Raw genomic sequence first — 72,089 nt, forward strand, 5'->3', positions numbered from 1 at the left:
GCAGGTGATGCAATCAGAATCGCCTTCGTACATTGTCTTCGTCCTGAATAATGGCAACGAATGTGTGACAGGCCTTCCAGATTAGCAGATCGAACGCATTGTTTGCTATTTATTTTAGGCCGTGTCCTACTTTGTCACATTCACTCGGCCATACCGTCGTCTGGTTTTCGGCAAACGGCCAGCCCATCTTGTATGCAAGACAGGTAGGATTCCGTCGATGTTGGGTCACGTAATGCTAGCTCCTTCTTCGCCGCGATATTTCGACCAACATACGTTGGGTCACCTAACGCTAGCTCCTTCTTCGCCGCGATATTTCGACCAACATACTTGCCGAACAGGGCGCACATAATTTACATGCAAGTATCCCAGCTTCCTATTTGCTCTTCATGAATTTGGAACCACACCCTTGCTACCCCTTCAAGATAAAATAGCATGTTGGCCAAATGACCGCACCATTCCATCTTGTTACGTTTCGCCTACGACGCGCGGTATAGCCGGCGTGGATGCAACGGACGCCGGGGCTACATTCAAAGCGGCGGACATTTTGGCCCGTTCAGCGCTGCCGCAACGCCTCCCACCAAGCGCGTCCAGGCATGTTTCAATGCCACGTGTCTTCGTGTGTGCGTGTGTGTGTGTGTGCATGTTGGTGCCCACGCTTGTCAAAGCACGGCAGCCGGGGAGAGGAGCTCCCCAACGGTGAAGCGAGGAGGTCTGACAAGCGCCGGCCCGGCGGATACGTCACTTCTTGTCACAGCGTGTCCGGGCGCCGCCGTCACGTGCGCTTCATCCCGAGTCGTTCCTTCTTGCCCTCGACTCCGAGAGTATAAAAGCAGCTGCCCCCGGACGCCAAGAGAAAGGCTTCGAATTCTTCCGTCGAGTAACGTGCTCTCCCGTCTCTCCACTTCGGTCGACCTGACCGGCCGCTCTTTTGCGATGCAATAATAAACAAGTTGTTCTGTTAGCCATCGACTCATCCTTTGCCAGGACCTTCGGATGCTTCCAGCTGTGCCCCAGGACGCCAGGCCAACGCTACCCTTGGGGCTTGCGACCCAGATGCGACAACTGGCTGCCAGCGGTGAGATCGCGACAACGGAGGCCAGCAGTGAAGATATGCGGTCGACTGTATGCTGAGCAGCACAACGACCATACGGGAGCAGTGCAACGAGCCCTGTGTGATGACTGGTTGCCTGCAGCGGAACGACTGCGCTGAATTCTTGGCTGCGAGGTTTGGTGAGTGCGGGACTTTCTTCTTCTGAGTTTTGCCAGGCTTTTGTTAGTGTCAGAAACAGAGCTGGCAGTTGTGGTTGTCGTTGCTGCCGGGTTAGTTTGCGGCAAGACAATAGTAGGCAGTAGAGAAAGCAGCATTCAGAGCAGCCATGGATTGGAAGTCGTTGCGTAAACCGAAATTGCTGGAGCTTGCAAGAGAGTTGGGTCTGGATGTCTCAGACAAACTCAGAAAACCAGAACTGCTAAGGGCCATTCTTGAGTTGGAAGCTGAGGATGACGAGCTGTCGGAATGCCTTGAGACCCTTGAGGAGAGGGAGACGGCAAAAAGACAGGAGCGCGAACGTAAAGAGCAAAAAGAGAAAGACGAGCGCGAACGTAAAGAGCAATATGAGAGACAGGAGCGCGAACGTAAAGAGCAAAATGAGAAAGAGGAGCGCGAACGTAAAAAGCAAAAAGAGAAAGAAAAAGAGGAGCGCGACCGTCAACACGCTTTAGAAATGAAGCGTCTCGAGGTAGAGATGGAATGCGCTCGTAATGGAAGTCAGGCACACGGTGCAGGAGAACGAGTATCGTTCAATATGACTGACCTGATGCAACCGTTTAAGCTTGGAGAGGACACTGGTTTGTTCCTGGTTAGCTTTGAGCGAACGTGGGAGAAGCAGGGGTTTTCTCGGGAAACGTGGCCACAGCGCTTGCTCACTTTGTTGCCCGGCGAGGCGGCCGACGTAGTCGCTCGCTTGAAGAGAGAGGAGGCAGAGGATTTCGACCAAGTGAAATCGAGTCTGCTAAAAAAGTACAGGCTGTCAGCGGAGGCGTTCCGTCGGAAGTTTCGGGAAAATGAGAAAGGCAGAAGTGAGTCATATACAGAGTTTGCCTACAGGCTTATGTCAAACATGCAGGAGTGGCTCAAAGAAGAGAAAGCGTTTGGTGACCACGAGAAAGTTCTGCAGTGTTTCGGGCTGGAACAGTTTTATAGTCGGTTACCTCAGAACGTGCGGTACTGGGGCTTGGATAGGCCAGACGTTAGTACGGTGGCTAAAGCCGCCGAGCTAGCCGAGGAGTTTGTGACGCGTCGGGCTCGCGGAGCTAAGGACGGTCAAACGGGTGAATTTGGCTCCAAGTTTCAGAGGCCGAAGTTCACACCCATGAGAGCAAGGGGGGACACGCGTAGTGCGGATGCGAGTGAAAGCAGTCCGACCGAACGTAAGGAGACGGCGGCAGCCGAAGCCGAACGCAGAAAGCGGTTCGAGACGAGGCAAGCGCGCGTGTGTTATACGTGCCAGAAGCCGGGTCACTTTCCGGCGCAGTGTCCAGAAACAAAAACAAAAGTCGTGTTTTTGTCATTATGCAGCACTGACGAGAACATGAAGCTTCTCGAGCCTTACATGCGAGACCTCCTCGTGAACGGGAAAGAGTGCCGAGTGCTTCGTGATTCCGCAGCTACAATGGATGTAGTTCACCCTTCCTACGTAGAACCCGATATGTTCACGATATATTCGATATTCGCTCTACTCGCTCTATCCGCGTTTGCTCTGTCATCCTTCGCTGTGCTCGGCTACGAGAACACAGAGGAATGACGCCGACGTTCGCCGCAGGAACGGGCGCCTAAGAGCAGCGCTCGCAAACTGTGATTCACGAAACTAACTCTTTATTGGGCAAACCTGTGCCCATAAGAAACAGGCTACACTCAAAGCACAATGATATCGGAGAGCACAGTTGACAATCGTCGGAAGGATCTGCGGGTCAAGCGCATCGGTTTTTTTTACATGACTCGTCGAACGTTCTAGCGTAATCACTGGTGCCTTGAAAAAGTACTACACAAATCGTGTCGCCCCTACAATCTAATTACCGAGAGTGCGGCGAGAACATGCACAACAGGTAGAATCAACGATAACATTCCAGTAAGTTCTAAACCATGCAGGTGCGTAATGCGCTGAGCGATAAACTTAAGTTAGCCGCTCCTAGAAAGTTCGTCCTACAACAGGGATAATAAGTACACGTGTCAATGCCCTCTCTTAAAAAACATTGCCTCGATGCTACAAACACGAGTGGCAAACCGAAAACACGTACTAAAGAAAAATATGACACGAGATACGCGGCGATGCGAGATTCTCTTGGTCGGTGACCTACGGCACCAGCGCTACGAGAGCCGTCATCGGGTTTCTTCCGTAAACCAGCTGGAACGGCGTAACCTGCGTTGTTTCTTGCACTGCCGTGTTGTAAGCGAAGGTTATGTACTGAAGGACGCCATCCCACGTCTTGTGCTCGATGTTGACGTACATCGCTAACATGTCGGCGAGTGTCTTACTCAGGGGTACCGTTAAGCCATTCGTCTGCGAGTGGTACTTGGTTGTCCTCCGGTGGCTTGTATGGGCATATTGCAGGTTGGCTTGAGTAAGCTCACATGTGAACGTCGTTCCTCTATCGGTAATTGGGACTTCTGGCGCACCACATAAGAGCAGGATGTTCTCGACAAATAATTTCGCTGCTTGCGCCACACAATCTTTGGGCAGGGCTTTCGCTTCGGCGTAGGGCGTAAGATATTCGGTGGCCACGATGATCCACCTTTTCCTGGGTGTTGACTCCGGAAAGAGCTTCAACAAGTCCATCCCGATCGGCTGAAATGGTCGGCAACGGTGCTAGATCGACTGTAGCAATCCGGCTGGCCTTGTTGGTGGCGTCTTGCGTCGCGGGCAGTTTTAGCATCTTGACGTAATGGGGCGATGTCGGCATTCGACCGTCGCCGGTAATACTTCTCCTTAATGCTCGCAAGCGCACGGAAAAACCCGAGATGTCCTGCCATTGAGTCACCACGAAGGCCATGGAGAATCGCTGGCCGCAGTGCGGAAGCGACAACCAGAAAGTAGTTGGCGCAGACTGGCGAGAAGTGGTACTGGAGCGCGGCGGGTCGCTAACGATCATCGAGCACACTCAAGACGTGGTGACTCAGAGAACTCAGGCGCTATCGCTTGGTCTTCGGATAGCATTATCGACTTATACTTCAGGTCGATGATCGCGCCGTGTTGGTTCAGGAAGTCCATGCCCAATATGACGTCCCGTGAGCATTGCTGCAGGATAACAAATATCGAAGGGTAAGTATGGTTATGAACTTTAACTCTTACGGCGCAGATTCCTGTCAGCGTTATTAGGTGTCCTCCAGCTGTCCGGATTTGAGAGCCATACCATGGTCCGGATTTGAGAGCCGTCCCACGGAGTAGTCGGCTCCTGTGTCGACTAGAGCGGTGACTACGTGGCGTCGAGAAGTACATCGAGGTCGGTGGTCCTTCGCCTTGCATTGCGCTTAGGCCATGGCGTCGGGTTACGGCTTTGTCGTGTTGTCCCGGTGCTGTGACCTCGCGTCGCTCGGCTTTCTTGATGCGGCGTCCGCTTAGCTTCGAGGCATCGTCTGGATGGCGGCGTTTCGTTGCGACATCATCGAAGTGGTTCTTGCGACGTCGTCGTTGGCGGCGGTGGATCTTCGGCATATCGACGAACACTAACTGCACCCCCATCGGTTTCTGCCTTTGGTTATCCATATATATAGGCTTTCTGACCAGCCAAGGGGTAGTCCTGTGTACGATCGGTGATGCGGTGACAGGTATCCTGGAGAAGGCGAAGGGGAACTTCGGGGTCTCCACTGCGTATTGTAAATGTCACGCGGTCGCTCACGAAGCTGTGGACCCGGTGCTTTCATAGCGACGCCTCGTAGTGCTATCTCTCGTATGGGAATGGACTGTAGACTTGGTCCGCTTCCTTGCAGTGATAGCAAAACGGACGGTGGTCGGGAGCAGGCCATACGTCTGTCTTCCTCAGGGTGTTGCGCGGGCAGACAGGCCTACGGGCTGACAGGGGCGGTTGCTGGGGGCGGATGTGCGGCGTTACCAGGTTCCACCGCAGGCGGGGAAAAGGAAGCTCACGGCGGGCGACGGCGGCGTAGGTCATTGCTTCAGGCTGATGCTGTGGCGATTCGTGCTGCACATCGGTTACTCCCAACCACTGCTCAATTTCTTCTTTCCTAATGCCGGTAATCGAGGCCACTCGAGGCTGTGACGCAGGGAACATTTTACGCCGTTCTTCGCGCACGACAGCCCTGTTGGTTTCTCGGAGCTCGTCGGAGCCCAGTGCTTATAGTCTTCGTACTTAGGCGTAAGCACTTGGCGGCTATATTGCCTACTGCGCATCTCTAGCGTCTTCTCTATGGCCGTAGCTTTCATTGAAAATCCCGTAAATGCATCAGGCGGTTTGCGAATTAATTGTGCGACGAGCTTTTGGTTTACTCCCCGCAAGGAGAAACGAACATTCTTCTCCTCAGGCATATTGGGTTCGGCATGGCGGAACGGACGGGTCATCTCTTCCGTGTGAATGGCAACGCTCTCGTTCGGGAGCTGCCCTCCGGCAACTAGCATAGCTCCTGCCCTTTCCTTGGGCACGACGCTCGTAAAGGTCTGCAGGAAGCCGTTGCGAAAGAGATCACATGTTGTTAGAATGGACTCTAGGTTCTCAACCCAGGTCCTCGCGAACTCTTCCAAGGAGAGGTATACACGACGCAACTTGCCCGGAGAGTTCCAGTTGTTGAACGTCGCGACCCTTTCGTATGTGTCCAGCCAGCTTTCGGGGTCTCCTGCTGAAGATCCGCGAAAGGTCGGTGGCTCCCTGGGTTATGGCTCCCTGACGGCTCGGCGGCTGCAGAGGCAATCCGCTGCAGAGACAAGCGGATTTCCTTTCTTGATCGACCGTCTGGGAGCGCTGAAATAGTGACGTTATGACGCGCCTTCTTCATTTTTTTATTTAGCGGGATTGGTTCAATGGCAAGTAAAATAAGCTCGATAAACACTTCAGTCGGCCATTTTTAAATGTGATCTACGGCTTTCGTATTGGCACTTTCTTGGTGAAGCCAATATTTAAAACGTTAGCTAGATAATCAGTTATACTAATTAACTGACTTAGCAAAACAAAAAATACTGCAGACTAGGCTGCGCGATTCTCAACACCACTGAGTTAATGTCAGCCCCTTAGCAGGCTTGGTTGTTTTTAAAGCACTGATTACTTTTAGCTCAGGCAATCTGTATATAGGGTGTTTTTTTTTAGCTGCACCAAATTTTTTTAAACATTGTCCATGGCAGATAGCACAATTCTAACCCTTGATCTAAATTACTCGATGAGGCGGCCAGTACTTCTACGAGAAATCAAAATATTCAATTGAATAATCAGCGTAATCTCCCGAATTTTATTTATTTATTTATTTATTTATTTATTTATTTATTTATTTATTTATTTATTTATTTATACATAATGCAGCCTCAATGAGGCTATTGCAGGAGTGGGATGAACATTAAACATACAAACATTTATAAACAAGCTTGCGTGAACTGTTTCAGTGGTAGTGAACGGATGTTGCCCAGTAAAGAATTCCAGACTTCAATTGTTGATGGAAAAAAGCTGCATTTAAAGTAATCAGTGCGGGCAAAAAAGGCTCCTCGTAGATGAGGGTTTGCAAAAACTCAAATAGGTATTTAGAGAGGAGAGACAAGGAGAATTGATTAAATTTGTGACGAAATTTTAGGCTTTCAAAATTGCGACGCTCTGCAAGAGGAGTCAGACCAAGTAGGGGAAGAGAATTAGACGGCCAAAAGTATTTGCCATATCTCCTACAAACAAAACGCACTGCCTTTTTTGCCCTGATTCTAGTTTTTTGATGTCACAGTGTCTGTTTGGATTCCATACAACGCAGCCATATTCGAGGATGGGCGAATGAGGGTTTTATATGTTACAAGTTTAGTTTCTTGAAGATGCAAGTAGCCTAGTCCTTTAAGGGCCTTCTTACAGGTGACATCAATATGTTTCGACCCTGATAAGTCGTGTGTTTGTAGGATACCTAAATATTTAAATTCGAACACTCTATTTAAAGTAATATTATTGAAGGCATAGGCAAAGAAGCAAGGGCATGAGCTTCGTGTAAAGGACATGGAGACAGTTTTGGAAAAGTTGATATTCAATTGTCATACTTTGTACCAGTTACAGAAGTCAGCGAAATAATTGTTAAGGACGACATGATCAGTTGGAGACTTAAATGTATGACACAAAGCGCAATCGTCAGCGAAAAGGCCTATCTTAAGTGAGGTGCGTAGGGGGACATCATTAATATAAAGCAGGAATAAAAGAAGACCCAGTACTGAGCCTTCGAGAACCCCTGATGAAACAGCCATCAAAGGTGAGTTAGTAGAGTTGAAATATAGATATTGTGAGCACTGGGAAAGAGAGTCCAATATCTAGCCAACCAACGAAGTATTCTTTAGCATAGCTCACAGCTCGTGCATAAGTTTAGGGTGTGAGACACTGTTGAAGGCCTTTGCAAAGTCTATAAAAAAAGCATCAATCTGGCCACCTATGTCTAAAGAGCTGCTGATGTCGTGAACGAATTCCGTCAGTTGGGTTATAGTGCTGAGGCCGCGTCTAAAACCATGCTGGAAAGTACATAAAATTTTGGTAGTTTCAAGAAACTCTATAATATTGCTGCATTATCTTCGTAGTGTCGAAATCCTGCATTTACGCTCCCAACGAACCAGAATTTACTTGATGTTCACGTCGACGCTGTCCCTTTGACGGCGTTAATAGATACTGGAGCCCAGGTGCCCATAATGAATTGTATAACCTCCGTCATCTACTGAGGAAGGTTCTCACGCCTGAACCTTCCTCAGTAGATGACACAGTCTTTTGCAGGACTTCTGGTGCTCGACGTAAGTCACCAAGTCGATAACGTCGTCAATGGAATAACGGCCACGCCTGAAACCGGCCACTGCATCTGGATATACCTGGTAATGTTCGAGTACCATTCTAGCCGTGCTATAACCATTCTATCCATTAGTTTTTCGATGCAACTGGCAAGCTCAATTGGTCGGTATGATGCAATGTCTACAGGCGACTTGTCAGGCTTGAGCAGTGGAATTAGGCGACTGGTCTTCCATTCCTGGGGAACCGTACCTGTCTGCCAGGAGCTGTTGAACAAGAGCAGGAGCACTATCCCAGCCTCTTCGCCAAGGTTACATAGGGCACGGTAGGTTATACCATCGGGTCTTTGTGAAGATGAACGCTTGCACAAGGCCAGTGCAGCTTCGAGTGCGTCCATGGAGAAAGGACTGTCAATGCGGGGGTCGCGTGAAATTGGTGAGTGGTGAAGCGCCGATTTTCCAGCGGAACTAGTTTTGCCAGCGATCCTCCTGCAGAAAGCTTCAGCGACGTCAATCTCGCTGCATTGTTGGTGAAGGGCCAAATACTTATAAGGATGGCACTGGTGAGGGGTTCCACAGAGGCCACCAACAGTTCTCCATATGTGAGACAAAGGTTTTCGTGGATCCAAGCACTCGCAGAATGACTTCGATCTTTGCGATGGAAGTTCGTCCATGCGACGCTGAATTTTCTTTCGAGTTCTTCTGGCCAACCTCAAGTCATGTACAGACTTCGTGCGCCTGTATCTTCGCTCTGCACGGCGACGAATTGCACGAAGCTTCTCAAGCTCAATGTCGTATTCGGTGCGTGTATATATTCTCAGAAGCGAATGTGTGGCAGCCTCTAGGGCACCCTTTATGATGTCCTCTAAGCTAGACGACAAGTCATCACTGCAGCTGTCTTCGACAGTTGATTTGAACATTGGCCATTCGATGCGTTGTGTGACGCCGACTAACTTGGAGCCCGTCAGCCCTTCACTCCTAAGATAAGTGGGTAGGTGGTCACTTCCCCGCGTTTCAATATCCGAAAACCACCTGACCTTTCCAGTGAAGGAGCGTAAAACAAAGGTGAGGTCCAGGCAGCTACAGTAGGCAGTTCCAAGGAGAAAGGTAGGGCCTCCATCATTTAACAAGCACAGTTTTTGTTCAGAGGCAAATGACACTAATCTTCTGCCTCTCGAGTTTATCTTACAACTTCCCCAGAGATGGTGATGGGCATTAAAATCTCCAGTCATCACCAAAGGCTGCGGAGTGGCTGTCGTGAGTCGCCGTAAACGCTCGCAGTCCAGCCGACTTCAGGGCGGTATGTAGGCTCCAACTACTGTGAAAGTGAGCTTGCTTTTCTTCACTGTGAGACATACGTACTGGTTTTCTTGGTCAGGTGGCACTGGATGATGGACATACGTAAGATCACGTCGTACAAATACGATGACTTTGCTGCAGTCTCCGTGGGTGGCGGACATGAAACACTCACACCCGGACAGTCTCATGTTATCTGATAGGGGCTCGCAGATGACGATGATTGGGAATTTATTCGTGAACGCAAACTGTCGAAAGTCCGACATGCGTGACCTAAGTCCTCTGACGTTCCACTGAAATATTGATGCGTTCCGGACTTCGTCACGAAACGACGGCTTCTGGAGAGCCATTATTTCAACCAAGAGCTGCAAGTACTACACTCAAAGTGTCCAGCAGCTGTAGCGCGCTTTGTGCGGACGAAGATTTCATGTTGGTAAGTATAACGCGAATAGCGTTCATGAGCGACCGCAGAATGTTGATGACCTGGAGATCATCAGCCAGCGTCGCGTCAACAGTTGCCGAAGCTGTCGAAGTTTGTGCGTTTTGGGGCAGCTTAGCAGGGAGTTGTGCCCTCGGTAGCTCAGGCCATTTTTCCGGACGGGCGAGCCTCTCCGCTTTGTTTGCTTTCCTTGTATCTGTCTTGGTGGCACTGTGCGTTGACTCGACAATCCTTCTGACGGAAGATGGCGTGTCCCTATCTGCAACTGCGGAATGTCGTGAACGTTTTCGGTGTCGATGCCGACGTCGCCGAACAGCGGCAGCAGTCTCTCGATGCGTTGAATTGCCCCGCACCGTTCGTTTTAGGATCGCGAATTCCTTCCCCACCTGCGGGCAATCCATTGATGAGGCCTTGTGAGGACCGCTGCAGTTAGGGCACTTTCGAACATGTGTGCTGCAGGCGTCTTCTGAATGGGACTCAGAGCTCCGCGGGCACACGACGTTGTTCACGCAGACACCCATTACGTGGCCAATCTTACAACACTTGAAACACTGGAGGGGCTTCGGTACGAATGGTCGTACTGGATGGCGGACATGTCCTACTTTGGCGTGGGAAGGTAGGCTGTCTCCTTCAAACAAGATCTTTACACAGCGTGTGTTTCCCAGTCTGAAAATCCTCGTAATGAAAGTGCTTTCTGTCGTTGGCTTGATCAGTATTGGCAATGCATTTTGACGGACACAAAAAAGCGAACGCGCTGTTCCTGTTTCTTTGGCAGCGCTTACGTTTGGTGTCCGCCGCGATAGCAAGAACGGCGCGAGCCAGTCTATTATGCCCCCGTGACATGTTTACCTTCTTGGTACCGAGACCCAAACTGGTTTTTCAAAAACACCATCAATAAATCCTCAGCATTAATTAAACACCAGTACATTTCAATTAAGCATCAGTTCATCAATCATGCATTAATTTCATTTAAAAATGACAACTCGAAAATGCCATGTTAGTATTCTAATGCTGCAGCGAACCTGAAATGAAGCATGCAACACTGAAAACAGCTGCTGTCTGGAGCGTTGCTGCAGACACCGGTATTCGGTCCAGTTATTTATACAATATTATGAGGTTCGTAGTCACTCACTTCAAGCACAATACTTTGGCACAGTCTTTATTCAGCCCGCTGTCACAAATGTCATCAGAAAGTCAATTCAAGTAACATGTCCCGTGTGCATACTCAGACAAGCACTATACATGTTGCGATCTGACAGGTTGATTACATTTTCTGATTAAGAACAGCAGCGAAGGTGCATTTGTTTATGTAAAGGTTAAACGCATGCAAATACAAAAAGGAACACGACTTCCATACAACTTCAGCCAACTCAAGTTAGCGTTATGATGTTGTCTAACATATGGAGCCACCATCTAGAAAAGAGCGAGACGTAGGTTTGTTTTGTACGTTACAGCATTTCTGAGTAGTTCTGGGGATCGGCTTTCGCCTTCAAGCAACACCACAGACAATCATTGCACGCATCAACCAGTGTTCGCGCATGAACCAGAAACAATAAAAACTAGTCATATTTACTGATGTTTCCGGCATCATTAAATACACGTTTCTGGTCCACTTCATTGCTTCACGATAGCACGAATGCAGCGAGAGACATTTTAGAACACAACAAACACTCCAGGGCACATCCATCATGGTTCCACACAGGCATGCCACTTGCGACGCTGACGCCATCTCTGGTCGCACCCTGCTGTGCCTTTGGCACATGCAAACGCAACCAAACACTGTGTTCGCCAGACAGCTTTTCACTGGTCACACGCCATGTTCCACCAAGATGGCGCTGATGCGGTGCAGTACCTGCGGCAGCGCGACGTCGTCGAGGCGACGCAACCGGGCCGCGATCGACATGCCGTGGTAGTGGCATTCGTCCCCGGTAGCCTCCGGTCGCGACCGTGCCGACGAGGACGACCGGTTCATGGCCACCAGCTGGCCGATGCAGGCGTCCAGGCTTTTCTGCAGCGATGCTTCTTCAACGCCGCGCAACGTGCTGTCGTCGTCATCATCGTCGACGTCTCGTCGCCGCCCCCTCCTGGAAACGAGCACATCGCAGGTTACCCGTTACAGCTAAACGCGAAGTTGTGTGCCGAATATGTGAGTGCCTCAAAAGTCAGAGGAAAGTTGACGTCTAGACTTCGCCGCCTTTTCATTCGTAAGTGGTCTTTGCTAGTGGTCGCCTGCCTTGGCTAATGATATGGGATTATCTGACATGTGGTCTACAGACTCCGAAATTGCACGCTTTGGCAAGCAAGCGCCATCTTCGAGGTCATGCTTTCCTCTTGCAAACCATCCTAGCCACAGTGTTTTTTTTTTTTTTGGAAATAAGGGCCCCGTTTTTATTATTATTGCTATTGTTTCTCACAACATTTAACAAATCTTGCTCTTCGCGCTTGCACTGGAATTCAGCAGGAAGTAGGAAGATTTTTGTCCGCATCATTCGATAAAGCTTATGATATTTTTTTTATAGTCCACGTTTTCCAAGAAAAAGTGATAAGCCGCTGTCGTATGCAAATTAAAACCGCAGCTGTGTTTATTGCTTCTTCCAAGCAGCTCGTAAAATTAATCAGCCGTATTTCACCGTGTTAAGTGATTTTTCGCGGCACAGCTGTGTTAATACCAATAGAATGGCAGTGTAACTACGTTCTCAAAGTGACTGGTGGCTTCACATGGCGAAATTTCTAGCCGGCTTTCACTGAAACCATTATATAAAACTTTTAAGTATTATTCGAAACGAGCAAGGTGACTTCGAAACTATCAAAGTAACTTTTTTATCCCATGGAAGCACTAAAATGAATGCAAAGTTGCTTTTCGACCTTTTCTCTTGAAAGCGTTCCACTTATTAAGCCGTATTCCAAAACATTGAAACAATGGGCAGAATGTTAATTTAATATTCAAACAAGCGGGATCTTGAACAGTTTCCTTTAATCAAATTTTCATTTTGTTGTGGAGGATATTTGGCCATGCGATGCCAATTATTTTACCTCGTTTGCAGAGAAGTATGCGCGTGTTTGTCCGCATTCCTCTGATCATTTAAGTATAAAAGCTGGTGAATTCGTTCCCTCCATATTGTCCGCAAATATATTATCAGTCCGGCCATATTAGGATCAGATAATCACCAAGCCGCGTTTCTTTAATGCACATATACGTTACAAAGGAAAGAAGCAGCGTTAGGGGGCAGCCAACATCCAACATTATAAATAACTTCATGCTTTAGACTAGCTGGATTCTTGAGTAATGTTTCGCGCGTTTATGCAGTTCCCTTACAGATTTGAAGCGCCACCGGGTTCTGGAGAAGAGGGATGATCCATCCGGTGCACATCGACAGTGTCTGCGTCATGGCTGTTTTCTAGTGTCATCCCAGCAGGCGCCCTGTTGTCAGAACGAGCGTCAGAAAGTCATTGGGTAGTTCATGAAAATATAAATCGACTACATTCGTGGCGACATGACAAAGACCTGGCTTTCCAAAAGCAAAAGATAGTGTTTACCCAAGAGCTAACTTCCAGCCAGTGTCACTGACAGAAACCAAATTGTTGGATGCTGATTTTAGCGGACATCAGCGCGCACGGATATGAACGCGGGGTTGCGTTAATTAAGAGACCGGATTATAACACAGCTACATATTCCACAGATATATGACTGGTTGGGAGCAACTGAATAAATAACATAGAAATTCCAACCAAATTTACTTTTATTATAAAAACCCAATGTTTCCGAACACGACCGGCTCTTTGAGCAAGGATGAGATAGTACTATATGCGTTTTTTTTTAACACTTTGCAAAGGCGCGCGGACACTTTTCGCAGTCGTTGAGAGTAAACGGCAGGAATTATTCCTGGCGAACGACAGATGTTACCCGACGTCGTGGAGGAGGAGGAGGAGGAGGAGGAGGAGGAGGAAAGAACTTTATTGGGTCCTGAGGAACCCCTTCCCACCCACTCTTGGTTTAGTGGTCGGCAGGGGTCGCGGGCCGCACCCACGTTGGGACGGGAAGCCCGTGAGCCTCCGCCCTTTCGTGAGCCCTCTGGACGGCCCGAAGCTGGGTCTGGTGGTCGTCGCTTCGCAGGGCGTCCATCCAGTCTTCTTCTTTGCTGAACACGGTGCCGCTTAACGCGGAGCATTGCCAAAGCATGTGCGCCGACGTCGTGGACAATTGCTTTTTTGCGTGGTGCATGAAGGCATCCGAGGTGAACAATTTGCTCACTTGAACTACATCGATCCGGCTATACAGTTTACAGTGGAACGCGATAATTCTGGTTTTCTCCCTTTCTTGGATGTTCTCGCGCAATGTGAGCGACCGTACCCGTATTTTCCGTATTCAGAAAACCGGCACATACACGACGATAACTACACTTTAATTCTAATCACTCCACCTGCCCCAACTTTCCTGTAGTCCGAAGCCTGGTCAAAAGAGCCGAAACAATTTGCTGGCCTCCATACCTTCAGAAAGAAGAACACAGTAAGCCGTGACCTGAGCAAGAGTGGTTGCAAAAACAAGCATCTTCCAGTCTGACGCCAGCATGATTTTTTTTTTTTTTCACACTGGATCGCATTAAGGACGCTGGCACTCGCTGAGAGTCATGGGACCCCGGTGAGATGGCTGGATAAGAGCTGTGTTACAACGGACGAGACGCTGGTTTCACTACTATGACGCTGGGGCGCACTGGTAAATGCTGTAAACGCTGCAGTTCACTGGCTAGTACTGGAAACTGAGCTGATTTCGTTTGTGCCGCACTTGTTCCAGTACGCAAGGAGTATTGGCGCTGTTGAATATTAGATGTTTGATACAATTTTATCGGGAGATACTAGTTTACTGTCCTACACAACGGTACATTTTTGTAAGTGTCAATTTCGTGTCACAACCTGGAAAAAAAGTTGCGCGAGCTGCTCCGTTTATGCGTGCATATACGTGACACTGCGAGATCAATTTTGTTTTCTGCATTTTCGTTTTGGCTGCGCGGATAGCTATGTTCTTGAGTAAAAATACGCAGTTGCAGGTAACGCCTCGTTTCTTAGTACTATGTATTTATTTATCCTTTATTCACATGGCGTCAGCAAGGGCTCATTGCGCAGCAGTAGTCCATGTTTACATTTCGTGCAACTTCACCGCACTTGTTATGTCAGTGTCCGTGACGCGTTCCTGTAATGGATTTAGATTTGTTTATAATAGATGACTGCGCATTTTGGCAGTGTTGTGGAGTCGACACACAATGAACAAACCCTGCATGCGTTCGAATGCATCCGAACGGATCCCAGAAAGCCGGCCACTGAATCATATCATCTCACCGATAACAAAGCTGAGGCACTTCGAGCGCTTCCAGTTTTCCTAGTGTACTGAAATGTAGTAGGAAAAAGGTTCTGAAGATCAAATATAGCTGCTCCGAGATCGTTCCCTTCCACGGAAGGTTAGGCAAAGCGTACCCGCCGAGTCCGTCTACACGCTACACGTCTTGGCTCAGGCAGTCTAACGAGGAAAAATCACTCTATAGTTCAGCTTTCGCATCAGTGTTTTTAAGCAAACCATTGTTTTCATGCCTGCAGGGTCAGCACAAAAAGCGATGACCACCGATGTGACGTCTTACAAACATACCTATATTTGCTGTCTTCAATGTTTGCTGCCAGCCGCAATAACCTACGCTTCTCTGAGAGAGATCTGTGACTACACAGGCGCGTCGATAAGAGCACATTGTTTACCTAAGAAAATGCTTCATTTCGCTTGCGCAAAGAAGAAGAAAGGTTATCGAAATCGGCAGTAACGGCCCGTAGAGCGTGCCGAGTCGGCGGTTCACTTAAGACGTTTTTCGAAGTTAAAATACGAAACGCATAAGAAAATCAGTGTTCTGGCACTTGAAGTCATACCATTTAATACGGACAACTTTTTCTTTCTGATGGAGGCGTAAGTTTTAGTAGCGGGACGATAGCGCAACTGCTATGTAGGTGCGAGACATGTCTGTGTGAAACTGAAACTGTGCCTAGGTGTTGACATGGTAAATTATTCTCAAATGACTACATTAGGACGAGCCATACTGCTAAAGTACCAGGCTGTTGCTATTTTTATTTTTTTATATCTATGCGGTTCCCAGGCACCGCGTTTTTCTCGCTCTAGCACTACTTTTCCCATAAATATCCAGGGCCTTCCAGTATGACGCGCCAGCCCAGCGCTCGAGCATCCAGCGCGCGGCACTGTGCCCACATTCCGGCATGGTGCTGGACACTGGGTACTGGGTTTTGGAATAGGGAAGCAATTTTCACCGCTATCTCCGCCCACGGAACGAGCACGAAAGGACTACGGCGGCTGCCAACCCACCCTGGCAACGGCGCCGTGTCTCGATGCCTTACGTTCGAGGAGTAGCGAGACGTTAGTGAGTTTTAGTGTGTCAGGCATTTCGGTAAACGCAAGTGGGTGGGAATGAGTGGACCGAATGAGCGGAGGCGCAAATGTGAATGACGTGCACAATGCAGGCCACGTAATCACAGCTAATATTGGCGCAACCAAGTGTATTTCAATATGCTGCAAGTGTACATTTCTTGCAGCAGCATGATTACGCGGCTGTCGAAAATTTGCACCAGCAGCGAAGTAGAGTACTGTGGGTCACAGTGTGGTGCCTCGATACACTCTTTATTAGCGCCGACGCAGTCACATGTGGTTCACCTGTACCTTCTGTACTTAAATTCATTTATCTCATCTTTCCCAAGTACAGACTAACCAACCGGAGGTATTTTCTTGTTTTAATCATTGTTATTTTTTCCAATTATCTCTCTCCCACTCCCTTCTAGCAGTGAGGGGTGTCAATCGGGCCCCTGGCGTAAGCTGACTTGACATGTCTACTTGCACGTCTATGCATGTCAGCGCATGTGAATGCGCTCGCCAAATGGAGTGATTCTTGACATAGCAGAAATGTACCCCTGCCTGTATTACAAATGCATTTGTCCCCTCTCGCCACATGAGAAAATTTGTAGAAATGGTGCTTCCGGACGGGCATAAGTGTGGCTAGGCAAGTTTCTCATCCACATTCAAGTTGATGACACATAACAAATATCACAGTTTCGCATTAAGCGTGAACCAATGAGTCTGATAGCGACGTTTCAGAATATCACTTTACAAAAGCATTGACTATTACACAATTTAAAGCACGTAGTTCCTTAAACCGTATAACGGATTGCAGTACACATACCCTTGCTAACAGGCATTACATACATAAACATATCTCGATGACCGTGAACGCTCACTGTCGCAACACTGGCGTTATAAAGAACGCCGGCCTAAGACAGCGAACGCTTCGCGATGTCTCACGTTTCAACGCGTCTCCGAAATTTCAGATTACATGACCTCCGACACAGGCGCCGTGGAAGACAGCGCACATAAAGTGCCCAGCCATCCCAGCTCGCCACAAACTTCGCACCCGCCGCAGATTATTTCCAAATTAGGCCACTTGGCCGCGTATGCGCTGATAGCCAAGCACAGTCAGGACAGAGATTGAGGAGGAGACGTGCGTTCACCTGCCCCTTCTAGCGCGCGTTCAGACGCTTTTCCCTTGCACGCGATGGAACACGAGACCTCAATCATTGGGCTGGCGCGAGGACGGCGCGCATCAAGTCACCATCCTTTACAGCTCATCCTTGCATACTTTCCTTCGCCACCCAGCATACGGCGTGCGATTTTATCGTACTTACCCTTTAAACGGCACCTCAAGGTGACGCCAACCCGAAAGCTTTCCTGGAGTATCTTATAATTGTTATCGCCATAAAATTAATAACAACGCAGTGCAAATTCATTACAGCGCGCAGAAATGAGGTTCGGCTCCAATGCGAAGAAGCCATCCTTCATCTTTATTCCCAGATTTGTCAATCTGCCATTCCTTTCAGGCTTGGGTCACCATAAAAACATTTCTCGTGTATATCTTTGTATATTTCGCATACGGAATACCAAAGCAAGTTAACCATAATTGCGTGTTTTTGGCACACTCACTATGTGGTTTGTTTCAACGGGACACAATATGGCAGTCATGTACGCGAGAAACCGCATATGGAATCGTGGGTTTGATTCCCACATCGCGGTCGCTCCATTCCAACAGGGATTGGATTGGATTGTAAAACTTTATTTGTCCAACAGATGTAGGGAAGGCTTTAAGCCTTCCCACCTAGACGACGGCCAGGAGTCCTTGGACCCTAGCGGCGGTTTCGGCCAGTTGGACGGTCTTCAATTGAATCTCCGGATCGGAGCTGAGTAATAAGGTCTCCCATTGCTCTAAAGACATTATTCTTCCCTCAGAGGGAGCCTGTGGGCATTCCCACAGAATGTGATTAAGATTAGCCCTGGCTTTACATAGCTTACACTGGCTGGAGTACTGACCCGGGTAGTAGAGGCTGCACGACACCGGGCTTGGAAACGAGTTGGTTTGCAGGCGACGCCAAGTGGAGGCCTGGCTCTTGTTTAAGGATGCATCAGCCGGAGGATATTTAACCCGCCCTAGTCTGTAGTGTTGTGTGATCTCTCTGTAGCACACTAAGCGGTCTCGCCCTGTGAAGCCTTCGGCTAGCCCACCAGCTCGGAATGTAAGTCCTCGAGCTAATTCGTGGGCCGCCTCGTTCCCAGCGAGGGAGGCGTGCGCAGGTGCCCATATTATTTCAATTTTCCTGCTATCTCTGCAGGTCTGCAGGATTCTGTTCGCCTCGGGAGAAATTCTGCCTCTGGCAAAGTTCATCACCGCAACCTTAGAGTCGCTGACTATAATTTTGGCTGAAGTACTTGCAATTGCAAGTGCTATGGCAGATTCTTCTCCAATCTGAGAGCAATCCGTTGGAACTGTGCCACTGGCTATCAATCTAGTTTCAGCGCTCGCTACAGCTAGCGCCATGCGGCCGTTGCCATAGTCTGCAGCATCAACGTAGAGCACGTCCTTCGAGTTTTTGAAACGCTTCTCAAGAGCCTCCGCCCGTTTCTCTCTGCGTTCCTTGTGATGGATTGGGTGCATGTTTTGAGGTAGTGGTGGGATTATTAGTCGATTCCGCACGCTTCGCGGCAGGTCGACTTTGATGCCTTCTTGCCCCTCATAGTTTATGCCCAGCCTAGCTAGGATTTTCCTGCCCGTAGGGCTTCCCGCAAGTCTCTCATACTGCGAGATTTTCACTGCTTCAATAATCTCCTCAAGAGTGTTGTGGAGCCCCAGAGCTAAAAGCTTTTCATTTGCAGTGCGGATGGGAAGCCCCAGCGCCTGTTTTATACTTTTACGTATGATGCCCTCAATCTTCTTCTTCTCGAATGACCTGCTTATGTGGCTCCCTTCCTCAATTTTAGGTCATTCCAACAGGGAAAAAATTCAAAACCTCTGGTATTACCTGGCTTGGAGTGGACGGCAAGGATATCAAAGATATCAAACTTGTGTGGGGCCTTCCATGACGGTTCATTGTCTCTTTGGTATGCTAAAACCCACTAATCCACATATAAATCCGTCAATCACTGAAGAAACAATCGCGCGTCGTTTTTTTCCCACCATCGCCAGTTTTCATTTACGATTCTGTTTCATTTACACCCTAGTTACACGGGCGTGCTAACCAGTCAAGACGCACCTCAGTTATCGGACTGAACTATGGTTACCGGTAACTGCAGATGGACATATGTTACACGGGACAACCTGCCCTCAGTTAGTGCCGCTGCAGCGCTGTTAAGCAGGTCACGTGATACTCATTACTTCGAATGAAAATATATTTCTTTAGCTGTTCTTTCTAAGTATATTGACATAAAAACTGTGTTTTCTTTAAAATATGTCCGTCGTATTAGCATCTGCCCTCTATGACTATACTGCTTGCTAAATTGCTTTCACGGGATTTGGCAGCAGTTAGAGCCAGTCAGTCAACTGTGGGCCAAAGTCTATTTCACGGTCGGTACGAAAGCAAAGGCAATCCATTGCTGGATTGGTATGTTTACCTGAGCACGTGCGCTGTGATTAGCTGTGATCCCTGAGTTTCTGGCACGTTTCTCGCATGTGTACGTTATTGCTTGTTGTTTTTTTTTTTTTCTGTTGGCGTTTCTGCCAGCTTTGCTCCGGTCACACTAACTGTTCGATGGCGTTGGGCAACGTTGTATTCTGCAATGGGGACGAAGACCTCGACGACTTCTCCATTATGTTTGCCGCTCAACGAACAGCGCTGCACAACAAGCAGATGGAAGTGCTCCGTGTACTGCAAGACATTGAGGAACTCGAACAGGAAAGAGAGAACGCTGAAAGGCAGTGTCGTCTACTCTTGGCCACGGCTGTTCGGCTTTGTTCCCGTGAGTGGCATGTGTAGTCGCACCCGCGGGCACAGTCGTGGTATGAAGACACGCTCCCGCACTTTCCCGAAAGCGTATTCAAGGAAAACTTCCGACTCAATCGGGGCACGTTGCGATATATTGTGAGTGTGTGCGAATCGATGGCACGGCAAGACACGAATATGCGCAGAGCCATCCCCCTGGAGAATCGCGTGGAGATTGCTTTGTATCGGCTGGCTATATCCGCTGAAGACAAAACCGTGGCCACTCTCTTTGACGACCAGCCACTCGTCCGTTAATATAATATTCCGCCAGTTTTGCAGTGTTGTTGTGCGCCGCCTCGAACCGCGGTACGTGCGGTTCCCCTCGGCACAAGGGCTAGTAGGGCATCTGCGTCAGTTTAACACTGTTACAGGGTTTCCTCAAGGAATGGCATGGCGCCCTGGATGGCTGTCATATTGAAGTCTGCCCTCCGAAGGAGCACGCCGCCAACTACTTCAACTCTAAAGGGTGGTACAGCACCATTCTTCTCGCTGTTATTTATCAACGCTACAGAGTTTTACGCGAACGTTGGATCCCCGGGTCGAATACATGATGCGGCAATATTCGAGCGGTCACGTCTGCAAAGTGTACTGAGTAGAAATTTGTTCAGGTTGGATGCCAAATCAATTGAAGGAGTATCGGTTGGCCCTGTTCGCTTGGCTGGCCAAGCATTCATTTAATGAAACCTTTTGCAAGGCCAGGTTGTACTGGCTCAGTATCGCATATGTTCAATTATAATCTGTCATGCGGTAGACGTGTTGTTGAAAATGCCTTCAGGCGACTGAAAGCGCGGTTCTGAATCATGCATAAGGGCCTGGAATGTGATATCGATAACGTAAATTACATCATCCGTACTTGCCGAGTTTTGAACATCTGTGAGCAGCTAAAAGATCCCTGTGATGCAAGCTAGATTGAATTTGTGCGCAATGAAGATGCAAGACGGGTTCAGCCAGTGTGTACAAGCAGTCATAATGAGCCACTAGGAGTGGAAGTAAGAAATGCACTTGCAAAGCATATTGCCGCACACCGGATCACCTAACTGTTTTGAATCACCTCACTTTTAGGAGACACCATGAGGCAGTGACAAGCACTCAGTCTACATTATATATGCTGCACAAATTCCATTTGCAGTTTGTGAGAATTGTGCAAGAAGTTGTATGTCTACTACAAGCGAGGTCTCTCTTTTAGTGCAGTGCTCGATGAGGAAACTTTCTTACACCGACCATGGATATTACTCCTTACTTTTCTAGTGTGTTGTGAAGATTACCTAGCGTGCAATGTAAATGTACTGTCTGCTTTGGTTTTCATGTACTCGCTTGTGTGTCACTTATGCCACTTATGGCTCCGCTCTTGGTATCTTTTCGTATTGTTAATCATTGGTAGACTACAGAAGGCTGGAGTAGATTAGTGCTTTTTATATTCAAAGTCAAGAAAGGCACCGACAGATGGAAGCGCACTGTGTGGATAGAAGTTGCATAAACAAGGCTAAAGTGCCTCATAAACGCTCATATGTCCACACCACAACACTGCGACAACGGCGACAACTCCCAGTTATATGTTACGTGCGAACTACTAAAAAACGCGGCGTCCTCTTCATTTGCGTGATTTCGTTCAAGAATTTAGCTATCCGCCCAGTCAAAAGGGTAAAAGCAAAAAACGAAAGTGTTCTTCAGTGTCAAATCTGCATGAATAAACAGGGCAGTTCACGCACCTTTATTCCAAGCTGCGACACGAAATAGTTTTATGACCCCAAAATATAGCGTTATTTGCGACAAATGACTAGTATCAAGCGATGAAACTGTATAAAGCATTTGATATTCAGCAGCGCTCGTCCTTGCGTACTGGAACCAGAGCGGCACAAACGCAACCAGCGCAGTTTACAGTGCGAACCAGCGAACTGTAGAACCAGCGCCTGTACACCAAAAACCAGTGCGCCCTAGCGTCATGGCCGTGGAACCAGCGTCTCTTCTAGTATGACCCAGCTTTTATCCAGCGTTCTCACTGGTGTCCGAGTGAGTCCCAGCGGGCGCCAGCGTACACAGTGCGATCGATCCAATGCCAAAAAACGCGCTGGTTTCACACTGGAAGGCACTGGAAGGCACTGGAAGGCGCTGGTTTTGCAATATGGTACGGTGCTACTTATTACAGATATAAAAAATTTGCACACAGAGAGCCACTGCTTTCGCAATTTACATATCGCCCGCCTCTCTGGAACTGTGCACAGAAAAGGTACAGGAAAAAATTATGTGGTTTTACGTGCCAAAACCACTTTCTGGTTAAAAGGCACGCCGTAGTGGAGGACTACGGAAATTTTGACCACCTGGGGTTCTTTAACGTGCACTTAAATCCAAGTACCACGGGTGTTTTCGCATTTCGGCCCCATCGAAATGCGGCCGCCGTGGCCGGGATTCGATCCCGCGACCTCGTGTAGAGCAGCCCAACACCATAGCCACTGAGCAACCACGACGGGTCAAAAGGTACAGGAAAGAAGAGAGCACTGCGGCGCACTTGAACATTCGGCGGACTGAGAGAGAGAGAGAGAGACAGACAGACAGACAGACAGACAGACAGACAGACAGACAGACAGACAGACAGACAGACAGACAGACAAAGGCAGAGAGGTTAACCAGAGGGGAAGATCCGTTTTGTTACCCTACGCTGGGGAAAGAGGGGAGGGGGAGGTAAAGCGATAACAAAGTAGAAATAAAGAAAGAAAGGACCACAGACATATAATCCCTGTCGGTCACTGTCGCCGCATACTGTCACCGCGCAGCACAGTACCACTTGCAGCACTATTAACATCTGTTCAAGCTACAGCCGCTCGTCCAACAGTGCCCTCGTCGCCCTCTGCTGCGATGGCCCTTGTGACTGCGACATTTTAAAATAAGTTCCTCTGTTAGAGGTCTTCGGTCAAAGCGCGCTATCGCGTTTGCGAGCGATCGCCTCTAAATTATAGCGAGGACAGTCATCAAGAAGGCGTTGAGTCTCCTCGTTACCACAGGACGGACTGAAAATGTGTGCAATCTCAATATAGCTCAATCGGACTTATTGCGCAAGTTCATGGGTTCTGCTAAACATCACTTTGGGTCGCATAAAGAGACATATGAAGGAAGAACGCACACATACTTTTTATGTATGTCCTTACTATGCATGTCTATTTTTGGGCCCATAAACAATGTTTACCATGTCAAATGTTTAGCGTGAACTCGGAAGAAACGCAGACTTTGTGAGGTCTCAGTTGCCTGATATTTTGAAGTTGTCAAACAGATGTAGGAAAAAGGTCGGTGAACGTGCGGCGAGGCCGAGAATAAAATGGGCACGCGTTTACGCAGCGTCAGTCGCTTGATTTTCGCTGGCCAGCTTCCTTTTCAAGATACTAGAATTGCTGTGGCGTGAACATGTGAGGGCACGCATTATCACGTTTTCATCTAAGGCCGGATCTAAGATGCCTTGTCTGCGCTTCGGCCCATCGAAATCGCATGTCGGAGCAATATGTTCAGTTAATACTGGCGTTCGCGATCGAGCACGATCCGGGCTGCAATTCCAGGCCGCGATTCACTCTCCCATAGCTTTCGCAAAGGACCCAATCGCGACCGAGGAATTCGATTCCGATCGGACTCGACTGCGATCAACTGTGCGCCGTGTGGTACACACATAAGGTTAGGCCCAACTGCACCGGCAGGCGCAGCTTGCGAGAGCTTATTTTGCACGCTATTGAGTTTACGAATCACATTTAGCTGACACATACGCACAAATACAGACGCTATACAGTATCACAACGTGATTAGTGAAGTGCCCGTATTCACCGGTACTGCTTGTTTAAGTTGTCCAGCTTCTGGCGAAGCTGCTTGGCTGTGTACGGTACTTCGCCGGCAGGCAATCGTGCGTTCAGGGCTCGCGTCATTTCCTCGTAAATGCGCGCATTAAGCGTGTTCGAACGCAGCGCGGCAAGATTGCCTTCCCAAATGCGTATCAACGACTCTCTTGTTGAACCAGACCAGTTCACACGCCTTTGGAGAGACGTTTAGGCCGTCACCTTCGTTGGAGACGCGCCGCCTTCGTCAATCCGCATGGGTGCCGCCATTTTGTCTGTTAGCTTCGTTAACCTGAGCTAACTGAGGTGGACAACCTCAGTTTGTAGTGACCATGGTTAGTGGAATAACCGCAGTTCGGCTTTCCGTCTAACTGGGTGTAACTTCGGTTAGCCGGAACTGGGGTGCGTCTTAACTTTGGTTCGCATGCCCGTGTAACTAGGGTGTTACACGTCAACAGAGACGAAAGATTACACGTACCCTTGCTCGCAAACAGTGTAAAGGTGTAGCACTACAAAGGCTGACAGGTGGAGGCACTGACCGATCTTTTTTGCATCCAGTCTCAGCACCGTTTATACTGAAGGCCAGAAGGTAAACTAAAACAGCAAATCCAGTTTGCTACTAGTGTGGGCAAGAGAGAGACAGAAAAATATGAAAGCAATAGATCATGGAGACAGCGCCACCCACATACGCATGCTGTCATGCACACAAGTTAACACTAGTCCGTAATAAACATTTCTACAAGCCTGGCGCCCTGAAGTGTAGCAATCCCTTCGTCCCTCTCTGCTGCGACGACTGGTGAGGTAGGCTTGGTTCTGTTAGGGTTGGCGTCTGGCACCGCGTGCACAAAGGAATTTCAACCGACCTTCTCTCACCCTACCCCGTGGAAATGAGGCGTGACTTCGCCTGCTTTGGTTGGCGTCCCGCACCTCGTGCAGAAAGAACTTTCTCTCTCCCGACCTTCTTCCACCAGGCCTCGTCGAAATGAAGCGTGACTTCCTAATTCTCCATGACCATTTCGAGTGTCTGCCGGTATGGCCGAAGCCCCGCAGTGTAAAGGCCTCTTTTGTGTGTGTGTGCGACTTTAGAGGGACCCGTTCCTCGAACGGCCAAAAGGAGAACTTCCACAAACCTGCAACGCGCAAAAAAGACGGACAAGCGTCTACAATTCCAGGAGGCGGGACGCCATCCTTCTTGCAGCAGAATTTCTGTGCCGGTCACGTGACGTCGACGGAAGCAAGATCCCTCCCACGATTGTAGAGAGCCTATTTAAGCGGCTCCGAAATGTACTTTTGATCACTTCATGCTCTTCTCAATTTCTTTCATCTACCTTCGAATGAACCGTGCAAGTTGCGCACTAGAAATCGTCTCGCCCTTGCTTGGTCGCCATGGTCTACCGGATGTCTTCAGCCCGCCGACAACGCCACGCTACCCAACAAGTAACGTCGGTCGAGCTTCGGTAGGCAGGCGCCGCTACAACTCGGCAGCAGTACGATACGCTACCCTGGTATACGCAACAGTTTGAAGACAACAGTCATTTTGTCTGACTCTTCCAGTGTGCGTACGTTCAAAGATATTCATCATCAAAACTGACAGTATGTCATTTCCATGAACTTACCTATGGGAGTTTCGATACAGAGACAAATATACCGTGCGACGTGGCTTATTGCAGCTGAAAGGTCAAAGAATACTTGCTTTGCCAGTCGAGGGCAGGAGTTTTGCTGTTGCCAGCTCTGCCCAGCATATAGAGGTGGAATGCTTACGGGATCAGCTACATCACCAGCTTATAATTACGTCGTAGCTCGCGCATCAAAATGCGAAATATTAGCGTACTGAGTGCCAAATTTCATTGTTAGCAAAATTGAACAGAGGCCCTCTAGAAAAATCGCACAAAACAGTCTTCTAATACGATCTTCAATTTCTCATATGCCATAATCGGGAAAGTTATAAGGTTAATAACAAACCTTTCCTAATCATGTGTTGGCTGACTTGTTCACGAAAAGCACGTCCCCAGAACACACGCCTGAATAAAATTTGCAAAGAGCATTTGTATACCAAAATTGCTGATACCATAACTCAGGAAGCCCTGTACATATACAAATATGCAAATAGGTTTTTTGCGCTCTGAAAGTACAGAAGAAAAGGGTGGGAAAAAGAAGCTGCTCTTTAGGCAGCTTGACAAAGCGCTCACTCACCAACGTACCACTTATTGGAGTGCATCATGTAACCACGCAAACGACAACGGACGAGGAAAGAAACGCATAGGACAGGCGCGGAGGCTCCTGTTGTCGTTTGCGCGGTTACATGATGCATTCCAATATCGACCACCAACTAGCCCGCCTCTCCCTGTTAAGTACCACTTATCCCGTCTTGTGCAGACTATGATGTTTCTAGTTGGCACAAGTTGGATCGATTCGTTTTGCTATTCCTGGCTTCATAAAACGTACTGCTACTCTGTAAGTGCCAAGGAAAGGCAGTTAAAGAATTACTGTTAAATATTCACTCCAACATACAACCCATGTGAAGACGTTGCTATCCAAAAAGCTGAAGACTGAAACACCTCATATTATCTGTAGGAAGATGGACAAAAAATTGTTCGGGAACCATCGACGATCCATGATTGACAATGGAAGTCAATAGCCCGAACAAACGAGCGAAGGAGAGAGAGCTCGACAGGACGATAGTTTTGCTTATCGAGTCCGACGACCGACCATCGACACCGCCCACCGACCAGCCACGAAAACGGCCGAAAGAGCCAAAGAGTGCTATTCGCTTTAAAGATAAGGTGTTGCTAGCTACTAAGGACGGTTGGTGGTGCACGGCGGATACAAGAAAAAAAATTAAGGGTTGAAAAATATCCTCGTCTGTAAAAACATAAACAATACAAGGACTGGCTATTGTAAGCAGGTCAAATATGGTCGCTGTGTACCGAATGTTTCCTTAAGAGAAACAATAATAGCTTTTCTGTTTCGTTTACGTGAACTCTTGGTTCACGCTTTGGTTCGACCAGGACTACAAGCGCATTTTTGGTACTGTTAGGTATTCGTCGATGAGCCTGCGCAAATGTTGTGTGCCCTGCAAATTGACTTACGTCTCAACTGCAAGGCTTGGGTCGCCATCTTGAGAAGTCTCTGCGTCGACTGGAGCCCTGCAATGAAGATGTATACTGTGTGTAATTAAAGCGATACCGCGCCAATTGATGTTGGAGCTCTGCCGGAATGAAGGTGCTCCACTGCGGACGTGAAAGCACGGCATGAACACACTACGACTTTGCATTAGCCGAAAGTATGGGATTCTAGCTTAAACACGCTCAAGCAGCGTTCAACTCCGTCTTATTTTTCAGCTGGATCCATCAAGTTTTGCCTTTCACTATGACCGGGAAGCATAAATACATTTGGATATAAGCAAGAAAGGTAGTTGCAAAGAATCTAATCCCAGGTGAATGCGAAAGTAAGTTGATATTTGATGCGCCCGCTACCCTTCCTCTATAAGAAGGGAACGTAGACCAATATATTTCCATTTTTTCCATCAAAACAAACCATCACACTTTCGAAAAATATAAAACCCCAATTGACATAACGCAGTGTCCTATTTGCTTCTTTAAGCAGGTTCAAGGATGCACCAATGAGTACAAGGGTCTTTTCTTCTTCTATCACAGCATTCCCCGACAACCCTTTCTGGATTAATCTGCGTTATCGATGGGGCGGACATGTATTGTTCATACACCCGAAGAACAACATGCGTACGAGAAGCACCGCAGGGAACAGCAAGGAGCATGTAAACGGCGCCGGCGCGAAACGACCACCGACGAAGAACGTTCCCGCGATGCTGAACGAAAACGACAATCGCGAGCCTCGGCACATCCGAACGAGCAACGACGCCAGACTGGCAAACACAAAATTTATAAGAATTCCACTGTGGGAAGATGGAAAGGCAGCGAAAGCACATTCACATCTTCATCTTCAACCATTCCATCTTCACAGAGTGGAATGGTTGTCATTTTTCAACTCGGCTACCACCAAAAGTCGTACACTGGTTTCTCTCCATATTCCTTCGTCAGCTCATCTATCCAGCCAAACAAGGCCGCAGTATCAAGACTTCGTATCTGCCATTGTATCACATTATAGCCAGCTAAACATGGCGTCCTCAGGCGACTTCAAGCTTGAGTACTGTAGCGTGAGCAAGCTGTTGTGCACAGAAAGGTCTACAGCCAATGAAATTAACAGCAGAATAATAAATATGTATTACGGTAGTTAATGTCCTTTGCATGCTTCAGTAACTGGTTCGACGAGTTTAGCAGTGCAATAAAGCAGCGTGTAAATGCGCAACACGACTCAAGGTCACTGCTGCCGTGTGCCGGCCGGCTCTATTTCACATAGGATCTCCCATGCTTCCGAAACTCGCCGGCAAGCTGTCGACGCCGCTCATCGCGTGCTGTATTACTGCAGAAAATAAAGTTGCTGTTGCAAAGAGAAGTTGTTCGTTTTTCAGCTCTCTCGAGTAGCCGAGGTGCCTTTCCACGCAGAGGCACCGTTCCAGTTCTAACAATGCCCATAATCTTTCAACCTGTAGCGTGCGTCTGGTTCATCGTTGCATATTCGCGGCCACTATCATAAGGTCATATTATTCTTGTTAACAGCCCTACCGATCGAGTTAATTTACACTTCTTTATTTTGTAAAGCTTGATGCCCTGGTGCCTGATAAACCACGTTTAGAAAATCATACCGCAAAAAATTTGGGAGCACGAAAGCTAGCAGAATGTGTTTCCTCGGAGCTTCAGTTGCCTGAATTGGGATGTGCGCTGGTGTGGCACACCACATGACACATGCAGAAAGCTCTGATTGTTGTCGCCTGATCGAGTGTGGTAAGCGGTGGCGTAGAGGTAGAGAATCCGCCTCTCGTGCAAGAGGACCGTGGTTCGAATCCCGGTGCCGCGCAATCTTTCACCGGCTAAAAAAAATGCGCGTGTGGATAAAATTGCATGAACAGGCCTGGAGTTCGGCCTGATCCCGGTGACCAGAACCGGTAACGCACTCCCTCACCAGAGTAGGATTGGCCACCCTGGTGCAGTACTTGGCCACAACCTCCTATATGAACACAATAATCAAACCCCGGCCCTCAGTCCCTAGTAGCTGCGAAGCAACTGACTACGGTGGCGGTCAGACCTGTGACGCATCAGAGGGTGTTAAGAATCTCTGGATCCGGACAGGCCGCCATCGGAATCTGAACCTGGCAAAGTTTAACGCTAGAACATTATCTAGTGAGGCGAGTCTAGCAGTGCTATTGGAGGAATTACAGGGCAGTAAATGGGATATAATAGGGCGCAGTGAATTCAGGAGGACAAAAGAAGCATATACAATGCTAAAATAAAAAGCGGGCACGTCCTGTGCTACCGGGGCTTAGAGGAGAGACGAGAACTAGGAGTCGGATTCCTGATTAATAAGAATATAGCTGGTAACATACAGGAATTCTATAGCATTAACGAGAGAGTGGCAGATCCTATTGTGAAACCTAATAAAGGACACAAATTGAAGGTCGTACAGGTTTACGCCCCTGCATCCACTCATCATGACCAGGAATTCGAAAGCTTCTATGAAGACCTGGAATCGGCGATGGGTAAAGTCAAAACAAAATACGCCATACTGATGGGCGACTTCAATGCCAAGGTAGGCAAGAAGCAAGCTGGAGACAAGTCAGTGGGGGAATATGGCATAGGCTCTAGCAATAGCAGGGGAGAGTTATTAGTAGAGTTTGCTGAACAGAATAATATGCGGATAACGAATACCTACTTCCGCAAGCGGGATAGCCGCAAGTGGACGTGGAGGGGTCCGAATGGCGAGACTAGTAATGAAATAGGCCTTATACTTTGGGACGAAAACTTGAAGGTTGATTTACATTATTTACAGTGAGACGACCGAGAAATTAACAGTCATAGAAGTCATTACGGGCCGGCAGCAACTCAGACGCTGCGGCCCATGGCAAGAAGCTCGAAAGAGATGAATGAAGGAATGCTCCAGGAATGCTATCTTGCTACTCCCGGTCTGTGTCTTTTAAGCCCTTCGATGTCTCGAAGACACGTCACGTTCGGCCAATCGGCGAGCCCGCTCAGGTGTCGTCATTTTCGGCCAATGGTAGGCGCCCGTGCGATTGTGTCACACCCGGCGGAGAGGGTCGCTCCTTGGTCCCCAATTGTCCGAGCGCTTACTTTTCTCTGCGGTCTTGCCATCCCGGTCTGCAACTACCGTCACCAAGGCGGAGAGGGTCGCTCCTTGGGCCCCAATTGTCCCAGGGCTTTCTCCCTGTGGTATTGCCTTGCTGACTTGCGAGCACCGTCACAAATTGGCGGAAGGGGGAGGCGCTGCCAGGGTTTCACGGTGCATTACAGCCGTCTTGCTTCGGGGCCCACTTTACCTAGAACAGTGCCAGGCTCTCGCTACACTTTCGGGAAGAGTCAAGCAGTGAATAGCTCCAGATGCGGCATACGAGGTGGGGGACGCCAACTCGTTTGCACGTGCCGCGCCTCGGGAATGTAGTATACGCGCTTCTGCGCTCCTTAATTAGCTGTGGCGCGATTCGATGTGGTTTAGTGAATTCGAAGTAGGCTCAGGAAACGGTCCCGTATCTAACACCCTGGCATCATACAAGATGTTGACGCGCTCGGCAAGGTGCGCTGCAGTGACCATAGGATGGTAAGAACTCGAATTAGCCTAGACTTGAGGATGGAACGCAAGGAACTGGTACATAAGAAGCCGATCAATGAGTTATGGTAAGAGACAAAATAGAGGAATTCCAGATCAAGCTACAGAACAGGTATTCGGCTTTAACTCAAGAAGAGGACCTTAGTGATGAAGCAATGAACGACAATCTTATGGCCATCATTAAGGAGTAGGCAATAGAAGTCGGTGCGAACTCCCTTAGACAGGATACCAGTAAGCTATCGCAGGAGACGAAAGGTCTGATAAAGAAACGCCAATGTATGAAAGCCTCTAACCCTACCGCTAGAATAGAACTGGCAGAACTATCCAAGTTAATCAACAAGCGTAAGACAGCACACATAAGGAAGTATAATATGGATAGAATTGAACATGCTCTTAGGAACGTAGGAAGCCTAAAAGCAGTGAAGAAGAAACTAGGAATAGGCAAGAATCAGACGTGTGCGTTAAGAGACAAAGCCGGCGATATCATTACTAATATAGATTAGATAATTGAAGTGGCTGAGGAGTTCTATAGACATTTATACAGTATCAGTGGCACCCACGACGATAATGGAAGAGAGAATAGTCTAGAAGAATTTGAAGTCCCACAAGTAACGCCGGAAGAAGTACAGAAAGCCTTGGGAGCTATGCTGGGGAGGATCAGGTAACAGCAGATTTGTTGAAGGATGGTGGGCAGATCGTTCTAGAAAAATTGGCCTCCCTGTATATGCAATGCCTCATGACCTCGAGCGTGCCGGAATCTTGGAAGAACGCTAACATAATCCTAATCCATAAGATAGGGGACGCCAATGACTTGAAAAATTATGGACCGATCAGCTTACTGTCCGTTGCCTACAAAGTATTTACTAAGGTAATCGCAAGTAGAATGAGGAACACCTTTGACTTCTGTCAACCAAAAGACCACCAGGCTGGATTCCGTATATGCTACTCAACAATAGACCATATTGACACTATCAATCAGGTGATAGAGAAATATGCGGAATATAACCAACCCTTATAATAGCTTTCATTGATTACGAGAAAGCGTTTGATTCTGTCGAAACCTTAGCAGTCATGGAGGCATTACGGAATCGGGGTGTAGACGAGCCGTATGTAAAAATACTGAAATATATCTATAGCGGCTCCACATCCACCGTAGTCCTCCGTAAAAAAAAACAAAATCCCAATAGAGAAAGGCGTCAGGCAGGGAGATACGATCTCTCCAATGGTATTCACAGCGTGCTTACAGGAGCTATTCAGAGACCTGGATTGGGAAGAATTGGGAATAAGAGTTAATGGAGAATACCTTAGTAACTTGCGATTCGCTGATGATATTGCCTTGCTTAGTAACTCAGGGGACCAACTGCAATGCATGCTCACTGACCTGGAGAGGCAAAGCCGAAGGGTGGGTCTAAAAATTAATCTGCAGAAAACTAAAGTAATGTTTAACAGTCTCGGAAGGGAACAGCAGTTTACAATAGGTAGTGAGGCACTGGAAGTGGTAAGGGAATACATCTACTTAGGGCAGGTAGTGACCACGGATCCGGATCATGAGACTGAAATAACCAGAAGAATAAGAATGGGTTGGGGTGCGTTTGGCAGGCATTCTCATATCATGAACAGCAGGTTGCCACTATCCCTCAAAAGGAAAGTGTACAACAGCTGTGTGTTACCAGTACTCACATATGGGGCAGAAACCTGGAGGGTTACGAAAAGGGTTCTACTTAAATTGAGTACGACGCAACGAGCCATGGAAAGAAGAATTATGGGTGTAACGTGAAGGGATAAGAAAAGAGCAGACTGGGTGAGGGAACAAACGCGAGTTAATGACATCTTAGTTGAAATCAAGAAAAAGAAATGGGAATGGGCACGACATGTAATGAGGAGGCAAGATAACCGATGGTCATTAAGGGTTATGGCCTGGATTCCAAGGGAAGGGAAGCGTAGCAGAGGCGGCAGAAAATTAGGGTTGGCGGATGACATTAAGGAGTTTGCAGGGACACTTGGCCACAATTAGTACATGACCGGGGTAGTTGGAGAAGTATGGGAGAGGCCTTTGCCCTGCAGTGGGCGTAACCAGGCTGATGATGATGATGATGATGATGATGATGATGATGATGATGATCGAGTGATACCTTAGTAAAGTTCAAGGCTAGACATACAATAATAACACGTTACACGTATACGTTACGTATCGACAATGTTCAGTCTTGACTCGCTTCCTATTCCTATCGCGGGCACAGCTGCGGGAGCACCTGTAGGCCCGTCGCCGTTTGATATTGCGGCTATATCGAAGCTAAAAGCTTAGTGACGACACGCTAAGAAGGTTCCCAATCCAAACAGCTTGTTGACACCTCTGGGCAAAGCGCGAAAACTTGCCACTTGTCAACAGCACGTTCGCCGTGCACCCTCCAGCGCGATCCCACATACCAGCATGGCGCAGGACGATAGACGGCGCTGTGATCGCAACATGGCGGCGCCCTCAATAAAACGGTCTATAGCAGTAACCAAGCGTATTCCACTTTGCTACTGGCGTAAATTTTCGGCAACAGCATAATCGTGAACTCGTTGTCTTTTTACATGTTTGAAATGTTTACTCTCGGTTACAGCAGAATTAGCTCTGTGTTTAGCCAGTTACGCTATGCGCCACCAGGTGGCTGTACCGTGCAGGCCTCTGACGTTTACGCTAAAGCCCCTTCATCAGAGCGGAAGTAGAACAGAGGTGCTTTAACGTACGCCTCCGGCCATCTGTCGAAACGACCAGATCACCTGTGTTTACCGAAATACTAGACACGCTCGAGCACTGAGACACCGCGTTCGCAACGCACGTTGCTTGGATATCTGTCGCTGGGGATGGACGGCTAGTGGAGCTTGGAACGACTTTGTGCGCTGGCTCCAGAACAACGGAAGTAGACGACACGACGTCGTCGACACGACGCAGAGCCCGTGAAGGAGGACGTTAGTCCCAGTCGCTCGGCGAACGAGTTGAGGAGAAAAGGCTTATAGAAGCAGAGTGTTATCATCGGCCTGGTATTCGGCCTCTCAAGTCTGGAAAATGTTCCAGTTCGCTTTCCCTTGTCGAGGCAATTGCCCTCCACGAGAAAACGCCGCCCTTCGCAGCTGACACGTCCTGAGTTGACACGGGCAACCAGCAGGCCACAAAAAGAAGGCCATTGGCGTAGCAACTTGACAAGAGCACGAAAGACTGCGGAAACACTAAAGCACTGGACCCTACATGGGCGAAACCACACCTGATGACAACACGCAAGAAACCATGAGACTTAGACGCTCTGTCCTGTAAAGCCACGCTTACCCCCCCCCCCCCCCCCCGATCCCACTTTCTTGGACATGGACCTGTCATCTGAGAGAGCCAACGAGAGCTGTGATGAGTGGGCGCTCATTCTATAACCTCTCATCATATATTCGCGTGAAGTGAAAACCAAATTTTCCATGAAACAGACTGAGACGTTTTAGGCCAGCATTAAGCGACATTTTCATCCGCTTTCTTCTTTTAGAGTAAAATATTGCAGTAAGTTATCTGAGAACCGCAGCCTTTCGCACGCTTAGCAGTGTTACGGTTGACGTCTAGCACCCCGTGCAAAATGGATTCTCGGCCACCATGCCTCATCGAAACGAAGTGTGACTTCCTAATTGGCCATGGTTTTCTCGGGTGTATGCCGGTCTGGCGGAAGCCCTGCAGTTTTTACAGGCCCTTTTTGTGTTTGTGCGACATTAGAGGGACCCTTTCCTCAAACTGTCGAGCTCTACAGGAGAACTTCCGCGAACCAGCAAGGCGCAAAAGAAAAGGCTAAGCGTTTAGAATCCCGGACCTGTGGCTTGGTATACACGGAGGCGGGACGCTCTTTCCTTGCTGCAAGCTTGGTATCTACGGAGGCGGGACGCCTATCCACAAACCAGACTTTGTCCCTGTCACGTGATGTCGACTGCAGCAAGATCTCTCCCACGATTTTAGGGAGCCTATTTAAGGGGCTCCGAAATGTACTTTTTAACACTTCATTCTCTTCTCTTCATCTTTCAACCTTTGAATAAACCGTGCAAGTTTCGCACTAGAAATCGTCTCGTCCTTGCCTGGTCGCCATGGTCTACCGGATGCCTGCAGCCCGCCGGCAATGCCACGCTACCCTATTAGCCCCGAGAACGAACTACTGGGGCGCTGCGAGCGCCGCTCGCGTGACGTCGGGGCACGCTCTTGCGCCTGTCGTCTGCTACAGTTCGGGTATAGTGACTATAGTTCGGGCTGTGTCCGGGTGCTTTCTGCTGTGTTTTCGTTTGTTCACCGTCGTTCTCTCTGCTTGTATACTTATGGCGGCCGTCTCCAATATATTTTTACGACGTCTTCATTCGCGAAAATTTCTTTAAAAAGCTCATTTCTTAGACGACAATGCAGCTCTCAAAGGCAACGCTACAGTGCCAGCCGAAGGAGCGCAGACCAGCCCATTGCGCGTTTTTTATGCACGGACCCACAACCAACCAAGACCTCGAGGAGCACAATGCACGAGACTGACGTAGTGGCCGCGTCGCGGTAAAAGCTTGTCCTCCCTGCGTGAAGGGAGCCTAACCGACTCTGCAGGCATTTTCACTAAAGTTGTTCTCTTTCTCTCTCTCTCTCTCTCACCCACAACCGCAAAAACATAGTACATAAGAATCCAGTTGTGATAACGTACCTGCTGCGCTGCAACAAGTATGTCACAAACGACTTCAACACTACAACTTCTACAACAGTTACTTTGATTTACAAGACTTCACAACAGTTACACTACTTCTACAACAGTTACTTTGATTTTAATCCGCTAAAACAGGTTTGCTCACGACGAGTGGTTCATGGTATAATATCGAATTTTTGCATTTCTTCAGAGAAACGCTCGGCAGTAACACGAGGACTGAACACTGCAGTTTTGACTCTACAAGCCCTACTTGCTTCTTTATCTGCTTCTCAAAATTAGGTGGGTCATGACGTGTTTATATTAAGTGGCGTAATATGAAGTAACGCTAATGAAGCCTTACAGCTATTTGCAGAATAGGAAAAGGAATGTACCAATACATATTTCCTTTTCCGTGCTACACGTTCAACTCGATCACTTGAGAAATTTACTGGTGCTTGTTGTTTGAGGAATATACATGACGAATATGTTTGGCGAACTGACACAGGCTGCTCGCCCCGCAGGGGCTTCTGCGTCAGCAGGCATTTGGTGCGTTGCGACACCACGTACCCGAGCACACGAGGGTTGGACGCTCCCGCGTGTAACCGTGCGCGGCTTGGCCGTGTCCAGAGAAAGGGGGATCCTGGGGTTGAACCAATGCCGGGTGTTCGGTCCTTTAAGGCCCCCCTCGGCGGAGGCAACACACCTCTTTGGCCTCTGCTTCTCGTAGACGGCACCCCCGGACTGACCCACCCGGGGGAAATCGGCAGTCGCCTCTTCCTGTCTCTTTCTCCTGGAATCTTCGTCTTTCTCTCCCACTTTCTGGCCTTTCCTATCTTCTTCTCTCTTCTGTTTACTTCCGTTCTCCTTGGCGGCAAGGGTTAACCCTGTGTGGCTATCCTATCTTGGGTGCACCATATTTGGTTATAGTGATGGCGTACGACTCGCGTCGGGCAGGCTTGTATACAAGCTCTGCCACGTTCCCTCGTTAGGCTCCGTGGTGGGCGGTCGGCGCTGTTGCCGAACATACATTTTCCTATGGCAGCGCAAGCCTCTGTACTCTATGATCGGCGTCTGAAAAGATGCTGCACCGAAGTACCGTTCCAATTCTCCTTTCAGATCAACGCTCCATCATTTCCCAAGTTCTATATGCTGCACAGCGAAAACAACGTACCAGTAAGAAAGCTCTCGCATTCCTAGAGGCCAAGTGTCTAAAAGATAAAATCGGACCTACATACAAAGCCTCAAAAATGTCTAGCGGGGACCTCCTCCTACAACTAAATGACAAGGATCAAGCGCAACAGCTCTCGGAACTTACCAGTATTGGCAACGCGACAGTAACAATTTCACCACACAGGACACTAAATACAAGCAGGGGTGTGATATCAGAGGAAGATTTTATTGGCTTGAGCGATGAAGAACTGCTGGAAGGTTTCCAGGAACAAAATGTTACCAAAGTCCAAAGAATTGTCATCCGCAGGAATGACCAAGAGATCCCAACCAAACATGTTATGCTGACCTTCGGAACAAGCGTAATGCCTACTTCAGTCGATGCAGGTTATGTTAAAGTCAATGTGAAACCATATATCCCGAACCCCAGACGATGTTTCAAGTGCCAAAGGTTTGGACATGCTTCACATGCATGCCAAGGACAGAGAACTTGTGCTAAATGCAGCTCCAACGATCACCAATCTGAGAATTGCACCTCTTCACCACATTGTGTTAACTGCAAAGGAGATCATCCCGCTTACTCGCGGTCTTGCCCTTGCTGGAAAAAAGTAAAAGAATTGCACTAACTGTTAAAGAAAAAAATCTCGTTCTTTGAAGCCAGAAAGCGACTGTCATGCCTTTCGCGACGTAGCTATGCCGATGTGACGAATGTGGGGGCATCGTCACAGAGGCCTGAGGAGTCCTGCGAGCCCACGCACAGTGGTCCCGTAGTGACGCCGCCCGCCCCCGTGGTGGAAGCAGCCAGTGCTGTTCCATCATCTTCAGAGGCCCTGCAGACACCAGGGCCCAAAGATCGAACGAACCCCAAGGCCCGAGATACGTGTTTCGGCGCCCAATTCTCGGTCGTCCAGCGCTTCCGAGAGAGCGATGGAGATCGACACGAAAACCCCGGTGTCATTGACACCGAAGGACAACAGCTCTCTCGAGCGCGGTAAGAGGGACAAAATCTTAATAACCACCTAAAATAAAAAAGCGATAACCTAAAGGTTATCGCTCATTTGTATTAGCCTTTTTATATCCATGTCACCTAACATCTCACCTCTTACCTTTTTCGTAGTGTCATTTCTTACCTTTCCATTGCAAAATGGCTTTTATTATCCAGTGGAATTGTAGACGTTTCTTACACAACCTGGGTGCCTTTTAAACACCGGTGCGGCAACTTACTACTGCCCAAGCACACGAGCTATGAGTTGCCTAGATCTGGCACTGTGCTCTCCCTCTCTTTTTGGAGATATTCAGTGGAGTGTTATTGATAACCCCTATGGTAGTGACCATATGCCTGCTATCATTAAAAGAACATCTCCTTTTCCTACCATGCCACTGAGGCCACCCCGTTGGAAACTCCATCTAGCAGACTGGCCTCTCTTTACTGAAAAGGCCACTTTGGATAACATATCAGATGAGTTAACCATAGACGAAATGAATGACAAGATCACCACCTGTATACTTGCTGCAGCAGCAGAAACAATCCCACAATCGTCTGGCTTCCTAAGAAAAAACCTAAAACCCTGGTGGACGAAGGAATGTACGCAAACAAAGAAACTACAAAACAAAGCGTGGGGTATCTTTCGGCGATACCCAACACAAGACAATCTACCCTCCTTCAAAAAATCAAAAGCGAAAGCCAGGTACACAGGCACACAAGCCAAAAGACAGTCCTGGAAAAATTATATCTCGTCAATAAAAAGCTTGATAACTTCCAAAAGAATGTGGGATCAGGTTCGTAAGTTTAGAGGCGACTACGCTCCTTACACGATACCCATACTTTCACCCCCAGACACAATAAAATTTAGTAGAAGAAGCAGACTTATTAGGGCAGCATTTTCATGATATATCAAGCTCGGTAAACTATTCTGCTGCATTTCTAAAATATAAGCAATCAGCGGAAAAACTCAAACTTCCGAGCACTGGAAGTTCAGAGAGATCGTATAATGCCCCCTTAACACTACCGGAAATCAATAGAGTGCTCACCACTGAAAAAAAAACAGCAGCTGGTCCGGACAGAGTACACTACGCAATGCTCGCTCATCTTTCTCTTAATGCAGTTGAAACCTTGCTTCGTTTTTTAAATATAACCTGAGAAACGGGGAAAATTCCGAAAGACTGGAAGAAAGCCATCATTATCCCTTTCTTGAAAGCTGGAAAACCTTCCACAACAGCAACCAGCTACAGGCCTATAGCACTCACAAGTTGTCTTGCAAAGTCTTATGAAGCCATTATAAACATAAGATTGACATACGTCCTTCAAACGGAAAACCTTCTAGATGACCATCAGTGTGGGTACAAGAAAGGTTGCTCGACAACGGACCACCTAGTCCGGCTAGAACACGAGATACGTGCGGCCTTTCTACACAAGCAGTATTGTCTCACGGTTTTCTTTGATATAGAAAAGGCGTACGACACAACATGGAGGTTTGGTATCTTAAGGGACTTAGCAGATTTAGCAGACCGAACATTCCAGGTGCGTTTAGAAACGGCGCTGTCACGTGTATTCATTCAGGAAAATGGTGTGCCACAAGGATGCGTATTAAGCACAACATTGCATGTAGTGAAAATGAACTCGGTCAATAAGGTAATTCCATCTTCTGTAATGCATTCATTATATGTGGATGATCTACAAATTGCGTGTCCTGCATCGAACCTGACATCTTGCGAACGGCAAATTCAAATTAAAAATTAAATTATGGGCTTTTACGTGCCAAAACAACTTTCTGATTATGAGACACACCGTAGTGGAAGACTCCGGAAATTTCGACCACCTGGGGTTCTTTAACGTGCACCTAAACCTAAGTACACGGGTGTTTTCGCATTTCGCCCCCATCAAAATGCGGCCGCCGTGGCCGGAATACGATCCCGCGACCTTGTGCTCAGCAGCCCAACACCATAGCCACTGAGCAACCACGGCGGGTGAAATTCAAATTACACTAAACAAACAAACGCAGTGCGCGTCTGAAAACGGTTCTCGTTTCTCAAGCGAAAAAAAAAACTATTAGTGGTGTATTTACAAAAAAAAAGAGGCCTACAAACAGATCCCACCCTTAAGCTACAAGAAGCCACACTACCAGTAAAACAACACAAGTTTGTGGGTGTTCTGTTTGATAAAAAGTTAAACTTCCTGGCACACATAAAGAGCCTTAAAATAAAAGCGAACAATGCGCTTAACGTCCTCAAAGTCCTGTCCCGGAAGCGCTGTGAATGCCTGTTACACTTCTACCGTACTTTGGTGCGCAGCATATTAGATTATGGTAGCATCATATACGGTTCAGCCAGACAGTCTTACGTCCGTCGACTTGATCCAGTTCATAACCTTGGACTGCGACTGGCAAGTGGCGCTTACAGAACATCGCCTGTCCAGAGTTTGTATGTTGACTGTAATGAACCTCCTCTACAGCAGCGCAGAATGCTACTAACTTTCTCTTACGTACTAAGAATTCAATCCTCACCACAACACATGTGCTTCAACATTGTCACACACTAACTCACGCTTACACTATACAAACAAACCAAACATGATTAAGCCGCTTGTCCTACGATATGAGGAATATATTCGGGATTATAACATTCCTCGCGAAGTCCTTCAGGTTGCGAGAAAACCACAGCGTTTGCCCCCGTGGCACGATTTCGCACCGTTATGTGATTGGACATTGACAGATTTAAAGAAAAAAGGCACCCCACAAGAACACATTATACCACACCAGCAGCGGTTCTACGAGGTGATCTTGTGTAGACTTCGAATTGGACACACACATTTGGCGCACAATATTCTCCTCCGAAAAGAAAACCCGCCGACCTGCGAAAAATGCCTTGAACCTCTCACAGTCATACACATCCTAATAACATGTCCACACATCGACACGCTGAGACGGAGGTTTTTACACAGCCTATATAATTTCCACACTCCATTACACCCTGGCCTATTACTAGCAGATGACCCCCTAGTGCCATTTGCTAACCTGTTCGACTTTTTAGAAAAAACTAGTGATTTACACCAACTATAATGTAATACAGGTTTACCTACTCTAACGTCGCATTTCATTTTGTCTTGTGTCTGGCGCAGCATGGCCTTAGTTGCCTTTGTGCCATTAAACCCAAACTAACCAACCAACCAACCAACAGGCTGCTCGGCCCAAATTTTTTAGTGAAATATGCCTTTTGGACCGTATGGTTGCAGCCAGAAAGAAGTCGGAGTGTCAGTCATGCGTAGTGTGGGACATATTGAAAATATCATAATTCCCCGGTGGAGGATCAAACATCAAGTGAAATATGTAAGGCTTGTGGTGTTTTCTTTATAAAGGTTTGCGAGGTTCTCTTATGTACCGACGAAGCGAATAGTTCTCCGTTTGTATAATTAAAAAACGTTGGACCGAGACACGATGAGGCAGAAGGTGCATGAATTTTCCTTTTCTAGGCAATCTAAGCTGCGCTGTAGTCCCTCGAGAATACTTTAGGCATTACAATTGGCGCTGTAAAAAAAAAAACTTTATGGTTTCATTTCGAAGTTGTAGTGAACTGATGAGTTTCGCGAACAATGGGTGCCTCGCCATACCGACAGTCGGGTGCTACCGTTGCGTGAGGGGTGTGCCATACCGCCGATAAAGGCTACTGAGGGCCACCATGAAACATTTCATCGCTTGCAATTGATTGGCTTTCGATCTTAACCACGAAACTTTTTTCTCAGGTGCTTGCTATTATGGTATTTGTGAATTAACTATGTAAATACTCTACATGACGCGCTGTCGTGTTAGCAGCGATGAGCGATTCGTTTTTTGGAGGCCTGTTTCAGAGAGGGTTTGTGGAAGTAGCAGCAATCTTTTTCATAGGAAATAGTCAAGTATGACCATTTAATAATGCGTAAAAGAAAAAGATAAATAATTGGCCATACCTGATTAGAACGACTCACCAGAGTAATAAGAATCATGATGACAGCTTCGCTGGGCAGTGTCTTTCTCACACGGATAACATGTTGACACCATTACGAAGATTTTTCTTCCATGTAAAATGCAACATTTCTCATAGCTAAATACTAAGGGAGTGTTAAGTGTTTAGCGAAGCATCATACACAACTTCGCGTGTTGAATTTGCACACGTTCTTTTTACGCAATATGTATGGACAGACACGGCGCATATATGCATTGTAAAACCAGTAGACCCCTTCAACGCTACATAGCTTGCGATATCCAAGCTACAAATTTTCTCAACTCACGCGCTTTTGGAGAAGAAACTGTGGTTCAGGCATGGCAGCAGAAAGCAGCCGACATACCCTTCGATAAGTACGGCTCGAGCCACCCACACCCCAGGCATACACGAAGGGAACGAGCGCGCGCGGCCGCCGAGCGAGCCGCAGCGAACGGCGTCCTGGCGATGACGTCACTCGCGAGAGGGCGCCACTCCAAATTCTCGCCGCTAATAGTATCGCTAATAGTCTTCTGAGAATGTATTCCTCGTAGATCTATGTCTAGCCGTACGACAAACAAAAGCTTCCGGGACCCTTTAAGTTGAAATTCCTGCCGTAAAGTGATTCGTTAGAATGCCAATTAATAAAACTTGAATTTGGAGCTTATGCACTTCTATTTCTTTGATGCCGCATACAACGATTCGGCGCGCGTCATGTGCAACACTATTGGCGTATTCGTTCGCCTTTATGCATTGGACGCTTTTTCTTTGTTCGTGGTAGACTTATTACTCAGGATATATTCGAATTGCAGAAATAGGTGAATTGTTATACAGGGAAATGCGAAACCTTTGCTATAGGATGGCGCGTGGTACAAAAGAACTCGAAGAAATGTGAGACGTGGAGTTTATCCCGATGTGACGCAGCTCATGCATTCTAGCAATGAATAGGGATATGAAATTAACTTGCATTGAAATATATGCCCGAGGCTCGTTTCGTTCGCAACAAAATGCTTCGCATGTGCGTCACGTTATCGAAGCTCGGATACTACAAGGTCGTTCTTCACAACTGATCGGAAACTCAACGCCCGCAACTAATGGGTACCGTGGTTTCTCGGTTTATGGTTAGTTCTCGATTCAAGTGTGCGAACTGAAATTGTGCATGGGTTTCACGTGCATGCCTTGTGAAAACGAAGGACATAGGTGACCAACATTGTTGAATGTCAAGAGAGAGAGAAAGTAAACTTTACAGAAAAGAGCACTCGAGCGTAGGTAGCTATTCTGCTCTGCAGTGGGTGGTCCCCTGAGTCCAGGAGTACAGCGGCTTAGCTGCCCTTCTCGCTCGGTTGACCAGGTTGAGCTAGTTCATCGAGTCTGAGCTGGACAGCGCTGCCTTCCATTGCCGTGTGGTGGGGTGTGTTATGGGTGTGAGCTGTGGTGTGCACGCGCAAGCCCATACCATGTGGTAAAGCGTTGCGCATTGATCGCAGTGTCGGCAATTAAAGGAATACAGCGCAGTCTCTATGGCGTGATAGAGACTCAGAGGAGGGCTCAAGTGTTTGTTTGGAGTTTTCGCCATATTACGGCTTCCTCTCGCGTCAGAGCACTATGAGGCGGCGGTAGTATTCCTCGTGAAAAGGGATAGTGTTGTAGGATTTGCGTGTAGGTTAATACTATGGGCTTAGGGTGGAACTGCTCGGCGAGACCCTCTCGCGGCTCCCGGTGTGCATGCACTCGGGCGTAGGCGTGTGCCTGCTGATTGCCGCGTAAGGACTCATGCCCCGGAGTCCACACGATTTGTACGTATGGAGGGAACTGGTGCGCTCCAATCAGAATGCGATGTGCAGCCCTGGAAATCCTGGCCCTGGAAAAATTTCTGCATGCCGTCTGAGAGTCCGTCAGAACTACGAAACACTCCCAGTGTGGTCTCGTCGTGATGGCTAACGCTATAGCTAGTTCCTCTGCCTCTGCAGCGCTCGCTCTGGAAACCGACGACGCATTTATTTCGGTCCCGTGGTTGTTGACTACGCTGGTGGCGCATGCAGCGCTTCTTGATGTGCTGGCTGCGTCTACGTATAAGACATTGGGGTGGTTTTCATACTTCCTCGCGAGCACCTGCGCTCGGGCATGTCGCCGTCCGATGTGGAAGGTCGGGTGCATGTTTCTGGGTATTGGTGAGACGTGTATAGTTTCCTGTATTCGTGTTGGGATTTTTGTAAGTGCGCTGGTCTTCCGTACGGAATATCCAAGACGTTTCAAGACGCAGTGTCCAGCTTTTGTGCGTTGTAGCCTTTCCTTCTGGTTTACCAGGTGGGCCTCTATAATTTCCCGTGCGTTGTTGTACACCCCTCTCTTCTCGAGGCGAGAAGTAGCCGTTGCAGGTGGGAGTTCGAGCGCTTGCTTATACGCCTTGCGCATCAGCCGGTCGAGTGCCTCCACTCCCACATTGCTGGAATTTAAATATTCTACCGCGTACGCAATGCCGCACCCTATCAGAGCCTGCACTAGTTGGATCAAGTCCTGTTCCGTGAGTCCCATCTTCCTGCCGGTAATTCGTTGCATCATGCGCACGACCTGCGTGGTCGTGTATTGTAACTTCTGTATGACGTATCCTCCGTCCCCGTCCTTTGTAAGTGTAAGCCGAGGATACGAAGTTTGTCCACCTTGGGATTTTTTCTAGGAACTATTCGCAGGTGGATGTTTGGTGCCTGGGGTGTTGATCGTCGTCGTGAGCGCTTCTCGATTATGAGGAGCTCCGATTGCTCCGGCGCGCATTGCAGCCTGCATATCTCCGCGTATCTTGCTACGACTTCCACTGCCTCCTGCAATGCCTCTTGCTGTTCTCCTATGGACCCTGCGACCGTACATATCGTGATGTCGTCTGCATACACGGCATGTCTGATACCCGGTATTTTCTCGAGTTGGACTGGAAATTTCATCATGGCCACGTTGAAAAGTGTCGGCGACAGCACTGCTCCTTTCTGCGTCCCTCCGTTAGGTGTCTACTCGCTGTGACCGCACAGTTCCCAGCCCTATTTGGCCATACGATCTGTGAGCAAAGCCCTCACGTAGTTGTAAATTCGTCGGCCGCAATTAATGTCACTGAGATTTGCTAGTATTTCTTCGTGCCCCATGTTGTCAAAGGCCCCCTTTAGGTCTAGTGCAAGAATTGCTTTCGTGCAGCCCCATGGCGTTGCTGCATTCAGCACTTCCTCTTTGGGCTGCAGAAGCACGTTTTGCGTTGACAAGCTGGGCCGAAAACCAAATATCGTGTTCGGCATCAGTTGATGTTCTTCGATATGCGTCTGTAGCCTGTTTAAAAGCACAAGTTCCATCAGTTTGCCGAGTCAAGAGGTGAGCGAAATGGGTCTCAGGTCCTCCAGGCAGGGCGTTTTCCCGGCTTTAGTATCAGCGTAATCTCAGCATGCTTAAATTCCGGGGGCAAGGTTCCTCTGCTCCAGTGTATATCGAATAGTTCAAGTATTGCCTGCACGGTTGCGTCGTCCAGGTTATGTAGCAACTTGATGGTAGGGAGCCTCCTTGCCCGGAGTGGTATTTCAAGTGTCTTGCGATCGCTCGTGTCAGCCTGGAACGCGTTATGTCCCGGTCGAGCTCGCTGTTTTCCAATCTGGAGCAACTAGCCGCAGGCTGTGCACCAAGTATTGGCTTGCCAATGTATCTACTTTGTAGGGCACACAATAGCTGATCGTCTGTGCCTCTGAAGTTGTGTATTACTCGACTCATCGTATGATTGCTTTCTCGCTTGCTCTGGTACGGATCTAGTAGATGTCTGAGTATGGCCCACGTCTTCGCAGTGCTCAGCGTTCCGTGGAGGGAGACAGAAATGGTCCCAGTTCTGTCGTGCAAGTTGGTCTGCGTAACGCTCTGCCTCGTCCGTTAGCTTCGCGCTGCGAATGATGCGAATCTTTAGCTTACGGTTGTGACGCTGCCTTCGCCATCTGTTCAGCAGACTGTGACGCGCTTCCCACATGTGTACGAGGCGCGGTTCCACTGCCGGATTGTCCGTGGTAAGTGCAATCTCCTTGGAGTGTTTGGCCACCAATTCCTGGAGTTCTTTATCCCAGCCCTCCCGATCACTTATGGCTTGAGCATCTTGCGTTTCTCTTTCACTCCGGAAGTTTGCCCAGTCCGTGATTTTGGTGGAGCGTGTCTTCCTTCTTGGGAAGTTTCCTGCGTCTACTGCGATGCTGAGTATGAAGTGGTCGCTTCCTAGCGTCTCGTTAGTGTTTTCCCACTCGACGTTCCAAAGCCTGGACGTGAGCGCAAGATCGGGACAGGTGTCGCGGGTCGTGCTGTTGCCTATTCTTGTAGAATATGTCGGGTCCGTCACTATCGTGAGTCGGTGACGTTGAATGATGTCGTATAAGGTTGTTCCCTTTCTGGTGTGTCTGACATACCCCCCCGCCACGTGCGCCGCGCTGAAGTCGCCTAATACGAGGAGGCCGGTTTGTCCAGCTAACTGCCTGGCTTGCTGCAACAAGTTGTCAAGGGGTCCCAGTGTTTCTTTCGGCGTGCTGTAGCTTGCTTCCGTGTGCTGTTTCATTCCGCATGCTACAGCACACATCAAATGTCCGAACGGTGGCAAGCTATAGCTCCATCACCATCTTATACCGCCACGCAGATGCGTTTGCGCATCGACGCACGTTTTTCTTGCACGCGTTCTCGGACACTGCTCAATTCTGAGGCTGGTTTCGCGCTTCCGGTGTTGGCGGTAGTGGGCCTCATTCTTTACAGACGGTCTCTCCGATTATTTTCACATTCTCTCGCATTTTGTTTTCGAATTTTTTAATGTTATTTATTATTTTTTACCGCTTTACCCCAGATAACGAATGCTTGCAGACGCCGCGGCTGGAGCATCCGCGCAACAATATGAGGAATCCTGCGAACGCGCAGCTGGCGGCCCAGCTTAGCGTCTCGGTACCAAAGCTGAACACCGAGACCATAAATTAAATTTCAAAGGAAAGTACGGGAAACGCAAGCGCGAGCGATGCAAAATGAAGTTGCGTGGTGAAGCAGAGGCAGCTTTGGGAGAGAGTGCCCCACGGGTCTTGTTTATGTCGGCCGGCAATCTGTTGCGCCGATGAATCAGCAATATCCAACGAATAACCACTCTGGCTTTTCATTCTCCGTCTTTTTTTTTTCGCTGAGCAAAACATGTTTTCGATAACTTCGCTGAACTTTCATTCCTAACTTTTCACCGGATAAACGGCACTAATAAATGATGCGACTGCAGTTGCCAAAGCGCACCCTTCGTGGTTCAGTCTCAGCCAAAGCGGCAATTTTCCTGGACATCGTTTTCTCTTCTAAGCTTTCTTGATGTTTATACGGTCTGGAAAAACAAATCCGAGTGAAATGTGTGCTGCGACAGCCCGCGACGTGCTTATGTGCGGCTCGAAAAGCATACGCCAAACTCGAAAAACCACAAAAATGTTCGATCTTCATGTTTTTGTTGTGAGTAACCCTTAAAACAATTCTTGCTGTACTTTAATAAAATAGTTGCGCCTCGATGTTTTAAAAAAGTACGTGCAGTCGTAGGTTAAGCGGACCTTCTGCGAACAATATTTCTTGGATGTGCAAGTTAGCGTTGCTCTTGAGCTAAGAGAAAGAGAGAAAATGATAAATGAAAGGTAGGGAGGTTAACCAGGACTGAGCCCGGTTGGCTACCCTACACTGGGGAAAGGGAAAGGGGGACGGAAAGATTTAAAAAAAAAAGGAAAAGAGAAAGTCCACTGGAGATATCAGTCGGTCACTCAGTCTGGATCACAGACGCTGACTCAATCCGGTCGCTTTCAAATATCGCAGCAGCGCTTTTGTGGCCTTTTGTAGCTGTGATATGCGAGGCCATGATCCCAAGATCTTGTTCAAGGTGAACGGCTTTCCATCTAGCTGATGGAGAGCTGTGCAGAGGTCTTGCCTTTCATTTTCATAAGATGGGCAGTAGCACAGTAGGTGTTCGATGGTTTCCTCGACACCGCAGGCATTGCACTCGGCGCTATCAGCCATTCCAATCAGAAATGCATAAGCATTTGTGAATGCGACGCCCAAACGTAAGCGGCACAGCACTGTTTCCTCATTTCGCGGAAGACCTGGTAACAGCCGCAGTTGCATATAGGGATCGAGGGAATGCAAGCGATGGTGAGTGAATTCAGGTGTGCGCCACTTCTCCAATGTCAAAGAGTGCGGTAGCTTGCCTAAGTGTTGGGCTGCGTCGGTCCGCGATAAAGGTATTGAAACAAGGGTTGCTCCCTCGTGAGCTTTTCTAGCAGCTTCGTCAGCGAGGTCGTTGCCGGAGATACCGCAATGACCAGGCAGCCACTGAAACACGACGTCGTGTCCTTTCGCGATCATGTGATGGTGCATTTCTCGTATCTCCGACACGAGTTGTTCACATGACCCGCGACGAAGAGATGCCAGAAGACATTGTAAGGCCGCCTTCGAATCGCAGAATATAGCCCACCTATTAGCCGGTTGGTTATTAATATAATCAACGGCACCTCGGAGGGCAACAAGCTCCGCACTAGTCGATGTTGTCAAGTGCGAAATCTTGTATGGATGCTTAGTGAATGGGATGGTATAACCACTGCGCTGGTGGAGCTGGTCTGAGTGGAAGAGCCATCCGTATATATATGTACTCGATCAAAGTAGAAAGTGTGCAAACAATCCAGAGCTGCTTGCTTCAAGGCCAAGGTAGGCAGGTCGGTCTTCTTTCTTATCCCTGGAATCGTAAGACGCATTTGAGGTTGTTTTAAACACCACAAAGCTGAGGTTGAACGTGCAGAGGGTGTGAAACCCGACTGTAAGGAGGCACGATGGATGTTGACCTTGTTGGAGAAGGACGCCTGTGGTCGTCGTTCTGGCAGGCACGCAAGAAAGCTTGACTGCATCCGTGAAACATGACGAACATGGGCTCTAAGCGTTTCGGTGCTAATGTAAGTTGTGATCGGATGGTCTTGAGCGATTATAATGGTTCCAGCTGTCGAGGCGCTGCGCGGAAGGCCTAGGCAAACACGTAGTGCCTGTGTCTGCACGCTCTGAAGTTCTCGAAGATTTGACTTGCATGTTTTAGCAAGCACGGGGGAGCTATAGCGTAGGAATCCGATGAACAGTGCTCGATATAACTGTAGCATGGAGCCCACTGACGATCCCCATGTTTTGCCGGCGATGAACTTGAAGGCGTGAACAATAGATGTGAGCTTCTTCTTTAAGTGGGCAACATGAGGGCTCCAAGTGAGGTCCCGGTCTACAATGACACCCAAAAACCGGTGATTTCTCTTGTAGGAGATAGGCTGACCATTGATGCATACTGGATAAGGAGTCATCGTTTTTCGCGTAAAAGCGACTAATGCACATTTTTCTGTTGAGATGGTAAGGCCTTGTGTGTGAAGGTAGTCTGATGCCTGTGTTGCTGCTTTCTGTAGCCGTGCGCGAACCTGCAGGCGAGTGACCGCTGATGTCCAGATGCAGATGTCGTCGGCGTAGATTGAAACACTCACTGTTTCCGGTAGGGATTCGGCCAGCCCAAGAAGCGCGAGGTTGAAAAGAATAGGGCTTAGAACACCGCCTTGGGGAACGCCTCGGCATGTGTAGTGGTCGGTAGTCGGACCATCTTCCGTTCGTACGAACAAGGACCTTTGTGTCAAGTAGTTACTGACCCATCGATAGACTCGCCCTCCTAGTTCAATTGTCAGAAGTGCGTCTAGAATGGTTTGATGGCAAACGTTGTCGTAAGCGCCTTTCACGTCAAGAAAGAGCGCTACTGATAATCGCTTCCGAGATTTTTGTTGTTCCACAGATGATACTAGATCGATGACACTGTCAATCGATGAACGACCGCGTCGAAATCCCGCCATAGAGTCAGGGTAAATTTTATGATGTTCAAGGTACCATTCGAGACGCATGAGGATCATACGTTCCATAAGCTTCCCGACGCAGCTGGCAAGAGCTATAGGCCGATAGGATGCCAATTCGAGCGGTGACTTTCCTGCTTTTAGAAGCGGTACCAGGCGGCTGCGTTTCCATTCCTGTGGGACGACACCATCTTGCCATGAAGTATTAAAAAGGCTGAGGAGTTCTCTTCGTGCTTCTCTGCCTAGGTGGCGCAAAGCAGTATATGTTATGCCATCGGGTCCTGGTGAAGACGAACACCTACATAGCGCCATAGCAGCTTATAACTCTTCCATAGAGAATGGAGCGTGCATCTCGTGGGCCGGGGATGTTGCCTAGAGCCATGTCAGGGACTGGAACTGTGCCGCCAGCGACGTTCGCACAAAATTCCTCTGCGACGTCTATCTCGCGGCGGTTTTGATAGAGAGCAAGGGCGTTGAATGGGTGTCGTTGCTGGGGACTTGAGCAAAGACCCCGTAGGGTACGCCACACACAGGACAATGGCTTGCGGGGGTCTAGTGAGTCGCAAAAACATTTCCATCTTTGATCCGCTAGCTTATCCATTCGGCGTTTGATCTTCTTTTGCATGCGCCGAGCTTCTCTGAGGTCAAGAATTGACTTCGTGCGCCTGTACCTCCTTTCAGCTCGGCGACGTAGTGCACGAAGCCTTTCCAATTCAATGTCATTCTCTGTACGCTTTGATGGATGTGTGAAGCGGCGTGTACAATCTTGCATAGCGTCAGCAATTATGTCTTCTAATCTGCGTGCAATATGTGTCTTGCATGTGTCTTCTACGCGATCTTGAAAGACTGACCAGTCGATTTGGCGAGAGACAACCGGTAATGCGGCGTCTAGTCCATCGATTCTCACATAGGTCGGTATGTGATCACTTCCATGGGTTTCAACATCAGTGAACCACTGTACGCTCAAAGTCAGGCAACGTGACACCAAAGTCAAGTCAAGGCAGCTACTGTATGTAGTTCCTCGCAGAAATGTCGGGCTTCCGTCATTTAGAAGACACAGGTTTTGGCCTGATGCAAAGGATACTAGTGACCTGCCCCTCGAATTTATCCTGGAGCTTCCCCATATATGGTGGTGAGCGTTGAAGTCCCCTGTTATTATCCAAGGACCGGGAGTATCAGCCATAATATCTTCCAGTCTTTTTCTATCAAACTGACTTGTTGGGGAAAGGTAGACGCCAATAAGAGTAAAAGACAGCTTCTTCTTTTTCACAGTAACACAGACGTATTGGTTACCGTCGTGTGGCGCTACGTGTTGGGAAAAATACGTAAGGTCCTTACGAATGTAAACCAGAACCTTACTACTACGGACACACGTGTTTGAAAGAAAAGGTTCATATCCCGATAGTCTTATGCAGGCTGATAAGTTCGGTTCACAGATTACCAGTATAGGAAAATGGTTTGCAAATACGAACTGTCGGAAATCCGAAATACGAGACCTCAGGCCTCTCGCATTCCATTGGAATATGGAGGCACTTCTCACATCATCCCGGAACGATCTTTGTTGTTGTCGATGAGCCGTGGTTCTGCTGTAGAAGTTCTCAAGCACTGGACTTCTGAAGGCTCGCCAGAACCGGACTGATGGCATCCAGCACTTGCAATGCACTTCGAGCTGTTGGTGTCTGTAGCTTGTCCAGTAGAACACGAATAGCACGCACCAGAGAGCTGATCATAACAACAATTTGTTGATCTTGGTCCGCCAATTTATCAGGAACAGACGAAGTGTCCTCTACTGTAGAAGTATCATTACGCTCAGTAGGGGCATGTAGCTTCGGGAGTGCAGGCCACGCGTCAGCAGCCGTGCTGTTCGGTGCACCCTTGTCCTTTGAGCTGACTGCGTTTGACCTGGGTGGAAGAGTGGGTGGTAATATACGTGTGTGGCGTCCTGCAGAGGCTTTGGAGGCTCTTGATCGATGTCGGCGACGTGATCGTCGTCGCTTAATAGATGCTGCTGCTTCTCGGTGAGACGAGTGGTCTCTAACCATTTTCTTCAATATTTGCATTTCCTTTCGAATCAAAGGGCATTCCTTCGAAGATGCATCGTGAGGGCCGCTGCAGTTTGTGCACTTCAGCACACTGGCCTCGCACGTGTTTGTGGTGTGGGGCCCAGTGCAGCGAGAACAGACGGTAGTGTTATTGCACACACTACTCACATGTCCAAGCTTCTTGCAATTCCAGCACTGCAGCGGTTTTGGTATAAAGGGGCGAACTGCGTGTCGGAAGTGGCCCACTTTTACGTGCGATGGGAGGGATTCGCCCTTAAATATGATCTTCACACACCGTGACGTGCCGAGACGAAACGCGTTTGTGATGATGGTGCTTTCCGTAGCTGGCTTGATTAAGATTGACAGATCGGAGTCGACGATGGTCTCGTCAACATCGTAAATTACGCCAGTACGGACTTGTTTGCCGAGCGGAATATAAGGGCGGACTTTCATCCCGCCAAGTTCCGTGACCTTGCGCAAGGAATCCAACGCAGCCGCGTGTTCTACGTCAATAGCTAGCACGTTCTTACGGGTGTTCACCCTGATGTCTTTGATTTCGTTTGGAGCCAGCGCCTCTAGATGAGAAGACACGGCTTGCCTGTTGAGGCGTCTCAGGTTGTCACTGGCGAGAACTGGCGAGAACAGGATGGTGAGCTCCTCGGTATCCCGCGAAGATCTCACGGTGGACTCACTCGAATTCGATGATGCGCTGAGAAATCTTCGCTTTGCTTTGCGACTCCGCACCAGCTCGAAGGTGTCGTCGCAAGAATCTTCACTGCTGACATAGTACTGCATGGTGTCGTCGCTGTCAGTGTCGCTCTCGGTGCCGTTGCGCTTCCTGGAGGCTGCCGCCGCGGGCACTGCCGAGCCCGGCGGACGCGCGTGAGGCTCCATCTCCATCGCAGTTAAGGAGGAAATAGCAGTCCACTAGCAAAGTCTAAGAAATTCACAAAATGAGTAGAGCTGGAAGAGCCGGCGTTCTGCCTGAAAGACACTTCGTCTTCTTCGATGTCGATGTCCTCTTGAGCTAAAATTCAAATGAGGCTAACGTGCTGGAACAGGATACAGCAAGAATGTTTTTGGGGGCTCTTATACACGTTGCAGTAAGCTACCAGAAACGATGGAGCCAGATCTCAAGTTAAATGATAATTTTACGAGCTAACGACAGCTCCTTGTAGGCAAAGTCACGCAAGCCAGCCACTGTATCGCACGCGGGTTTTACTTGTATCCTCTCCCTTTTTGTGATCATTGTTGACAATACCGCGCTAACTTGTCGGCGTTGCAATGGATCACTTGCTCCACGCACAGCCGCGCGAAACAGTGAAAGGTCTCCACCGCAGAAATGCAAAAGCAGCAGTTTTTGCTGTAGCTATGCTGTGGTGGTGGTAGTAGTGGCGTAGCGGCAGACGAGGTTGGCCTGTCATGCTTAGCCAGCAACTGTTCGGCCTGAGCATCTCAAACACTTCTAGCAAAGCTATCTTATCAAACATTGCCCAACTCCGCGTCTAGAAGAAAGGCTAGCAACAGTCGTAGCGAAGTAGTCTTCCTGACTACTGTGGGCCCTTCAGGGAACATTACATCTTCATACTTCGCGTATGTAAGACCTTCGTTTTGCAGACTGTGAAGAAACGCCTTTCCTCGTCGAACTCCGGGCATAACCAGGCAGGGTATTGCACGTCACCAAACTCACCACATTAAGCACAAAGCGGGGAAGAAGATCGTCCAGTCTTAAAACAACCAAGCCTGGTTGTAACCGGAGCTTTTTTTTTTATGCGATACAGGTATCGCTAGCTATGCTCTCCCGCCCAGTTTCATATTGAGATGCCGTAGATAAGATGGCGGATGGCGCAAGCTGCAACTTCGATGGTAGCGCTTGACATTTTGAATATTCGAAATTTTCGCTGCATAACGCTTCCCACAGCGGCTCCGAAAGCGGACGGAGAATGGGGGTGGGGGGGGGGGGGGAGGTGAGCAACCCCAGACGTGCGATTGCAAAGAAATACTGTCCCTTCCACCGCCACGTGCCCTCAGTGCCGACCCCCTCGAAAACAGTAAATGAAGTATAAGTTTCATATTAATAAAAATTGTTTGCGTCGACGAATAGATCCCCGGCTTCTTTCCCTACGTTCAAGCACACTTCCGCAGCTCCTAGAATCCCAACAACATAACATATTTTTATTACTGACGTTGGGCCATGCTATTAAATAGCCTCACAGGTCATTCAGTGTCCGGTTATTCAATATTGTGGTCGTTCAATTGCGATTTCCTGACAGATCAACAAGCCCTTTGACATGCGCAGCACGTGTAAAGGCATTGTGAATGCTTTGTCTGTAATTCATACTTAGAACTTTGCTCCTAGTCTTTACTCTTTCTATGCAGGATGGGCATGGAGGATGAGATTTCATGGGTAAATATCGCAAGAAACCAGTGAGCCTGCCAATATTAATGAATAAACACTGTTGAAATTAATACTGTTTGAGAATCCAAAGTGCCTACTTCACATGCAGCCACTGCAATAAAAGATATTACTTTGATTACATGAATACTCACTCTTGCGTGTCCGTGCACTCAAAGAAGTATTCAGTCCTGCAAGGTGTAAACGAAAGAAATAAACAAACTGGCAAAGTGAAACAATCTTGCCTCAAATGATTTGAGCATGTGACTTACGGTTCTGTCTTTGGCTTGATCATTGGGTCCATTTGGCTGTACAGAAAACACAAGGAATACAAACTTAGTTCGTGGGAATAACGTGCTAGCTAGTTTAGCCTGCATGTACACTCACGGGTTAAAAATTAAAAGAAAGAAATAATTTTTTCTGGCTTTGTTCCTTTAATATTACGTAATAAAGCATAATAAAGAAACGTAAGGTATATAACGTTACATCGAACTTCCAGGGTGTGGATGTATATTGCTACATTAACTGAGATGGTGACTCTATTCAGCGAATATGAATCGAACCTTGTTTATCTTAATACGGTTAATTAATTTAATAGAAGGTAACCGAGTCGCACACGCTGGAACTCTCTTATTTATCGGTCCTTAGCGCCCAGTTTAAGTAAGACTTTAAAACATGCAGTGCCGGTGGTGGGTGTCTGTGTGGAGAGTCAGATTTAGAATTACTTTTGACCACTATCGCTCGGAGAGCGCAGAAGAGCATTAGCCAACTACATAGCTTCCAAAATTTGTGATCGCGATGTAAGTTCCCTCGACCCTCGTGTCTGTGCACCAGACTACCTCAAGCATACACACACCTCACTTCAAATTGAAGGCACCGCAAAAAAAATTAGCAGCCGTCGCAATCACTCCTGTGTGTTCCTTTCGTGAAGTGCACACCTCTGGAATTTCTTCTTTTTTTCCTGGTGCATCTCACAGGGCCGAGAACTACAAACTTTACCATGTGACGGACAATCAGAACCGACACTTGATATGAATTCGACCGCTTGCAGGGGCACAAAGTCACAGGAGTTACTGAACAGTGCACAGTGGCATTCAACTGAAGAACAACCTCTACAGCCTAACGTGCCGCTCATGTAAGCGGCACGGAACCATCGAACGCTTCTGTTGTTTACTGGCGCATTTGCAAGAAGAGAGAACTGAAAATTTTACCATGTCGCCGACATTCTGATACACCACTTAATATGATTTCGCCAGCTTGCAGGGACACAAAGTCACCACAGTTACTGAGCAGTGCACAGTGTCGTTCAAGGGAAGGACAATATCGATAGCCCGACGTGCTACTCCTGTAGGTACGAGGAAACAATCGAGCACCTATTGTGTATCTGCCATCACTACGATGTCCCAACGCCTCTCTCTCCAAACAACTTTAAACCTACTGGACTCGAGACTATTCTCTGAGTTCAAGACGGCCGGATCATGGCCTCATCTGTCAATGGCACAAAAGGCGCACCGAATTAAGAGACCGCTTTTAGGTCTCCTGTGCATCCTCTCACGTGCACTCAGTCCTCCATCTCTTCCCCTATTCCTGCATCTGTTCCCCTTTCGCCTACCTCCAGTGTAGGGTAGCAAACTGGACGCTCGTCTAGCTGACTTCCCCGCCTTTCCGCTCCTTGCTTTCTCTCCCTCTCGGGTATAGTTTACGTAAACATTACTTTGCTTGTATGACTAGGGTTGCTAGACCTTGTGAAAAGGTACACTGCATTTGAGCGTGTTAAAGGTACAATGAGGCAAATATTAAGCGAACATGGACTCTTCAAATATCATTCAAGAAACTTCGCAGCGCTTGTTTCCTGCCAAGAAAACCTTAATTTAGGAGAAAATCCCGTCTGAAGGCTCCGGATAGCTGTGTTGCAATTATAATCTCCCGCCATCAAACCCGGGAGCGGTGACGTTGCATACGCCATCACCGCCATTTAGCACCGTCGGTGAGAAAAACGGCTCCCGAAAGACAGCACTAGGTTTCTTGCGCAAAACGCAAACGCGCGGTCATGGCGAAACCGCACCAAGAAACCGCGTTGGATTCGCCGCTGTGGCTACTCTTGCTCAATTGCCGAGTACTGTTCGGGCGTCACGCGACATCACATGGACGTGGCATATTCTGCTACTTGCAGATTGCGGGAGTTTCGCGATCCAGGAAACCTAACGCAGCACTATGACGAAACTACTGAAACACGAAAGCGCGGGCGGCGCAGAGGCGAGCGAAAAACGATACCTTTCGACCGACCGCGTCATTACTAAGGAACATGAGTTCCTTTTCCTAAAAATCGATTGGAGAAGTAGCATGTTCTTCCAACTTATAATGCAATGCAATGATCTTTTTGTTACGAGTAGTTGAGTACTAGGTGACCAAATTATAACGAGTGGCTACGTCATCGGGCTTGTACTTGAATATCCCGGGTGAATTACAGATTGTGACCTCAACTTCTCAATTACTAAAACTTTGTTCGGGATAACATTGAATCCCTAGACGTTCTCGAGCATTATCCTATCACTTTAGTTTGGGTAACTATTTCCCTTTAATGGCACTTTAAGAGGAAGCTCAAGCTCGCGCCAAACTCTGATGCCGCCTGTTCAAATACATGTAAAACCCAGAAACGTTTTTCTGAGATAAACACTGGGCTGATTAATAAATCTTTTTTTTTTTTCGCATTTGAGAGTAAAACTTAAATTCTGGTGACTGTTGGTAGCAGAATTTTGACTTAAGGCTTGCATTTTTTTTAAATTTCAAAAATTGGTAAGCTCGAAAAAGAGAAGCACGAAGTTTAAAATTCGTAGCTCTTGACCAAGAACAGATATCGCAGTTCTGTAAACGTCATGCGTTAGAGCATCCAAAGCGGTCAAAAGTGATATATTAAATTATAGATTAAGTTGATTTGTTACACTGCTTATAAGGGTTGCGCGAAAGTGATATTCACATGTTAGTTGTCTATTTGACAGCCATGTATAATACATTAATTTTGCCCCCTTTAGATGTAGTATTAGATGCCATTTACAGAATTGTGATATCCTTTTTCATTGTTGATTACAGAGTTGTAAACTTCATAGTTTCGTTTCCTGAAAGTTTGTGATTTTTCAACAATTTTTATAAAACAAATGCCGGCCTAAATAAGAAATTCGCTGCCCACAATCACTATATTTATTTCTTTTTCTTTTAAATTGAACAAATCTAACTTAATTTGGTGCAGTGGTTGCTGAGAAAAAGGATTTCTTCTTTCCCATGTATTTAGATAGGAGCCCCGGAGTTAAAGCTTCCTCTTAACGCAGTCATTGACTCTGAGCTTCTGGGTGTCTTTTATTTATTTACTTATTTATTTATTTATTTATTTACTTACTTTTGCATTCCGCCCAAGCCGAAGTAACACCGACGCGACCGGAAATGGAGACCGAGCTTTTGTCCTCAGTATCAAGGCGCCATGGCCGCTTTATGACTGATATCACCCTCTCGTTCAATCGCTATAATACGATACCGCAACTGCAGAGGTACAGTTTACATGAGTCAATTAGGTGTACAATCACGCAAATGCGCGTGCTCATACTCAACGCGTACCTACGCGTCAGACCGTCGCCTAATCAGTTTCGAGAGCGTCATGAAGGGTCCCGATTATTTTAGACAGATTATAAGGTTCTATGCACCTCACGTTAAAGAGCAACTTCAGCAAGTAACCTGTTGCCTTCCAATTAAATTTATTACCATGGCACGGCTGCTACAACGCCAGGTAGGGTGTTCGATCGCGGCTCAAGTCCAGCTGTTTCATAGTGCGACAGGACTGCCGCGACTGGAGAACATTAAAACATCGGCTGAACACACCAAGAATCTCGTTGTGTACGCGAACCACTATCATCGTTACAGCAGAATACATGAGTATTTTCCAGTGTTTTTATTCTTTTTCTATCCCCTCCCTCCTAAAAAGTAGGTAGGCTTTCTGCCCATCTCAGTGGCAATTGCCAGACTGCTCCTTCCCTATTTCCCTCTTTTTGTGTGTATGTGTTCTGATATCAAATAAAGATAAATAATAAGGTAGTTGGTTGCCCATTCATATTGTTTGATCGCAAAGACGTAACCACCACCTGGCAGCTGTACGATGACCCATCCACTGCTATACTTAAACATGAAGGGCTTGGAAGCTAAATCCATACGAGAAATGCGGTATATTTGCCACGACACCCAGGCCTTCACGCGCCACTCTCAACGTACTGGGAAACATCGCAGCCCTTTGTTTCCTGCGCAGAGACGTAGCATACCCGGACTCCAACAGAAACGCAGTTCGCCCCATGCATTGGAGAAAAATTCGAAGTTGATGAGTGCGGTCGCTGTCGCGAAGATATATCGAAATATCATTGGTCGTTTTATATGCTTAGCCCTCTACCTTACAACTTAAAATACTAGCTTATTTTACTTTTTTTTGGCACCCACCTTAGTGACACGGGTTCAAGAACGCCTCTTTCAACCTCTTTTTCACAAAACGGCAGGTGACCACATTATGTTCGCCTCGTGCACCAGTGGGCACTGCACTAAGAAAGCTGCGCCTCAACCGCATACATCAACGTGCATCAAGATGTATATATGCTTTCACACAGTGAGGCTGATTCCTCAGTGTTCGCATGTAACAATTAAGGAGCGACATTATTGTCCCTTTTGACGAGCTAATTACTCAAAGAGGATCAGGCAGCATTGCTCACGTATCGACTAGATATCTAGCTTATGTGCACAAAAAAAACAAGTGTATCTCGACCTCTAGAGCCTTCGCCTTGGAAACATGAAGCAAGGACAATATTGACGACCCTCGGAATTTACCATAGCGGGCCGTGCTGCTTGGCGTCCCTGAGCATCCGATCCAGCGTCTTGTAGTACTGCCACTTAGTGTTCGGAATGGGAATGCCCATTTTGTCGTACACCCTGCGACCACTGCGCTTCATCTGGACGCGTATCTTGATGTAGCGGTCGCGTGCGTTCCTCCACTTGTTCTTCGCCTGCCATCCTGCACAAGAAAACTAGAATCAGGGCTGTGCGCGGAACACACAGGGCCCGAGAAAACATTGCAACTGTTAAGAAGTTTACGCCACGACACGCGCATAAGGTGATATATTAAATATAAGGATATGGCTCGCACTTGGACGACATACACGGAACTTCAATCACTGCAATCTTACAAAGCAACAAATGTGTGGTTCCTTACCTCCTGCACAGCGAAATCGCAATTTCCATAGGAAGTGCACGTGTATGTCGTCCACATTTGAGAATCATTATTGCACAAATTCGCGGGAATGAAATTAAAGCTTCTAATGCATATTTCGTGTACTGAACGCACAGAATGTACATCGGATTTGCATACATTAAAACTCACCTGTTAGTCCGAACTGCTGTCCTATTTTCACCCACTGACGGTCCTTGAGGGTCGAGTCCTTGTACTCTGGTTGATTGGTGTCATATAGGTACGGGCGCTGCTGCACTAGCTCCAGGAAGCGGTCCCAGGAGAACTCCTCCATCAACATGAAGGCCGAGTTAGTGCCGAATACAACCACAAGTCACAAAACCGAACAAGCCCACAAGAAAACCATCCACGGAGCGGATGTATCACGAAGTACTGACGCAACATTAAACAGCGGCGTGATAACGCCAAACACTGTCTATTGCGCGCTTTCAAATTCAAACCGTTCTCCCGCGACTGTAAACAATACCACGTCGACGGCCTGTGCCCCACGGGAACAAACGGGAGGGCGGCGCGCCAGGGCAGGAGGGCGGCGCGTTCAAGCTGGGTCTGGCAGGCGCGATTTCTCTTCGTCCCTCACAAATTTAGCTGAGAGTTAACAGCTGCGAGCCACAGCCTACAACGCTGACCTTAGGTGGCGTGGCCGCGGTTACACACTGCAATGCTGATGGCCGAAGCAGTTGGCCTCTGCGACTCGGCTCAAACGACGAAGAACAGCAGCCAGGCGCGCGTGCAAGATGGCGGCCAACGAACCGCGTCTTTCTACGTCTCCCTCCCGCTTCGCGGTTACTGCGGCGCGGACGGGGAGGCTCCGTCTTCCGTTCGGCGGCAGATGCGGTGACGTCAGCGTCACCGAGGCTACCGCGCTGCCGTGCCGCGGCGGCTGCGGCTGCTGCGGCGGCATTCCGTCCGCTCGGCGCGTTTGTTCTCTCCTTGCTGGCGTTGGCGCTACGGCGTCGAGTCGGCTGTGCGGCAGAGCTCGCAAGAGCGAAGGGGCGTTGCGGTCGCGCTGCCGGCGTTTATCCGAAAAGTTGCGGGCGCCGTTTTCATTGACGTAGATAAAACAGCGCCGCGTTATAAATGCTAGAGCGTGCCTATCGCTGCCGTTTTGCGGAAACGTATCATCCACTCGTGGTAACAGAAAGGGGAGTTGCACGATGGCCAAGCATATATCACTCTGTGCGAGCGGTCGTGGATTTGCACTGCGAGTATCGCATAAGGTCAGCGCAAGTTTCATCTACGCCTTGCTGAGCACCTCCGAAAGCCATCAAAATTCAACAAAGCGTTGCGATTACGGTGAGGCAACGCGTATGCAGTGCATCAATATTGGTGTAACTATATCTCTTCAAGGAAAACGTGGGGAAGGCGGGAAATGTAAATAGAATATGAGCGAAGCGAGAACACGGTAAAAGCGGGAGCCAACGTTTCGACAAGTGGACTTGTCGTTTTCAAGGCCCTTGAAAAAGACAAGTCCACTTATGGAAACATTGAGTCTCGCTTTTACCTTATTCTCGTTTTGCTCATACATCTCTTCAGGAATGTTATGTTAGCGATAAAAGTTTTTCTCGGCGCGAACTCCAGTTTCCCTGCTCAAAATGTGCAAAACTCGGAACGTCCGTTAAACAACCGCTGAACTGATTCACATGCAATTTCCTTGATTAAAGGGGAAAGACCAGTGATTTCTGGAAGCAGCATTTTGATTTATCACTACACTGTTTGCACAGAAGTTGCCGATAACTGGCACGTGTGAACATGCGATCCAGTCGTTGTGGTGTGAACCTCTCCTCTTGTCCTTTGTGTTTTTGACTGGGTTTTTCGTTCAAGTATGTACCAACTGGCCCAGATTTCAACCCCACGTGTGAACAGTCGAGGGATAAGTTTTGCAACACTGTAAACTTGTCACAGGAACAAACATCCCATTTAGATATAACGGTTTCCAGCAAGTACGGATGCGAGCACAAGTACGGACGCGAACACAGGACAACGCTGGACAACGCAGCGTTGTCCTGTCCGTTTCTGCTTACTTGTGCTTGCATCCGGACTTGCTGGAAACCGTTATATGTTCGCCATGCACCAACTGGCCCAGCAAACTACTCTATTATCCAATTTATACACTTTCCTTCTGTAAAACGGTCGAAAGGGAAGATTTTAGTCAGCAGCTTACGCTAAATGTTTACATGCGTACTGTAGGTTTTTTCAAAAGTGCTATTCAAATGTTATGGGTGCAATTTGGAGTGGCGAGAAGCATCATCTAGACCCATTTAGGTGTTCCAATATTCCCAATGCCCATGGACTTAAGGTGGCGCGCGAGGTGGTTAATGATGGCCGCGACAGAGATTATCAGGATCGCCGACTGCGCCTCCTTGTCGTAGCACGCCGAGCTTATTCTCATCGGCAGCAGAAAAAGGTAGCGATGACGCTATATTTTTGCAAAGCAGGCGTCTTTACCAGACATGATAAATCGCCTTCAAATCTGCAGAAGAAGAAAAAAGGAGCCGATGCTAAAAAAAAAGACAACTAATTTCTGAACGCCGGCTGTCTCATTTGTCGCGGCGTCCGTCAAAGCAACAGCGCTGAAGCTGTTACCATTCAAGGACCGTTTGTACAGACGTCCCACGTTCAAGGCAATCGCAGTATTTTTCAGTCGCGCTATCTGCACGTCTTGCCACGCCTTGCGCGCCCCGCGTAAATACATAAATGGCATTCTTGAACATAACAATCCACGCCCTGCGTAAGTATAAATGACTATCATGCACATCCAGCATGGCATGCTTTCTCGTAGCTCGGTACACGGGCGTTCTTGCATTTCGCCCCCACCGAAATGCGTCCGACGTGGCCGGGATCAGAAAAAATTAGATTAGTTACTTCCATTGCTCAAACAAGGAGTGGTGCAGCATAGTTCTTAAGGTGCATAGATTAGAAGAACGTTAACTACCGCGCTAAAGAAGTAAGACCGGAAGAGCAGTTCAAAACACAGCCCCGAGAACGTACGCAGCGCCGCATATGACCTGTTAAATCTATCGACCGCCTCTCCAAATTAACATGCCATTCATTCCTCGGTGGTACCCCAAAACCAGACACAACCACCTAACGGGTCTGCGAATAATCAAATGTTGCGGTGGTGTTCCGACAGTCATATATGTATATAACATCATAGGGCATAGGCGCGGCCTCGTTAGCTTGTCTTTTCATGCCGCTTGAACGCTCACAAGCTTAATGCTTATGCTTTCGTGATCACTGTCGATAATTAGCATTTTGCCTACCAATGCCGCTTCGAAAGAAGTCCTTGACCCCAGAGAGGGAAAACATTTATTTGGACCATCGAGGTCGTTGCTCTTGAGGCCGAGTGGATAGTGTCCTCATTCCAAGACTCCACTGGCCATGGCAGCTCGACGTACTTGCTGGACGAGAGCTTCTTGTCCCGCGAGAAACAAGAAGGTTTGTATCGTACGCAAAGCGCACGATACAAACCTTCGTTGGTGCCGTCACACGCTTGCCCATCGGGAGCTTCACCGCCCACTACTTTTTAGATACGCGTCGGTCGGAAAGAAATGAAGACGTATTTCACCCTTCGCTGCCCGATTGGTGCTTTGAGGCACAACATATCCTGTTGCTTTTAAATTGTTTTATTTTCCTGGCATAAATACAAGCTGTCAACATATAATGTTATAAGTCTAGACCTAAAGTAACAAATATACGAGTACACGAAGGTTCTGTTCTCGGCCTACTTCATTTCATTTCATTTATTGTACCTTCAAGGCCCGAAGGCGTTACGGAAGGGAGTGGAACGAAATACAGAGCTTGTGCAGATAACAGGGTATAATAATAATAAAAAAAATAGAAAGTGCGGATTAACAAAAGTATTCTTCAACAGTAGTTCTAAAAGCAGGCAGATGATTCCATTCATTGGTAGCTTTAGGAATAAATGAATAAAAAATTGGTCCGTGCGACAGTGTGGAACTCTCAATTTATGCCGATGGTCAGTACGAGAAGATGTATATGCAGGTTCGGACAAAAGTTCACTTTTTAATTCCGGATTGTAATAATAAATTTTTTGCAGCGGTGATAAGAGTGGTAACTTCCTACGGCATGAGAGGAGGGGGAGGTTTAAGGTAGCCTTCATAGATGTTACGCTTGATGTCCGAGAATAGTTAGTAAGAATGAAACGCGCGCTACGATTTTGCGTAGATTCTATGGCATTTGTTGAGTAATCCAAGCCAGGGTCCCATACAGAAGAGGCATGTTCAAGCTGAGGACGTATTAGTGTTTTGTGTAGAAGTAGCTTTAAGTTAGCGGGTGCCATAGAGAAATTGCGACGGAGGTAACCAAGCGTACGGCTAGCACTGTTAGTGATGCGGTTTATGTGGGTTTGCCAGGGAAAATTAGATGTTATGTGGACGCCTAAGTATTTATAGGAACTGACTTCTTCCAGTACAGAGTTCTTCAAATGATAGTTGGATAGGTTAGACGAAGCAGTATTGCGGGAAATCCTCATTAGTTTGCACTTTTGGCTGTTAAGTCGCATTTTCCAAGAGTCGCACCAGTTAGTTACCTTGTCTATATCAGATTGTAGTTTTAGAGTGTCAGAATTTGATGATATTACTCTGTAAATGACACAATCGTTTGCAAATAACCTTATGGAGGACGCTACACAGTTAGGCAAATCATTAATATAAATGAGAAAAAGCAAGGGTCCGAGAACAGAACCTTGCGGCACCCCGGAACTGACAGGACAACGCGAAGAGTCAAAATTGTTAGCTGAGACAAATTGTGTTCTATTGGATAAGAAGTGTTCAATCCATGAGATAATATTACGGTCAATGTTAAGTGTATTTAATTTTAGACAAAGTAATTGGTGAGAGACGAGATCAAATGCTTTAGAAAAGTCTAAGAAGATGGTTTCAATGTGAAATCCATTATCCAACGCGGCACAGATGTCATGTGTAAATGAAATTAGTTGAGTATCACAGGAAAACGATTTACGGAACCCATGCTGACGAGTTAAAAAAAATTAATTTGTTACTAGGAAGTTGATGAGATTAGAGTATATTATATGCTCTAGAATTTTGCATGACACACTTGTTAAAGAAATTGACCTGTAATTTAAAGGTGAATGCATGTCGCCAGACTTAAATAATGGAACCACATTGCCGACTTTAAAGTCCTTTGGTAATGAACAGGAGAGAATACATTGCGAAAAGATGTTGCCCAAATTATGGATGAGTACACTTCGATATTTTTCAAAAATTTAGAATTAATATCGTCTATTCCTGACGATGACGAAATCTTTAACTTACGAGTCAAGTTCACGACACCATCGTAATCAATTAACAAGGGCTCCATCTGAGGAAAATTCATCTTAACTTCAGGTAGAGAAGCACAGGGCAACACGTTATTCAAAAATGATTTAGAAAACACTTCATTGAATACAGAACAACATTCTTCTTGTGGAACAACAGCACCATCTACATCAGTTAACGATATTGTGTTACATTCGGAACCCTTGACAGTTTGCCATTATTTTTTAGTATTTTCAGTCAGCAGAGATGGAAGTGTATTGGAAAAGAAAACGCGTTTAGCTTCTTTGACTGCGTTTTTAAACAGTGAAGCAACCTGCTGATACGCACGCCAGCTATCAGTTCTGTTCCGTTTTTTAGTTTGGCGAAACAGCCGCTTCTTCCTGTTCAAGATATGTTTTAGGGATGCATTAATCCACGCGGCTCGATGGTTACACCGGACAACTCGGAGGGGTATGTATTTTTGTACTAATTCATTTATTTTTCAAAAGCAGCCAGTTCTGTTCAACGCTCCGAGTTTAAAAGTCCGACATATATTCTTCTACAAAAGCTTCAAGTTGTGTGTTCATTGATGCGTAGTTGGCTTTACTGTAGTCTCGAATGTATTTTTGTTTGCTATTGGGACGGTTGACGTTATCCTTAACATGGAAATGAATAAAACAATGATCGCTAAGCTCTGGCAAAATACTTAAAGAATTGACAAGATCCGGAGCGGTAGTCAAAACTAAGTCAAGGATGTTAGCACTGGTTGCTGTAGTTCGAATTGGTTGAGTAATCAGCTGAGTAAGATGGAAATCAAAACACAAATCGAGAAATTCCTTGCTGTCACTGGATGAGTCGGATACAGTTGGCACAGGATAGGACCAGGTTATGTTGGGGTAATTGAAATCATTGAAATTGAAATCAGAAGAACAAGAATGGGCTGGGGTGCGTTTGGCAGGCATTCTCAGATCACGAACAGCAGGTTGCCATTATCCCTCAAGAGAAAAGTGTATAATAGCTGTGTCTTACCAGTACTCACCTAGGGGGCAGAAACCTGGAAGCTTACGAAAAGGGTTCTACTTAAATTGAGGACGACGCACCGAGCTATGGAAAGAATAATGATGGGTGTAACGTTAAGGGATAAGAAAAGAGCAGATTGGGTGAAGGAACAAACGCGAGTTAATGACATCTTAGTTCAAATCAAGAAAAAGAAATGGGCATGGGCAGGACATGTAATGAGGAGGGAGGATAACCGATGGTCATTAAGGGTTACGGACTGGATTACAAGGGAAGGGAAGCATAGCAGGGGCGGCAGAAAGTTAGGTGGGCGGATGAGATTAAGAAGTTTGCAGCGACGACATGGCCACAATTAGTACATGACCGGGGTTGTTGGAGAAGTATGGGAGAGGCCTTTGCCCTGCAGTGGGCGTAACCAGGCTGATGATGATGATGATTATCATGAATTGAAATCCCCCATTAGGAAAATGGGTGAGTGCGGAAAGCTTGTTAGGGTGGTATTAAGCAGGTCATGAAGTTCAACGCAAAACGTAGAGGAAGCGCTCGGTGGCCTATAACATGCGCAAAAAATAACATCGCGGTGGGTTATTCTAATCCCTGCGCAGAATGCTTCTAAACCGGAAGAAAGAGGAATGTGAAACGAATTGAGCCGGTCGGCCACTGCGATAAGCACGCCACCACCTAATCTAGTACCACGGTCACGCCGATAGATACAATATTGTTGTTGACATTCGAATACTTCTTTGTTCGATATTTTTGACGATAGCCAGGTCTCTGTCAAAGTGACAATGTCGGCAGTGCATGTATCGATTAAGGAAGATATGTCATCACGTTTATTTACAACACTACGAATGTTAGAAAAGAGCAAATTAATATCAGGTGCAAGGCGGTGTGTGTTCTAGTTTAGCTATGCCGGAGGTGTGTCATGCGCAGAAGATCGAACGGCGGCTTGAGAAGGATGCAAGGATGATTTATCAGCCTCGATTCCGGACTCGATCTCACAGACACTGTTAGTAGATGGGTGGTACATATACGCCTTTTTTTATATTATCAATTTATTATAGTGTGCTGAAAATTGTTCACCGCTAGCTTTTCCAAACTCGATTATTTTTCTGCGGGCTGTGCGGGTGGAAATGCAAAAATCTTCACTTACAGTGATACCTGTCGTTCTCATTTGGGATTTTGAGGAAAATATTTCGCTTTTTGTTTTAAAACTAGTGAACATAGTTATTATCGGACGGCATTTATTTGGCGAAAGCTTTCCCAGTCTGTCGGCACGAGATATGGCCTCATTCGACAGTTCCATTTTGAGCGCTGAAGAAATTACGTCCCGCACTTTTTTTCACAAGCAGCCCACGTTTCTGTCCGGTCCTCAGCGACGCCATAAAATATCAAGTTATCGCGCCTTGACCGATCTTCGGATTCATCGAAACGACTGTAAATTCAGGCCATCTTCCTACCCACAGCCTCAGTCACTGCTCGGGCAAATTCCACCTCGGGGCAGTTTTCAGATGCTTCTAATTTTTCAGATGCTGTCAACCTGTCATTTAAATCTGTCATTTGCTTTTCCAGATTCATCTGAATTTCCTTTACTGTATAAAGTTCTGAGAGCACCTCTGCATGATTTTCGTCTATTTTAGCATTAAGTGTCTTCATCAAAGAAAGAAGTTCGTTAGAAGTTATGCTAGGGTCCTACTTCGGAGGCCCGGGATTCATTTCGACATCACCCACCAAAAGCAAAAGTTTGATGACATAAGTACAGTCACAAACAATGCTAAACATGGTGTTTGGCCATGGAAAGAGCAGCAAGCTAGTATTGCTAGAGCGTTTACAGTGCAAATCAGGGCTAGGACTGAACTACATCGAGAAGCAAAGATAGATTTGGAACGCCCGCATCGTAGCCGCTCTTTCCTGCCCACTGAAGACTAACGATGAGAGCCCGGTCTTTAAAGCCCGGTCTTTTCATAATTTACAAATGATTTGCCAACTTCTCTTACTACTTCAGTATGCTTGCTTTATACAGATGACACAACAATTGTTAACACTAATAAATGCCTCCAATCTCTGACACAAAAACTAAATAATGACCAGGAAAGCTTCGCGGCTTGGTGCTTCCCTATTAAATTGCAAATTAATTCCACTAAAACAAAGTTCGTTGTCTTTCACTCTCACCAACGTGCACATAATTATATTCCGCCAGTATTTTTAAATCAAATTGCAATTCAAGCAGAAGAAAAGGTTACGTTTCTGGAAATTCAACTGGACCGTCACTTGAAAGTTCGCTCACATGTTGCTCACCTGCGAAGAAAAGTGGCTTACGGCATACGTGTTTTAATTCAATCTCGTGATATATTTTCTCAACCTACATTACTTTCATTATACTACGCTTTTATTCATGTCCATATTAATTACTGTATCACCTATTGCGCAATACCTACAGCAGCCACCTTGTCTCCCTTCAAATTTTACAAGATCAATCCATTAGAATACTTACCCGTAGTCCCTATCGCAGTGACGCGAAAACACTCTTACATGCCAACAACATCCTAACGGTTGATAACACTTTGAAATACAAGATAGCTATATTATTATTCAAGGAAATCAACAATCAGCTTCCTCTGTTCATCATCCCTCAATTCAACTTAGTGAATACTGACTTGACAAGGTTTGCACATGATCACAATTTAATTTTACCCTGTGTTCATACGAACTATGGCAAACAAACGGCATACTTCACCGGAATCCGTCTCTGGAATAGCATACTACCGGCAATCAAAAGCTCTCAATACATTGGTAAATTCAAAAAAGAACTGAAAGCTTTCCTCACACCCATGCCATATTCTGCATAATTGTGGTTATTTCTTTTTGTTGTCCCACTCCCTATCATACCTACCTGTCCACAAGCTTTTCTTGATGAAGCATCTCATCAGGGGTTCTTTTACAGTGCTGAAAATAGATGCGACTTATTGATGTTTTCTTTGTTTTCGTTTATTTTAGTAGTTTTCACTCTGTAACCATCCGACAACTGCTTAGGAGTATCGAATTACCTTTGCTTTTACCCTGTCTAACTTGTTTTTGATTGCTTTGTTTGCTTCTCTTTGTTTCTTTTTTTTTGTCTGCGATGTATTTTATTGTTTTATTTTGCTGCTGGTGACTGCTACTTTAATTAATTGTACTGCATTCACTACCATAGGAAGTCCTGATTCAGTCTCTGGCTATGGGAGCGCCTTCTGCATACACAATTTTTGTCATTAATTTTATTGCTAAACAAAACCACTTCTGACTCTGACTCAGAAACGCAATTGGTCAAACGGAGCCATACGGAGACACTGTGCGGATAATCCTTGAAGCATTTTTCTCACTGACCACTTTGTGGCACGACTGTCTTTGTGTATCGGGCATAGGTAGCTTCGGGATTGAGATTTAAGGCATTATTTTCATTTTGCTGAATTACACAGTTGCTAAAATTCGTAAGCTTCCATCTTTTCTATCTCCAAATATTTTCTCCTTTCCTGTTCTTCTTTTATCTCCTTTTGAAGCGGGCAGGCGTGGCATCTCTTTCAGGGAACAATTGCTTCATTATGCAAAAAAAGAAGTGAGGCGTGCAGACAGGACCCAAGAGTAGAGAAGTGGACAACACACGGCGTTTGTGTTGTCCACTTCTCTACTCTTGTGTCCTGTCTACACGCCTCACTTCTTTTTTGCATAATGAATCCTTACCAACTAGCTCAGCTTTCTGTCGTTCTAAACAATTGCTTGCCTGTTTCCCTTCGTGTTTGCGTATGTGAGGTGCTTGCCTATGCTTACATGATTAACAGTTATATAATTCGACAATGTTTGCAAAGTAAGCTTGATTTCCTTACAGAAAATTTGCTTGAAACAGTAGAGCTCACCTTTCTTTCCCTAATGAATGCCCTGCTTTCCCTTTGACATGAGATGTCGAAAAAAAAAAGAATTTCTCCGTTCTCAGAAGTGAGTTACTGTCAGCGAAATGTTTGAGTACTGCACCTGCTTCGTGCAAGGAATCGACCGCTATCGCAACCACATTCCAGAGCTTTCGTGCGAGACAGCAGAGATTGATGACCCGATGAAGTCGCACTGCACATCGTAATTTCCGAGTAACCTGTGTGTGTGTGTGTGTGTGTGTGTGTGTGTGTGTGTGTGTGTGTGTGTGTGTGTGTGTGTGTGTGTGTGTGTGTGTGTGTGTGTGTGTGTGTGTGTGTGTGTGTGTGTGTGTGTGCGTGTGCGTGTGCGCGTGCGCGCGTGCGCGCTCCTGCTGCCGCCGCCGCTGCTGCTGCAGCGGCGGCGGCGGCGGCGGCGGCGGCGGCGGCGGCGGAGGCGGCGGCGGAGGCGGCGGCGGCGGCGGCGGCGGAGGCGGCGGCGGCGGCGGCGGCGGAGGCGGCGGCGGAGGCGGCGGCGTTGGGGCAAGGAATCCAGCAAGCCCATCAACGAAAACGTCCAGTAGTGGGAATAAAGGAAAAGGGGCGTTATTTTACGTTATTTATATCGTCGTTTACTGCGTTATTTACAGTTACACGTACACGGCTCCAGTTACGGAAGCCCACTTCATACAGGAGCATGTTCAACGTCCGAGTTCACATCAGGACACGTCAGCCACACTGCACGAAAAGTCTCCCTTTTTAGTAGCGCCGTCTTAGCTAGGCGGCTCAGCTAAGGAATCTGATAACTGTATCGCAGCCATTCACAATCGCCGAATCGGTTGCGATACCACGCCCATGCTATCTCAACGTTCCGCAGCCTCCCCCTCTCCGAAGTCTCCGCACACCTGAAGCATAGAATAGAGGACAGGATAGCAACCTGGGAATCCACGATCGGCACCGTTCTTCGGTAGCATTTGAAGGCGGCCCTTTTCATCATTAGTTCAGGATGTCAGGTAGTCGTGGGGGTGGGTGCTTTTTGAGGACCTGTCAGCAGTCGCTGTCAAAGCTGCATTAACTTCTTGGTAGGCTCTGGTGGATGGGTGAGGGCTGCCTTGTGGCAAAGGTCTAATTAACGACTTTGGCCGAGTTGAGACGTAACAGTGTGTGCATTATAGTGTTGGCGCCTTCCTAAGTGTGCGTGCCTTTGCGCAAGTGGTGAATCATGCCTATATCTATAGAAGATCGTCCGCGAACCACACGGAAAACAAGTCACCGTGAAAGCAACGCTAGTGTCACGTGTGGGAGAGTTGATGACGCGCAAGTGCGGTGGCACGAAGGAGAACGGCCCGGGCCCTTTGGCAAGTTAAAGCCCCTTAAACTTCGTAAAGTAGCGACACTCTCCTCCTCCGCCTTCACTCCTCCTCGTTTCTCCTCTCTTTCACGTTTGCTCCTCGACCGTGGCGCCGCCTACACTGCTCGAGCGTAACAACGGCGCCAAATGCGCTCCTCGCCACTCCGTAGACGCTTCTCGAGCAAACACGGCGCTGATGCACGGCGCGAGGGCCCACGTGATGCCATTGGGCCAATAGCGACGCGGCGTCGGCCTAGGCCAGAGCGCGCGAGGAGGAAGCGGCATTCTTCAAAGCGTGGCAGTACTTTACGAAGTTTAAGGGGCTTTATGGCAAGTAAACAAGCAGCGACGTCTGGGGGGAGGATCCTGAGAATCCACCAGAGCTTCGTGCCCGTTTTGCTGTTTTCGCTCTCTTGAGAGCATTCATGTTTATTTCCGTCATTTCTGTGTTCTCGGTCTAATGCCTGTAGATATGTGAAATAAGCCCAAGCTGATTGTTTCATTATCAAGCGTCAACACTTTTCAACAGGCAACAGTATTTCTGGCCGCAAAGCTTCGGAGGTTTTCGTACACTGAACAGGTAGAGAGCGTTGCCGGGTGTCCCGGATGAAAATGCCAGTCACGAAAATCCGGCACACGTCTTTAGCTAGCAGGTTCCGTGGAAGCGTTTACTTTTATATGGACACAAAATAGGAAATATATGCTGTATTGCTAACTTATGCGCCTCCGAGATACCATAGGTCTTGGTAACCACGTAAAGACGTCAAAACGGAGGGGCAAGAAAGCACCCGTGCTCTCTCCTCATGACGTCGTTATGGTTGGACAGAATCTGCTCTGAATTAGTTAATATTTTATCGATGACGATGATTTGATAGTATTATCAAGAACGAAAGCCCCAAGGCAGTGAGTTTAATATTGTTCTATAGAAGATACACTCAAAGCCTTGACGTCATTCCAGTGCTGTAGTTCGAAAGCAAATACAAAAAAAAGAAATTTTCTCCTCCGATCAGCAGCTTCTTACGCCAAATTAAGGCCTATAGAACTATAAGAAAAGCACTAACCCTAACGTGAATGCGTGCTTGCTCGAACCACATGAGATGAAGATCGCGCACCAGCAGCCCGCATGCAGGTGCGTAATACGCACAAGTTGCTTGTGCTTCATTTGCAGCCTCCTGTTCCAGACTGCAACTTATCTCATATTAGTGACACGAAATTACTTTGTCACTGCCGCTAGATTGAGCGACAGCATTATCATACTTTAGTGGAGCCGCGTGGAGTGGGCTCTGTCACGTCAACCTCGTCTCCTGGGACGATGAGTTCACCGGAGTATGTAGCAGGTCTTTCACGCGGCCTTTTCGCATGCCTCGAGTTTCGCCAACCGTGGGAATAAACAACTACCGCATTTTTCAACTTGAGAACCGAGACGTTTCCCAAATTTTATTTAGGGTGAAAAGGCTGGTACAGGTTTCAAACCGTCGCTCACGTTCGGCCAATAAGTAAGGCCGCTCAACCTGAATCTCAACAATCTCCAACGGCTTGCATATGTCGATAAAATGTATGAGCATGGCTTGCCAACTCGAAAGGCTGCGAAGAATGTCTCTCATCTCTAACCATTAGGTTCCTGATAGTCACACAAGTGCAGAGGCACGAAGCAGGATAGGGTT

The 72,089-nt window shown here is 47.5% G+C and overlaps 1 protein-coding gene across 2 annotated transcripts; it reads right to left on the reverse strand.

Annotated features, from left to right (window-relative positions):
• Window positions 1–10,833: 10,833 nt before the first annotated feature.
• On the reverse strand, window positions 10,834–59,819 carry LOC126540821 (uncharacterized). Of its 2 annotated transcripts, XM_055075966.2 has the most exons (7): window positions 59,033–59,819; window positions 58,483–58,666; window positions 53,898–53,933; window positions 53,781–53,816; window positions 26,936–26,992; window positions 13,007–13,111; window positions 10,834–11,774 (listed from the first exon to the last, which is right to left on the reverse strand). In XM_055075966.2, the coding sequence occupies exons 1-7, from the start codon at window positions 59,178–59,180 to the stop codon at window positions 11,498–11,500; spliced, it is 843 nt and encodes a 280-aa protein (XP_054931941.2). In that variant the 5' UTR covers window positions 59,181–59,819; the 3' UTR covers window positions 10,834–11,497. The 2 variants fall into 2 exon arrangements, with proteins under 2 accessions (XP_054931941.2, XP_054931942.2); XM_055075967.2 differs by lacking the exon at window positions 26,936–26,992.
• Between the last annotated feature and the right edge of the window lie 12,270 nt (window positions 59,820–72,089).

Source organism: Dermacentor andersoni, chromosome 2 (assembly GCF_023375885.2).
Source record: "Dermacentor andersoni chromosome 2, qqDerAnde1_hic_scaffold, whole genome shotgun sequence".
Taxonomy (NCBI): domain Eukaryota; kingdom Metazoa; phylum Arthropoda; class Arachnida; order Ixodida; family Ixodidae; genus Dermacentor; species Dermacentor andersoni.

Coding starts and splice junctions, on each gene's coding strand:
- LOC126540821 (XM_055075966.2), bottom strand. CDS start 59,180: ATGTTGATGGAGGAGTTCTCCTGGGACCGCTTCCTGGAGCTAGTGCAG. Junction 58,667..59,032: donor ACAGCAGTTCGGACTAACAG/GTGAGTTTTAAT, acceptor TTTCTTGTGCAG/GATGGCAGGCGAAGAACAAG. Junction 26,993..53,780: donor GAGTGCACGGACACGCAAGA/GTGAGTATTCAT, acceptor TCTTCATTGCAG/GGCTCCAGTCGACGCAGAGA.